The sequence below is a fragment of the Rhodamnia argentea genome, chromosome 5 (genome assembly GCF_020921035.1).
Source record: "Rhodamnia argentea isolate NSW1041297 chromosome 5, ASM2092103v1, whole genome shotgun sequence".
In the NCBI taxonomy this organism is placed as follows: domain Eukaryota; kingdom Viridiplantae; phylum Streptophyta; class Magnoliopsida; order Myrtales; family Myrtaceae; genus Rhodamnia; species Rhodamnia argentea.
In genome coordinates this window covers 20,385,186-20,457,274 of record NC_063154.1, presented here as the reverse complement: position 1 = coordinate 20,457,274, position 72,089 = coordinate 20,385,186, and the positions used below count along the sequence as shown (strand labels likewise).

General features: G+C 39.1%; 3 protein-coding genes, 1 long non-coding RNA gene and 1 other non-coding gene across 5 annotated transcripts; 1 reads left to right on the top strand and 4 right to left on the bottom strand.

Annotated features, from left to right (window-relative positions):
* Window positions 1-1,974: 1,974 nt before the first annotated feature.
* Window positions 1,975-2,442, bottom strand: LOC115737184. The gene has a single exon (XM_030669187.1). It carries the CDS (start codon window positions 2,440-2,442, stop codon window positions 1,975-1,977), a length of 468 nt encoding a protein of 155 aa, XP_030525047.1.
* Window positions 2,443-29,441: 26,999 nt separating this feature from the next.
* On the top strand, window positions 29,442-35,706 carry LOC115737211 (probable CoA ligase CCL6). Its single transcript, XM_030669235.2, has 19 exons — window positions 29,442-29,825; window positions 31,044-31,107; window positions 31,405-31,494; window positions 31,606-31,662; window positions 31,924-31,972; window positions 32,120-32,196; window positions 32,282-32,318; window positions 32,399-32,493; window positions 32,616-32,780; window positions 33,006-33,116; window positions 33,202-33,289; window positions 33,421-33,487; window positions 33,573-33,648; window positions 33,729-33,846; window positions 33,991-34,236; window positions 34,379-34,518; window positions 34,620-34,802; window positions 34,887-35,006; window positions 35,355-35,706. The coding sequence occupies exons 1-19, from the start codon at window positions 29,671-29,673 to the stop codon at window positions 35,400-35,402; spliced, it is 1,986 nt and encodes a 661-aa protein (XP_030525095.1). The 5' UTR covers window positions 29,442-29,670; the 3' UTR covers window positions 35,403-35,706.
* Window positions 30,915-30,988, bottom strand: TRNAI-AAU. Its single transcript has one exon. It is a non-coding gene; the product is annotated as a tRNA-Ile (tRNA).
* A 670-nt stretch (window positions 35,707-36,376) lies between the features above and the next one.
* LOC115737212 (cold-regulated 413 plasma membrane protein 2-like) lies at window positions 36,377-38,683 on the bottom strand. The gene is made up of 4 exons (XM_030669236.2): window positions 38,273-38,683; window positions 37,451-37,558; window positions 37,294-37,364; window positions 36,377-36,800 (listed from the first exon to the last, which is right to left on the bottom strand). Exons 1-4 carry the CDS (start codon window positions 38,638-38,640, stop codon window positions 36,547-36,549), a joined length of 801 nt encoding a protein of 266 aa, XP_030525096.2. The 5' UTR covers window positions 38,641-38,683; the 3' UTR covers window positions 36,377-36,546.
* A 15,808-nt stretch (window positions 38,684-54,491) lies between these two features.
* Window positions 54,492-69,559, bottom strand: LOC125315096. Its single transcript, XR_007198458.1, has 3 exons — window positions 69,439-69,559; window positions 61,322-61,324; window positions 54,492-54,504 (listed from the first exon to the last, which is right to left on the bottom strand). It is a non-coding gene; the product is annotated as an uncharacterized LOC125315096 (long non-coding RNA).
* Between the last annotated feature and the right edge of the window lie 2,530 nt (window positions 69,560-72,089).

The window sequence follows — 72,089 nt, the reverse complement described above, 5'->3', positions numbered from 1 at the left end:
TCTACACCCGGTCTTCTACCATGTCGCCGATTCCGATTCACATCAACGCCGAGACCCTCGAATCGATTTGCTATCTCGTCAAATCGTTCTTCGAAACGACGAAGGCCTTGATCAAATCGTTGATCTATGCGTTCCATTAAACGCTGCTCCAAACGTTGCAGCGCGTCGTCCCCAAGGATTGGGGCTCCGGTCTCCCGAGCATCGTCACGAAGACCACCGCCCGTCGCCATAGGCTCTGATACCACCCGACGCAGCGTTCAACGAATAACGCAAGAAAACCCTTGCTAAAGGAGAGAAATCTTGAAAATTATGTGAATATTATTGAAGATGCTAAAAAAAAAACGTGATATACACCTTTTATAGGGTGTTATCCTAACCCTAGTCCAATTAGGAATCAAAATATCAACAAAGGGAAAATTATAAAAGTGCCACTGAAATAAAATTAAGCCCGAAAAATACTAAAAAAATAGAAAAACCCATCTAGACATTCTCGAACCGCCAAAATTCATCGTTAGTCACGGCCAAAGGCCGTGAGTATTGATCAGGACGCCGTTTCGCTTCAGCCTACCGAATTTGAGCTCAATCCGACGTCGTTGACCTGATCCGCTGGTTCTAGCTGCAGTACCGTTTCGCCTTCCGATTAGATTTGTGTTGATCCAATCGATCCAGGAACGCACTACTAATGACATCCGCATCACGTATTATGATGCATATGCATATTGAAACAATATTTGACGGAAACAAATGGTAGATTGGGTCAAGGGTATAAGATAGCTCAATCAAAGTCAAGAGAACAACATAGCTCTCTGTTTCATGTCATCCACAAGTAGGCTAGTGAAATAACTCTCCTGGAACGTCTACAGTTTTTACTGTACAGAAATACAGTTAAATAGCTAATATTATGATTGTCAAATCATATCGTCGCACTTTAAACTTGATTAAAAAGGAGTTTAATGGTCAATTGTCATGGCACAATTAGTGTCCTAGATTATAGTTAGCTACAGAAAAAAATAGTTCTCCACGATTCGGGCTGAGCATCAGTTTTTTTTTCTTTTTTTTTTATACGCTCTTTTATGGGTCAGATCATTTGTCTTTAGTACTTTTTTGTGCTCCCCATTCCTTATCATGGGATATATTGCAGAGGACATTTAGTATCTTTTTTTCCCCGGCCCTTGATCATGGTCGCCCTCACTCTTATGGGGCCAGGCGAGGACGGCTCTCGCCCGATTTTTCGAGGGGACCCTTGTCTAGTGAAGGCATCGAGGCCCTAGCCGATGGTCGATGGAGGAGAAAAGGTAGAAAAACCAAGTACGAAAAGAAAAGACAACGAAGAAAAAATTTCAAAAAAATATAAGAATTGTAAAAATTATTCACGTCAAAAAAAAAATGCTGGTCACATCACAAGGGACAATCAGCGCCGGCTAGGCTCTACAGCAAAAAATGGTCAAAATGACTAATTTACAATTCATCAAAATATTGAGGACTAAACTGGCACAATTTAAAGGTTTATGACTACATTGATGACAGTACAATAGATTTAGGATTACATTGGTACAATTGAAAAGTTTATAATTGAATTGACCATCATGCAATAAGTTTAGAATTTTTGAGATAGACTTCCCTAATAAAGTTACTTCCAAGTAAAATAATGATAGTTTTGGTTGTTGTGACATGATAATAACGTCGAAGATGATGACCACGACTATCATGCTGACGATGATGGAAGCAATTATAGTTGTGCTGACATCAGATGGATTGCAAATCTAAAATCAAGGAGACATAATCATAGTCGCACTAAAAAGAGTCGTCAATTTTTGGACAACCGAAAAAGGTTGCTCAGAAAAGGAAATAAATAAAAAAAAACAACAAAAGAGTTTCTGGCAGATTCTCAAAGTTCTTCCTTCCGTCTTCTATTCGGTTCCCGCTTCATCTCATACGCATATGCACTTTCACAGCTCAATCCTTCGGCTGCTCTCACACAACTCCAATCTCATGGCGCCCGAACCCGGTTGGAGCTCGACACCTTCTCCGGTGAGCCACCCTAGATGGAACTCCGTCCTTCCTCCTCCTCAGACTCGAGCCACTCTCGAGCGCCGCGCTGGCCTTGGTGGCGAGCATGCAGAGCTCCCGGAAAGAGAGCGGGACTCGGGACATGGAGAGAGGCAAGAGGAAATAGAGCTGGCCCAAGCAGAGGTCTTCCTCTTCGTGGATCCAAGGGACGATGGCGTCGATGAACATGGACTCTGAGTTGCAGAGGAAGCAGTTAGGGTTTTGGGATAGGAGGTACGAGGCCTTGATGGTTTGAGTGAACTCTTGCAGTCTTCCGTCCATGTGAATGAGCTTGAGCGTGGATGGAGGAGATGAGGATGGCCAGTTATGGTGGTGGGTGGTCTTGGCGAGGCCGCCATTTCTAGTGATCTGAGGAGCTGCACAGTTGCCCATTCTATGAGAGAGAGAGAGAGAGAGAGAGAGAGAGAGACAGAGAGAGAGATTGGTGTATGTTTGGCGAATATGTTTTGCTTGGGGTTTGTATTTAAAGGGGGAATAGAGGCGCGTTTGAGAGTTTTGGATGGACGTGTGAGCAACTTTTGACCCTCAACAGCGGAAATATATTAATTACACATGTGCCACAAATGGGAATTTATATGATGTCTATGATAATCCATTATTATGTAAGTGGTTGGTCGGATATTGCTTCAATTCCCACGTTGGCCCCACTAATCTAGGAAATTGTCCTTTAAAAATTGCCAAGCACTTTCACGGAAAGGCACTTATTAGATTACTTTTTGGGAGGAAAAGTTGTTCAAAAAAGTCATAAACTTATTGTTCAACGACTAATTCAAAATTTAACTTTTTTATTTTTCATATTAGTTCGGCAAATTTTAGGCAAAAATTACTGACATGATTAATTTTAATAATTTTCTAAAAAATTTCTAAATTTTTGTTCTTTTCCTTTCCTTTTTTGCTTAATTAGATTTATGGCTAGAGAGGGTGTCGTGGCCCTTGATGCCTGGTCTAGGTAAGGGTGTTGTGGGCCTCGTAACCCTTGCTAGCCAGTCGATGAAGGGAAAAAACAAGTAAAAGAACACAAAACAAAAAGGAAAAAAAAGGAAATTTCAAAAAATTGCAAAAAATGTCTTGAGTTGACTATATTAAAAAATCATCAAAAATTTTAGTACTAAATTGGCAAATCATTAAAAATTTTAAAATTAAATTGACCGGATAAGTGTCAAAAAAGTTATAAATCTATTGTATTTGTGTCAATTTAGTCCTAAACCTTTTGTATTTGTGCTAATCATCTTACATGACATAGACGATGTTGATATAGACATTTTTCTAATTTTTTATGCACGTTTCATTTTCCAATTTTTTTGGTTTTTTGTTCCTTTTTTTATTTTATATTTCTCATTGAGGGCCGGCAACCCTCGCCAACCACTAGGTTAGGGCTCGTGGGCCCTCGTGGGCCCTCAATCAGAAAGAAATTAAAGAAAATAATAAATAAATAAATGAATAGAAAAAATATTAATTTATAATAAAAAAATTAAATAAATGCTCATGTCGGCGCCGTTAGTGCCACATAGGATGACCGGCGTTCATGTCACCAATTAGGATCAAAATTGACAGGACGGAATCAATTGGAGTAAATGCAAAAGGTTTATGACTAAAATTGCACAATTAAAAAGTTTATTACTGAATTGGTACCAATACAAAATGTTTGGTTAGGAATTTTCTAACACTTTTTTTCCCAAATTGACAAAATTGAAAATTTTAAGACCAAATTTATCGTCGTAAAATAGGTTTAGGATTTTTTGGATATTATTCTATTTTTGAAATAATTTTTCAAAATTCCGCTAAACTTTGCGATTGTTGCATAATGACTCTTGAATTTCAAAATTTTACAGATGATCTCCTTCAACATTGACATTGTTGCCCATTAGCCCCCGACATTTAGAATTATAGATTACCTTCTTGAACTTGGTTTACGATCATTGCGTCGTAAAATAGGTTTAGAATTTACTGGTTGTCACTAGTTTTTCATCTATTTAGTCGTTGGATGTTACCCGAAAATGGTTTCACTCATTTTCTTCTGTCCATGTAACCTCTATTACATGGTTAATGAAGTTGAAAGATATGGGAAGAACGCATAATTGATGATGGTAAAAACAATCATCAGAGATCATTTTGGTTAACAAATGATTTACTCCACTTTGAAGTAATACCTAATGTCTATTCAAAAGGAAAGCGAAAAAAAGAAAACAATGTTCAAGGAATAACATGTAACTACCATATTTCTTACAAGAGTTTCCTTTGATGATGTCCTCGTCGGTGTCAACTCTTTAGCTCATGACAGTTCTAAGCATATATGATTGTAGCACACTCCCCTTTCGAGATGCGGTATGGAATTGCAATTACAACGGAAAGGGATTTTCAAAATCGTTGTTTTGAAAAGTTGGGAGAAATTAGGGTTTGGAAATAAAAATAATTTCAATGGAGTCACCTCCAATCAATTTTTAAAAAAAAATTAGACTAATTGGAGAGCATGTTTACGTGTGAAGGTACTGATCATTTGTGAAGACCAAATAAACCATGGTGCGGGAGTTTCATTGTATGGGGAAAGGTTAGGATGCACATGGTAACATTGCTGGAAGTGGATTTTTACTTTAGAAGTACTTCTAGAGCAGAAATCCGTTTGATAATGTAATTTCTGAAGCAGAAATCTGTTTGGTAAAAATTTTTACTTCTGAAGTTATTTTTTCCTCAATTTGAGAAGTTAAAAAATATAGCCTCTCAACTTAAGAAGTACTTCTTGGATTAAAAAAAAACTCACAAAGTACTTCTCGCCTCGGTTTTTTTTTTTTTTTCATTACGGCCTCACCCTTTTTTTATCAGGCCCACCTCTGCCGTCTTTCGCCGCTGCCCACCGTTGACTACCGATCGCCGATCACCGACGCCCACCGCCACCACCGACAACCGCTAACCACCATCATCTCCAATCATCGCTGGCTACCGCCCATTGCAACCCGCGACCACCGCTAATCGCCGACTATCACTACAGCTAGTCATGACCGCCGACCACCGCCCTCCGCCAACCGCTACCGCCGTTAAGTCACCATCTCATCGATCAGAAGTAAAAAGTAAATAATAATTTTTTATTTTTAAAATGTAAATAATATTTTTAATAATAAAAATTATTTTTTAAAGAAATTTAAAAAGTTTAAAAATGAAATAGAAATTTTTCGGCGACCAACAATAATTCTTCATAGAAGATTTTCCGTTAATAATATTTTAGAACTTGAAATTTTCAACGCTTGTCAAACGAATTTTTATAATTAGAAATCAACTTTTGGAGTAGAAGTAGAAAAATCAACTTTTGATCAAAAGTTGATTTTTGGAAGCGTAGTGTTATCATGGCTAGAAGTTGATTTCCGAAGTAGAAGTGTTATCATTCATGGCATTAGCGTCCCCATAGCACCGTTTTGGTACTCCATTTTTCCGACGAAAGTTGGCCAAAAAGTTTAATGGGAATTTATATTTAATGGGCTAAATCACCAAAAGTGGAAAGTTTAGGACTGTGGTGTAGGAGATTCGTTATGTATAGTGTGCTATATATGATGGCCGACGATAATTGGATCGTTATGTCAACATTTTTGGGTGAAAATTGAGCGGAATTACTACATTAGAATTTCTCACAAAAGTTTAAGATCAATTGACGAAATTGAAGAACTTAAGATTGAATTGATATCTGTACAATAAATTTAAGACTATATGGACAATTTTCTCCTCAACGAAGGCACTCGCCGGTGTCGCGTGAACGTGAAAGGAGAGAACACGGAGGCAGCTCAAAAAGGAATTTGTCGCCACTTGGCTCATGTTATTCACGACATGTCACTGAGTCTCGGACTCGTTTACGGTTTCGTTCCAGGAAGCCACTGAGTTCCCACGGTCACTCGGAGACTGATTGGAGAAACCGAAAGGGCGCGGAAAAGTCAGAGACAAAAAAAGGAAGCACTACGTTTGTCGCTTTACTAGTGGTGAGCTTTTACTTTCTCCTCTGGCGGTCCCTTTGGATCCAAATCGTGAAGGTTCGTTTTGCTTTTTTGAACGATTGGCTTTTGTGCCCTAAAATTCGGTCTAAACATCAATTGAACTCTGGAATATTTTTTTTTTCCCTCAAAAGCAAAAAACAAATTAAATGGAGTCGGCGGCAGCCACCGCGTATACCATTCAACGCCGGACCGCATTGACCTATGGCCAGCCCATAAGAGCGTGATCGGCCTAGGGCGTGATAGGCCCTTATGAGCCTATGGCCACGCAGGCCCATACACGACCTTTGCACATGGTGATGCGGATCTAGGCCGTCCCCAGCCTCGTCCCACGTGTGAAAGCCTGATTACGACACAGCATCAAGCCTTGTCTAGTATTTCTGAGCCCTTTGCAATGTTTTCTTACGACTTTGTTAACATAACAATCTTTTAAATGACCGTGAGAGTAACAATATGTTGTGGGATATAAATTTTTTAAAGAATTGATCCCATACTAATTTTTAATTATTTTTTTTTTGTAGCCCGGAGCAGTCTGTTGATCTCACAGTAGGTTATAGACAGCCATACGATGGTTTCTCGTTCCATTTTCCGCTTTCGTTAGCGGGGCTCAAAGCCAGAGCATGGCATGACTATCAATTTGCAGCAAGCAATAGACGGAGAAACGAATATGAACATTCAGGTTATGTCGCCTGGCCAATCACGCATCGCGTATGTTCACCGGAGTTATGTATGAGATGTTTATTTTGAGACACTTAGTTGGAAGTTATGTGGGGTTTGTACTCACTTCTTCCATCGTCCCATCTCATAAATCTGTGGATCAAGTCCATCCGAACCATATTTTTCTCGTTTCTTTCTGAATTTCTCATAATTTAATAAAGAGATGTGAGAAGCTAACATTGTAAATGTATAACGGTGCAATATTAACCGTAAGTATTATGAATGATAAAAAAAATATATAGCAATCATGGCAAGACCTATATCTGATATTATGCCTAGCATTTCACCGTTATAGTGTCACACTATCATGCTACCGGGATGATTTAATAAAACTAGTCTCTTGACACTCACTGGTATTAAAGAAACTTTGAATGCTAATATGACTATAATATGGGCAGTGGACTAGATGAGACCGCGAACAGGTAGTGGAGAAGAAAGAGCAAGAAGCTCAAGATATCAAGGGGCTCTGACTAATGGGCCGGTCTAGCCCAAAATATTTCGATCACCACTTTTTTTGCCAAAAGAAAATTAACCACTTACTCAACTAGGAGGGTGCACGAGAATTGATCCGTTTTCCGGTTCCATATTTTTGAAACTAGAAATAGTCGGTATGATTCCTAGTTCCAGACTGAACCGAATCGATGTGTCTTATTTGTTTCCTTTTCTTTTGAAGATTTCAAAAGAAAAGGAATCGTCAAAATCCTAAATTAGACCAGTCCAAATCGAGAACTGGATTGGATCTTGGCCGGTCCGGTTTAGGGTGGAACTGGCTCAAATCGAGAACCGATCTCCCTATACTCAATACTTCAATGGCAAAGAAGTGCCCACGCAATTGTTAGGTATGTAAGAATAGATGGCCCGAGGACAAAATGGTCATTTTCTCCTAGTCGCATGTTCATTTGGCATCAACAAACGAATCAATGAAGGCGGAGATATGGATTGCTCTGCAAGTAGGAAAAGCAAGCAGAATTCGCCCAATCTTTCTGGTCATGAGTTTGCAAGCAGAATCCGCCCAAACTGAAAAATGACAAAAAAAAAAATGTTATCATGAATTTCGAATTTTTTTTTTATCAGAGTCGTATATTGTTTACATGTCCATGTTAATTATTGTGATTGTAAGTGTTTTTGCGCTAAGACCAAGTCATGATATGCGAGCGGCAAAACTTACAAAAAGTAATTAAGCCGGAAAATATTACTCACGCGCTGCCCCGAAGAGACTGGGAATAGAAAATATCAAAAGGTAAAGCTAATAAACACGGTCTTTTGGCAGAAAGATAGATTCATATCGCTTGGGTGTACACAAGTGATAGCGCATGTACGCCTAGATCCACGGAAGAGAGATAATTTGGGGAAATTGTCCAATCAGTCTTAAACCTACTGCATGGATGTCAATTTAATTTTGAACATTTTAACTTTATCAATTAAGTCATAAACCCTTGCACAAAATTCAAATATAATCCTCCCGACCAATTTTCCCGAAAATATATTACGCGGCGGTGTGCTATGTAGCACGGCCGGCGATGACTAGATCACTTGCATTAGAAATATATTTAAAAAAAATTGATTGAAAGGATTATATTAAAATTTGGTGCATATATTGGCAGAATTGGAGAATTTATGATTGAATTAGTATCTGCACAAAAAGTTTATGACTGATTGAGTAATTTTCCCGAGATAATGTAAACCTCCCCTTTCAACACTAGATTACCAAACACTTGATAAAAAGACACTTTAACTAGATGATTTTGTTAAAACCGAAAGAGGAACATTATGCATTCAGTTATAGTAAGGGAAAACTAAAAAAAAAGGCTTAAAATGTCCTTGTTTTCTCAAATAAGAGCATGAAGATGACGTTATTTCAAATAAAGGCCTAAAGTGCTTAAATCATTTCAAAGAAGGGCCTAGCCGAAGGGCATTTTTGCCCTTTAATTTTTTTTATTTTTTTTGTACTATTTTTCTTTTTTTCCTTTTGTCTTTTCTTTTCTTTTTTCCTTTTTTATTTTTCTCCCCTCCCTTCCCCCTCACCTCCTCTCCCTAGGCCATCGTCGGCCTCGGGCAAGGGGGAGAGCAGCCCTCGTCTAGGCTTGCAAGGATGACCCTCACTAGATTTGGCAAGAGTAGCCCTCGCGTCGCTTGGGCGAGTGAGGGCAGCCTAAGGTAGGCGATGGCCAAGCGAGGAGAGATAAAAGAAAGGATAGAAAAGACAAAACGAAAAAAGAAAAAAAATAGAAATGATAAAAAAAAAGAAAAAAAAAAAAAAAACTCAAAACAAGTAAATGCTGAAAATGCCATTCAACCAGGCCTTTCTTTGAAACAATTTGAGCACTTCAAGCCTTTATTTGAAATAATGTCTAATTAGAGCCCTTATTTAAGAAAACAATGGCACTTCATGCCATTATTTGGAATTTTCCCTTGTAGTAATTTAATTTTAGTTGCCAGGCAATATGTGAATGTGTACAATGAAGTTTGGAACATTTTCCTGAATGTGATAGTAAATAATTAGGGGGGAAAAAGGGAGAGAGCCTAAGGCTCCGTTTGTTTCACGAAAAAAATGATTAATTTGAAAAATATTTTGCTAAAATTGATTGCTTGCATCACTCAAAAAACAGAATGAGTGGAAAATATATTCATGGTGTATGGAAATATTTAAACATCGCTTGTTGTCATAACTGATTATTTCAAGTGATACAAGTAATTATTTTTAAGAAAATATTTTTTAAATTATTTATTTTCTGCTAAACAAACAAAGCCTAATATCATACCTATGTTTGTCAGCCTTAATATAACATGACTGGCATAATTAAGCATATGTTATGAGTAAATGGATAATTGGATTCGCAATCCTAAGACAAGATCTACCTCGTGTGGCCAATCCCATAGGATAAAAGATATGTATCGCACTTTTTTTTTTTTTTTGGGTCAAAAGTAGTATCCAATATTAAAGAGTTGAAATCTTAAGTATCTAAAACAAAATAAGAAGTATTTACATTAGATGCAAATTAAACAATGAATTTTAATAGGGAAAAGAATATCAGAAGTGCCAAAATTTATGTATGGCGCTTATATTAGTATCGAAGTTTTTTTTTTTCGGCTCACTTAAATGCCATTTAAAAAAAAAAGATATCGGTTAAGTGCCAACTCTGATATGCTTAGTCAAAAATTCTACATGGCACTTTTAATTACTAAGTTGAGTCTATGTGGCTCGTTAGATGATCTAGTTAGCAATAAAAGAAAAAGATAAAAGTTAAAAAATATTAAAAAATAAAAAAATAAGCTAAAAAAGTAAGAAAAAATAAAATGAAACGGCTTGCATAGCCCTAGTCACTGCATGCCCTAAATTTCTTAAACTCATTTTTAAATTTAATTTTAAAAAAAAATTTATTTTAGGATTAGAAATCCACATGAACTGAATTTTTAAAAACAATTGCCACGTGGACTATTTTTTAAATTTTAAAAATTGCCATGTAATCAATTTGGTCAAATTTTTTCAGATTTGACACTTAAGTGATCGTTTTTTCCCGATTTGGATTTAAGTGAGCTCTCAAAAAGTTTTAGCTCTAAAATGAGCAATGTACAAAATTTTTGGCATTGCTCGTGTTTTTTTGCTAATTTTAATAGGTTCTTACTAGAGATGGAAAGTGAGCATTATTAGCAGCTGGACGATACTTTTGGTAAGATTTTAAATTCCCATAGAATATTTTATCACTTTAGGAAATTAAATATCCCATTCATAATATATCCCTTTAAGTGGTTCTTGATTTATACCAATCAATTAAGTTGTGTGTTGTTAGAAGTTATCGAGAACACTTTATACCAATCAATTACGCCTCCAGTTTGTTTCAAAGAAAACAATTTCAAGGAAAAAAATTCATATTTTTTGGCGTTTTCTTCAAATAAAATAAAATAGTCAAGGAAAATATTTTCCATCAATAAAAAATATACATTCAATAGTAAAAATAACAATTTACTTCTTTTGAAAAGAGGAAATACTGTTCCCTCATCTTTCCTCCCCGCTTTCCTTCACATTTTATTTCTTGTTAATTATAATTTTTCTTTGTCTTTTTTTCCTTCTTCCTCGGCTGGTCACTACCCATGGCGAGTCACGACGGCCATTGATTAGCCACAGACGTGGGCTGGCAAGCTTGAGGCTCGTTAGATCCTAGTGAGCCACAAATAGATGGACAATTTGAGCGAGTTATAGAAACATTAGAGGATATGCTAATAGCTTGTTTAATGAGCTCGAGCTCACCTGCGGAAGAAGAAAAAAGAAAAAAAAAGAAATAAATAAAATAAAAACATTTATGAAAAAAAACTTATAAAAATTGTTTATGTTAGCACCGATTATACCACATAGGATAATCATAATCCACATCAGTAATTTCCGGCCAAACAACAATGCAAAAAATCAAATTAGATTTTCCTTACTAATAGAAAGCATTTTTCAGTTCATTTTTAGCTCTCAACCAAGCAATGGAAAATATTGTCATTTAGGAAAATGCTGTCTCGGAAAGTGCTTTGCAAAAATGTCACAGCGTAGCCTAATGATCGATTATATCATTTAAAATAATTAATCACTAATAAATTATGTTTATTTCATTCATTTTTGTAACTAATACAATCAATCATTTTTTTGAAAGGAAAAAAGTCACCAAAAATCATAAACTATATCCATTGTGACACCTTTACTCCAAAATTTTTTGGTGACACCAAAAACCTATGCTTTACTAGTGTGACACATTACCTCCAATTATTTTTGTATGACACCAACAATTGCAAACTCGCAGACATGTTACACATTTACCCCAAATTTTATGGTAAATGTGTCACATGGTTATAAGTTTGAATTTTTTGCTATCACAAGAAAAATTTTAGGGAAATGTATCACACTGGTACAAGTTTGGGATAAATGTGTCACATGGGTAAAGTTTATGATTTTTGGTGTCACCAAAAAAAGATAGGGGTAAATGCATTACATGGACATGGTTTAGGGATTTATATGGCTTTTACGCTTTTGGAAAATATTTTTCAAGTCATTCATTTTTTGAGAAACAAACGGAACCGAAGTGCGGAAAAGTTCAGTATTCAATATTAGGCTAAGTTTGTTTTGCGGAAAATAAATAATTTAAAAAATATTTTCCTAAAAGCTATCGCTTATGTCGCTTACAAAAATGAGTGAATGAAAAATATTTTCACTGCCCGTTAAAATATTTACACACAAATTTTTGTTAATAATGGAAGTTTTTCCATTAAATAATTAATTCAAGTGATACAAGTAAATATTTTTAGGAAAATATTTTTCAAATCATTCAATTTTCACCAAACAAATGGATACTTAATGTACTTTTCAAATACACCCTGAATAAGCACATATCTCGACTTAATATGGCAACAAGTAGTGACGGAGGAGAGATGGGGTTTGTTTTTTGTTTTTTTTTTCACTTATGGTTAATTGTTAAATTAATGTTGGACTTTGTGGATTTTTTTTCTTCCCAAGTTTTATGGCGTATTTGAATGAAATGTAGTTCTTCAACTTGTGACATTTGAGGAAATTTGAGAATGACCCAATTCAATCAAGTTCAGTATGAATAGTTGCTTTTTCTTTGTTTTATGGGCTAAGCTATAGCAAGAATCCCTACTAAGAGGCAGCGATGTTAATATCTACAACTATAATCTCAGAATAGCTTGTCTATTATCTTACCATATGATGTGGACATCGAGCCTTATCGAGGAGGAGGTGCTAGGGACCCATTATCCTATCCACTAGGCCCCATCACTCGAGTAAGAGCAAAGGAATTCAAGCAAGCTGTCGGCGTCATGGTTCAAGATCTTTAGAATAGAGACAATATGGATTCAAGACTTGAAGATTCCGAAGCTCCTTGGGGTAACAACATCACTTTTGGTTCCAACGACTTCGGGACGCTTGGAAACGGGCCACTGATTAATACACACTACTTTAGTAGTGATTGACGACGTTTTTTAGCGATTCAGAGTCATTTAGATGGACTTTTAGGCCTTTTTTCTATTTTTAGTCGAATTTTCATTAATTAAGGATATTTTTATAATTTTGCCTTATTAGGGCTAACACCCTATATAAAGGAGCTTATAGGTTTTTGATAACTTTAACTTTGATTCAGAATATTATACAAAGAGATTTTCTTCTTTGAGTTCTCTTGAGGACTAGATCTTATCAAGGCTCCCTTGTGGCCATCCAATTCAACTTATTGAGCAAGATTGCGAATTCTCTTGTTCGTGGCGTTATAGCGTTGATTGGTTGACACGGGTTCGTCAACAGGTCGCGTTCATACTAAGATTACCAGTCACGGGTTCGATTGGGGGTTGAGGTTAGCAAATTCGCATCTCCTAGATCTTCGTAGAACGATCACCTTCCGCAACGATTCACATCATTTGGTATCAGAGCTAGTTCTACAAGGTCAAGTTGTCTTACTTTTACTGCTTTTCGTTCAGCAATCTAGGGTTTATAGAATTAGGGATTCGTTGTTAATCGAATTAGAGTTTTGAATCTGTTCTTCCTACATTTTCAATTTTGAATTAGAGTTTTTGGTCCTAAGGTTTCGTATTGTATTTGAATTCGCAAAAAAAAAATATCGGCAAAAAAAAAAAAAACAAGAAAGTCGAACAAAAAAAAAGTTTCAGTAAAAAAAAAAGAGGCCGAACAAAAAAAAATCAAGAAGGCGACTCATTTGTTAGTTAGACCGAATTGAAGTTTCAAAGAGAGAAATTGAGTTTGAAATTTGAAAAAATTAGCGAAAGTTGTTGGATTGCTGATTGAGCGGTATATTGCCGGATTGATTTCTGATTTTGCTTGGTGGTTTAGTCGACTATTGTGAGGAGCTTGAGAAACTGGATCTAGTCCGATAAAGAGCTTGTGAGAAAGAAACGAGAGGTAAAAGGCAAGAGTGTGTGAGCTTAATTGAGGGAAGAAAAAGCCAAAATTGAGTTAAACACGAGGGGAGTGACAAACACATTCAGCGAAAACACGTGAGGGAGTGTTTGGTGAGGTTTCTTTATCTCTAACGTTTTTCTTGCGGGTTTAAGTTATGGCGGGTGATTAAGAAAGCATGAATCAGAATGAGGATGGTTTTAAACAAATGGATGAAGCGATTTTAGCGGGCATCCAACAGTTGAGCTTACAACTTGAAGCACTTAACAATCAAGTTGTGAGGTGTGAGACGAGGCTCGATGGTGATCGAGAGCCACCACGAGGGAGGCCACAAAATCAGCGAGATGAGCCTAGGGAGCAACCTAGATGGTAGCGGTAATTTGAAGATGAATATGTGTCCGATACGTAAGATGATCGAGATGGCGGGTTTGGGAGGAGGAACAAACGCCGAGGGTTTATAAATCGAGAAGATGATGAACTTGGTAACATCAAGATGAAGATTCCATCTTTCCAAGGAAAGAATGATCTTGATGCATATCTAGATTGGGTAAAACGAATGGAGATGGTATTTGACTGCCAACAATATTCGGAGCTCAAGAAGGTAAAAATTACAGCTGTTGAATTCACCGATTATGCTATAATATAGTGGGATCAACTTGTGACTAGCAGGAGACGTAATGGTGAGGCGCCGATAGAACGTGGGATGAGATGAAAGCGGTGATGAGGAGGCGCTTTATACCAAGTCATTACCACCGAGACTTGTTCCACAAGCTGCAGAATCTCACACAAGGCAATAGGAGCGTGGAAGAGTATCATAAAGACATGGAGATTGCTATGATCCATGCTAATGTGGTAGAAGATCTTGAGGCTACAATATCACGATTCTTGAGTGGTTTGAGCCGAGATATAGCAAGGGCGGTAGAGCTACAACATTATGTTAGTTGGAAGAATTGGTGGATAAAGCTATCAAAGTTGAGAGGCAATTGAAGATGAACCGAAATTACAAGAGCGGTGGAGGTTCAAGTTCAAATTGGAAGCCCAATTGGAAGAGAGATGAGAAGTCGAATTGGAAGGGAAACAATTCTAAGGCTGAAACTTCAAAGGAGAAGGAGAAGGACGGCAGAGTTGGTTTGAATCCGACTTCGAGTAAAACTGAAAATCCTAATACTAGAACTCGTGAAATTAAATGTTTCAAGTGTTTAGGCATGGGTCATATCGCAAATCGGTGTTATAATAGGAGGGTGATGATAATGACCGAACCCGGAGATGTTCAATCCGAAAGTGACAAGGAGGAAGAGGATGTTAAGATGCCACTGTTAGAGGATCGTAGCGATGTTGAGATGCCGGTCAAAGGTGAATTGATGGTGGTTAGGCGTTCTCTGAGTGTTCAAGTTAAGGAGGAGGAGCATCACCAACAACGAGAAAATCTGTTCCATACAAGATGCTTGGTGAATTGTAAGATTTGTAGTTTGATTGTTGATGTGGGTAGTTGCACGAACGTAGCAAGTTGTACCATGGTAGAGAAGCTTGGATTAAGGACTGAAAAACACCCTAGACCATAGAGATTGTAGTGGTTGAATGATAGTGGAGAAGTGAAGGTGTCAAAGCAAGTCCGAGTCCCATTTGAGATAGGGAGATATAAAGACGATGTGATGTGTAATGTTGTACCTATGCAAGCAGGCCATCTTTTACTTGGTAGGCCATGGCGGTATGATCGGAAAGTACATCATGACGGGCACACCAATCGATATTCGTTGGTAATGAATCATAAGACTTACACTTTGGTACCGATGACACCTACTGAGGTGTATGAAGATCAACTGAAACTACAACGTGAAGTCGAGAGGGAGAGAAAAGAAGATTCTGAGAAACAAGGAAAAACAGGGGCTGAGAAGAGTGGAGTGGTAAAAGCCGAGGGAAAAGGAGAAAGGAAAGAAAAGAGAGAAAAGAATTTCTTTGCAAAATTAAGTGAAGTGAGGAGAGCTTTACTTTTGGATAAACCGATGCTTGTACTTTTGTACAAGGAGGCACTGTTTACTACTAACGAACTTGACCCAAGTTTGCCTAGTTCGATCGTGTCTTTATTGTAGGAATTTGAAGATGTCTTTCCAAATGAGATTCCTAGAGGTCTACCACCGATTGGAGGCTTAAAGCATCAAATTGATTTGATTCCTGGTACGCCATTACCTAACCGACCCGCATATAGAAGTAATCCCGAGGAGATAAAGGAACTTTAGCTGCAAGTTAGCGAATTACTGGAGCGAGGATATGTGTGAGAGAGTCTTAGCCCATGTGTTGTTCCTGTTTTGTTAGTGCCGAAGAAGGATGGGTCTTGGCGCATGTGTATTGATTGCCGATCAATCAATAACATTACGGTAAAGTATTGACATCCTATTCTTAGGCTAGATGACATGTTGGATGAATTGCATTGAGCTTGCATTTTTACTAAAATTGATCTAAAAAGTGGTTATCATCAGATTAGAATGAAATAAGGGGATGAATGAAAAACTGCATTTAAGACCAAATATGGGTTGTATGAGTGGTTAGTCATGCCATTTGGTTTAACGAATGCACCTAATACTTTCATGCGACTTATGAATTATGTTCAGCGTGCTTTTATTGGTCGATTTGTGGTTGTCTATGTTGATGATATCTTGATATATAGTCGAAGCCTTGATGACCATTTGAGCATGTGCGAGCTATTTTGCAGGTTTTAAGGGACGAACAATTATATGTTAACCTAAAAAAGTGCTCTTTTGTGACTAACAAATTAGTATTTCTAGGATTTGTTGTTGGTGCTGATGGAATACAAGTTGATGAAGAAAAGGTGAAAGCAATTCATGAATGCCCAACACCTAAGACAAGAGGAGAGGTGCGCAGCTTTCATGGCTTAGCTAGTTTGTATCGTAGATTTGTGAAGGATTTCAGCACCATCGCCGCACCCTTAACCGAGGTTATCAAGAAGAACGTGGGTTTCATGTGGGGAGAAGAGCAAGAGAGAGCATTCAATTTGTTAAAGGATAAGCTAACTAATGCTCCTTTGTTATTTGGGTTATTACCACGGAAAACCCCAAACCGGTACACTTGTGATAAATTTACCCCAAACTATTTTTTTTATCACAAACAATCCTAAACTGGTACATCTGTGACAAATTTACCCTAAACTTGTACACATGTGACAAATTTACCCTCCATTAATTTTTTTAAAATTTAACCGTCAAATTGCTAATTTGGTGACACATGACAGTTGACGGGTATACTAGTATGGGGTTTTGACCCTCTGTTTGTCACAGGTTTAACAATTTGGGATTTTTCATGATATTAAATCAATTTAATGGGGGGGTAAATTTGTCACAGGTATACCAGTTTTGGGTATTTCGTGGTCAAAAGAATTAGTTTAGGATAAATTTGTCACATATATACCGGTTTAGGATTTTTGGTGATCAAAAAAATAGTTTGGGGTAAATTTGTCATAGGTGTACCGGTTTGGGATTTTTCGTGGTCAAAAAAATAGTTTAGGGTAAATTTGTCACATGTGTACCAGTTTAGGGTTTTTCATGGTATTAACCCTTGTTATTTTTACCAAATTTCAGTGCTACTTTTGAAATAGAATGTGATGCTTCCGGTATAGGAATTGGAGCCGTGTTGATGCAAGGAGGACGTCCCATAGCTTATTTCAGCGAGAAACTAAGCGGAGCAACATTGAATTATCCAACTTACGATAAAGAGATGTATGCTTTGGTACGAGCTTTAGAGACTTGGCAACATTATCGATGGCCAAAAGAGTTCGTGATCTACACCGACCACGAGACTTTGAAGTACTTGAGGGGGCAACAAAAGTTGAACAAAAGACATGCCAAATGGATGGAGTTCATCGAGACTTTTCCATATGTAATCAAGTACAAGAAAGGTAAGGAAAATGTGGTAGCTGATGCACTTTTTCGAAGGTTCGCAATTCTAACTACTTTAGGAGCAAAGTGTCTAGGATTTGAGCATATCAAAGAATTATATACTGATGATAATGACTTTGGAAGAGTGTTTGAAGCTTGTGAGCATGCCGCGTTTGAAAAATTCTATAAGCATGATGGATATCTCTTTCATGAAAACAAGTTGTGTTTACCTAGATGCTCTTTGCGAGAATTGTTAGTGCGAGAGGCACATAGTGGCGCCTTAATGGGACATTTTGGCATAAATAAAACTTATGAAGTACTGCATGAACATTTTTATTGGCTACACATGAAATGAGATGTCACACGTGTTTGTGAGAGATGCATTGCTTGTAAGCGAGCTAAGTCTACAACTAAACCACATGGCTTGTATACTCCTTTGTCTATCCCGACGCATCCTTGGGTTGATATTTCTATGGATTTTGTGTTAGGATTGCCTAGGTCTAAGCATGGTAGGGATTCTATTTATGTGATTGTAGATCAATTTTCGAAAATGGCTCATTTTATACCTTGTCATAAATCTGATGATGCATCGCATATTGCTAATTTGTTCTTTCGTGAGGTTGTGCGTTTGTATGGCATGCATAGGTCCATTGTTCCTGATCGAGATACTAAATTTCTTAGCTACTCTTAGAAGACATTGTGGAAGAAGTTAGGTACACGGCTTTTATTGTCTACTACTTGTCATCCATAAACCGATGGTCAAACTGAAGTAATTAATAGGACTTTAGAGACTTTATTGCGTGCTATCATTAAAAAGAATATTAAGTCTTGGGAAGACTGTTTACCTCATGTTGAGTTTGCTTATAACAGGAGTGTGCATTCTGCTACTAAATTCACACCGTTTGAGGTTGTCTATGGTTTAATCTATTAACTCCGTTAGATTTAACCCCTTTGCCTGTTGATAAGCGTGTGGATTTAGATGGTGCTAAGAAAGCTGAATTTGTGAAGACTTTGCATGAGAAGACGCGGCTGGATATTGAGCACAAGACATAGCAATATGCAAAGCAAGCCAATAAAGGGCGCAAGAACGTCTTGTTTGAGCCTGGTGATTGGGTTTGGGTTCATATACGCACAGAACGTTTTCCCGAACAACGACGTTCTAAGTTGTTACCGCGAGGGGATGGACCATTCATGGTGTTAGAGAGAGTCAACGATAATGCCTACAAGCTTGATCTTCTAGGTGAGTATGGTATTAGTGCTACTTTCAATGTTTCTGACTTGACTCTTTTTGATGCAAGCGATGATTTGAGGGCAAATCTTTTGCACGGGGAGGGAATGATGTGGATATCGAGTCTTATCGAGGAGAAGGTGCTAGGGACTCATTATCCTATCCGCTAGGCCCCATCACTCGAGCGAGAGTAAAGGAATTCAAGCAAGCCGTTGACGTCATGGTTCAAGATCTTTGGAATAGAGACAATATGGATTCGAGACTTGAAGATTCCGAAGCTCCTTGGCACAATAACATCACTTTTGGTTCCAACGACTTCGGGACGCTTGGAAACGGGCCACCGATCAATACTCAATACTTTAGTAGTGATTCGGAGTCATTTAAATGGACTTTTAGGCATTTTTCTATTTTTAGGCGAATTTTCATTAATTAAGGATATTTTTGTAATTTTGCCTTATTAGGGCTAACACCCTATATAAGGGAGCTTATAGGTTTCTGATAACTTTAACTTTAATTCAGAATATTAAACAGAGAGGTTTTCTTCTTTGAGTTCTCTTGAGGACTATATCTTATCAAGGCTCCCTTGTGGCGATCGAATTCAACTTATCGAGCAAGATCGCAAATTCTCTTGTTCGTGGCGTTATAGTGTTGATTGATTGACACAGGTTCGTCAACAGATCGCATTCATACCAAGATTACCAATCACAGGTTCGATTAGGGGTTGAGGTTAGCAAATTCGCATCTCCTAGATCTTCGTAGAACGATCACCTTCCACAACGATTCACATCACCATAGGTATTTTTTAAGCCTCCCAAAGTAGTGAGGGGAGGAATTCCGATATGTTTCCCTCGTGTGCTCTGCATTCTATGATCCAACATATATTAAGAACTCAATGTTGAACATATCTTACTCAAGTTCTTCTTGAACTTTTGAAGTTTAGCAATTGTGGATTGCTGGAGCAGCATGGTTTTACTGGGAACAAAATTTGGACAGTAGATGACAATCCTCCACCCCCGCCCTCGACTGATTCTCAACGTATATCCTTCATTGACTTATTGCTTAAGCATTCCGAAGAAGACATAAAGGGTTGGCCTCATAGGTATTAGCTCAATCGTAATTATTTCTACACTCCACACCAAATACCAATGCCTTGCGATGCTTTCTTCTTCTTCTTTTCTAGTTTTTGACTAACATTTTTCATCAACATTTTTCTGGCATATGCTATGATCTTATGAGTTTGAAGCTACTATCTAGGGTCATCGAGCAATTTCACCGCAAAGCAATCATATCTGAATGTCAAATATGAAATAGCTATGACATTTAGACATATAGTATGTTTGGAGTTCATAAAATGCTAATTTTTCATGTATATATAAAAATATGCATTTAATATATAACGTGTCCCGGAGTGTCAAAATTCTCTATTTTTTGAGAAATCACTTGTTAGAGTGTCATGTCGTGTCGTGTCCCATGTCGTGTCGGTGCCACATAGATCTCTGCTATATCGCAAGTAATCTTATCTATAATTTCAAGCTCGAACATTTGTTTTCAAAAAATTCTATTAAATTTATCCTCATAGTTAGCATTATATTATATAGATGGCGTTATAAATGTAGAAATAAGTCTATTTTTTTTTTCTCATTATTGTTTTTCTTGTAAGAAGTTGGGAGTTTTTATTGACTCCTTGCTTCCCCAGGTATGTCAACCTATTGTTTAGGTAAATTTTCTATTTTTTAGAAAAAAAAATGAAAATGTGAATGAAGCCGTTGTTAATTGAATATTTTAGAAAAAAATATTTGTAAGATTATTCAATATTTCTCATGTGAAAACCTTTGGCTTTATGGATGTACTTGTTTTGCAAAAAATGAATGATTTGGAAGACATATTCCTAAAAATGATTGTTTGTATCTTTAGGAAAATAAATAAATTAAAAATATTCTCATCGTCCCCGAAATTATCTAAACATAAATTTTGTAGACAATGAAAATATTTTAAACTAACTAATTATGTCAAGCGACACGGGAGATCATTTCTTAAGAAAATATCTTTCGAATCGGGCATTTTCCAGAGGTGCCTATAAATTGGGGAGAAGTGTCAAAAAAGTCATAAACCTATTGCATTAGTGTCAATTCAGTCTTAAACCTTTTTTTGGTATTAATTTAATCCTAAACCTTTTGCATTTATATCAATTCAGTCTTAAACTTTTTACATATGTGCTAATCCAATTAGCAGGTTTAGAACTAAATTGGCACCAATGCAAAAATTTTATGACCAAATTGGCACTAACAAAAGGTTTATGACTGAATTTGCACTAATGTAAAAGGTTTTGGACTGAATTGGCCAAAAATAAAGTTTAAAACTGAATTGGCACCAACGCTATAGATTTAGCACTTTTTTGACACTTTTTCCCTATAAATTGTCAATGCCTTTCATCCTCCTCTTTTCCCCTCAACCTAAATCTTGACTCCGTCACTGATAATAAGTTCTTAATTATCATGGCCAAAGCATTTGACAGTGTTGTAAATCCAAGTCAATATTCAGGAAAAGATCTTATGAGATAGTTTTAAATTGTTGATTCCAATTCTTCATTTTGTCTTGTCATCTTGAGATCAGATTACATAGTACAAAAATTGCAGACGTGTTTTGGGTGACTCCCAACTATATGTTTGCTAATGCTGGGGAATAGAAGTAGCCCTAAACTCCAAAAAGAGAGAAGACAAAAGTGAAGAATTGAAAAAGGTTTAGTCCTAAACCTTTTGCATTTGTGCCAATTCAGTCATAAATCTTTTATTAGTGCCAATTCGGTCTTAAACCTTTTGCATTTGTGCTAACTCAATCCTAAACCTTTTGCATTTGTACTAATTCAATTGGCCAGTTTAGAGCTAAATTGACACAAATGCAAAAATTTTATAACCAAATTGGCACCAACAAAAGGTTTAGAACTGAATTGCCACTAATGTAAAAGGTTTAGGACTGAATTGACAAAAAAAAAAAAAGGTTTAAGATTGAATTGGTAATAGTGCAATAGGTTTAGCACTTTTTTGACATTTTTTCACTATAAATTGTTAGTGCCTTTCGTCCTCCTCTTTTCCCCTCAACCTAAATCCAGACTCCGTCACTGATAATAAGTTCTTAATTATCATGGCCAAAGCATTTGAGAGTGTCGTATAAATCCAAGTCAATATTCAGGAAAAGATCTTATGAGATAGTTTTATATTGTTGATTCCAATTCTTCGTTTTGTCTTGTCATCTTGAGATCAGATTACATAGTACAAAAATTGCAAACGTGTTTTGGCTGACTCCAACTATATGTTTGCTCATGCTGATGAATAGAAGTAGCCTAAACTCCAAAAAGAGAGAAGACAAAAGTGAAGAATTGAAAATATTTGGAAGGCAAACTTTGATCAAAACCAAAATAGGATTGTCTTCTTGTATACTCAGATGTATGCCATCAAACCAATATATGGAAGCAATTGTCCTGTCCCCGTTCTCAAATTCTATTTGTCTTAAGAGGAAGATGACATAAGCAACATTGGGTTGTTATTTCTCATTCCATGGGATTAAGACAAAGCTTTTTAGAAAGCTTCACGTCACAATATCATTGAATTTTCCACGTTGACTAGTTCAAGCAAGTAGTTTTGTATTCGGATCTCCTTAAAAATTGGTCTCAAAACAACTTGTTAAGCATACTTAAAGGGTGTATTTCGATTTTGAAGCCGTTGTTTAAAGATAACACAAGGGAAATAATGCACTGAAAAGGTGCAAACTTTCTTCCAATGTCATATAAAAAAGTACCCCCGAGACACTTTTTAATAGATCCCTTAATTTGTCCCAATAAATTATGTCTAAGTACCACTAGGTATGTTCATGGATACAAAACCCTAAACTACTCCCTGGAGCATACCTCATTAGGTTTGTTCTTCTTGTTTGTCATCTTCGTTAACGCCACTCAATCATACTGTCTAGAAAAGGCCGGTTAGGTGCATATACTGTCTAGAAAAGAGCGGTTAGGTATGCTTTACTTGTTTAGAAACAAGGGAAAGAGGACGAGTTTACATAAGCAAATGACATGAATATTTGAAGTGGAGTTCCTATTGGTTTTCAATTTCCCAGATATGTTGCAGCGAGTTCACGGCGATACATAAGTAAAACTCTATCTTATTAGTAATTCATCAGTACTTTATCTAAGCGTTTGAATGGCGTACATTTGTGACCGGATTGGATTGTGAAGTCAACTTATAACCGGTGCGGAAGCATTACGAAATCAGGAACCATTGAGGCGATAGAAAAATTAAAATGGTATTTGTGTTTATACCAATCTTTTAGCTGTGTGTGTCACCTGAAATTGCTTCTAGGACAGGCACACTTTATCCTATTAATTTGATGTGATATTTACCTTTTGATGGCCATTACGATAAGTTTATGAGTTTGTGAGCCTTTACTCCAAATTAATAAGAAAAACGACATAAAATCTCAGCTAGTCCAAACCGAATCTAAGTGGAGCCTCGGTGTCAAATTTTGTTTGGCCCGGCAAAGATGATCCTTAAACCATAGATGCGAGCAAACTCAGTCAAACAGCCGTGCATTTCTAGGAAAAGAAAAAAATGCAGGGAAATTACATAAAACGATCCCTTATTATTGCCCATATTCAAATTTTTTTTATTTTATCAATCTTACTTATCTCGTTACTGATTTGATCTCTAAATTGACCTCCGAACATCATTGCAAGACGAACTTTGTATTTTCATCCAGATTTCGACAGAAAATGCTGATTGATTATTGGAGCTGGACCCGTAGCATTGACGAAGGATAAAATATAAGGATGGTTTAGGTACAATTGTCCAGGTTCAAATTTTGGCCCTCGTACTTTATTTACTCCCTAAACTAATTTCTTACTCCAATTTCAAGGTAACTTTAGTCTTTTCAAAAATGGAATTATTGAGATATACATATGAATTGTATTAGAAAATATCTCATATGGAAGAAATAATGTGGTGTAGACATATAATATAACCTAACTGGTTCATAACTCATTGACTTAAGTTTTTTAGTGATTATAGCTCCAACTGAATACGTGGACATGCTTGGACTTAGGCTCCCTCTTGAAATATGTATCATACTTCATCTTAGCCCACTCCCAATATGTTTTGATGTTTGATGAACATCTCAAAGAAAGAATCAAGCAGCCTTCATGGTTCGGTTTGACAAAATGAGACATGAGATAAAGGTGGTGTTATAGTGTATAAACGTGGTCTCTTTTGTAGCCTTTATGGTACGGTTTGGAGAAATAGACCAAATATTGGAGTGGACGTTGTTCTTGTTGTTGTTGCGGTCCTCGCACGCAATATAGTGAAGATACATATTGATACCTAAATTAAGGAAAAAATTAACTCACATATGAGAGAAAGATTATTAAGATATATGTATGAGTTATGTTTATGCCACATTGGAGATTTAGTATAAGTGAAATAATTAGTATATCACAGTTGGCCCATAACTCATTGGTTTAAAATTTTTGAGCGAAAATAGGTCCAACTGGATATATTGACTAGCTCGAATTTAGACTCCCTCTTGGCGAAGTGATCAGACTTCTACTAAGCTCCCACAAAGGGTCTCAAAGTACTAAATGACGAGAAAAGAGGACATCGAATTCAATGCAATATGATGATCAAATCTTTTTTCTGCAATTGCATTTATTTCAATCCTAAATTTTCATATATTTTCTATCCTAGACAAACCTACCTTAAAAAAGTTTAAATCTCGAAATACTTTTCTCTTATCACATATTTATGCAAATTTCTCAAGATTATCCAATTTTACCAGTCGATATGTTTATTATATAATGATTCAACTACTTCATGACAAAATAACTTTTGCTTAATTTATTCAAATGTCTAATTTCTTGCGCGCACGCAATGCGTGTACACGTCTGCTAGCTCTTCTATTAGAAAAACAGCTAGATCCAACAAGTTTAGATTTTCTCCTTCGTAAGCGTGGGGATTAGGCTCGATTCTGGTTCGATCGGGCGGCCATTTGTCTGAATTTTTCGTAGGTTCATGACAAGGGCCTGCACAAAGAAATGGAACTGGACAGACCGGTTCGTCTCTTTTTGTCGGTCAAATTTATTTTCAGGGTTATAAATTAGATCGTTTGAAATATGAAATTGCTGACGGATCATTCAGTCAATCCTTGGTAGAATTGACTAATGGGATGTGATTTAGATGATTCATGTGTTCATAATGCTTTGGTACCATTTTCTGGAAAAATTGCATCGGAAGTCCCAATCCTTATGGATGGAATGCAATAGAGTCCAAAATCTTTATGTTGATTCCATTGGGGGTCCTAAATCTTTCCTGAAAATGCAGTTAAGTGCTATACTTTTGGCTAAATTGCACAAATTTAAGGACGGCATGAAGGCAATTCTTAAGTGGCACGTAAGCAATTTTAAAAATTGTCCGTTGAAAGGACTTGATTACGCGTTTTAGCAAAGGCTTATGACTCAATTTAACCACTTGAAAGAACTTGATTGCATTCTGATGGAAAAAAATGGACAAATTGGATAAAGAACAAAATCAAACTTTGAAGCATAATAACATCCTCTTTAAGGATTTATTTATCCCACGACATTGCTAATACTTTCTAACAAATATCCTCCATAATACAACAAAGTATCGGTGATAATAGCAAATAGTAATTCGGATAATTCTCCAGGATCTCTCTAGTGAAAGAATTTGAAAAAAAAAAAGTAGATAAAAATTCAGATAATTTTCCAGGATCTCTCTAGGGAAACAATTTGAAGACAAAGGCTGTGCTTCTCTTATTTTGAAACAATGAAAATGTGAAGCTGAACAGAATTGCTCAATATATAATAGTCAAAGGAATACAACTTTTTATGTCTCAAAAACTGTAATTTGGATACAACTTTTCGTGTCCGAAGAATAGTTAATCCGTACAAACCTCTTGATTGTCCAAAAGAACTGTTAAGTTTGAAAAGTTGTAACCATCGGACATAATTAACTAATTAAAATTTAATAAAATAAATTTAATAAAATAATTGCAACTCCTATGTGAACAGTCGCACTATTTCATTATGAATCAAAAGTTCATTTTTATTTGCACACCCTAACACAGGTATAGTGGGGTGTATTTCACTTGACCATTTTTTTATTTGAAAAATTATAGCAGCCTTCTAACTAATAAAGTGACTTGCACTCTTCCTTCCATCCTAAGTGAAATTAGAAAAAAAGGGCACTTTTGTTTGTTTTACAAACAAACTTCAACACATTCTGTACACAATGTTTATAACTTTTGGTACTCTTTTCCCCTCCTTCCACCCTCCACCTCGGTAAAAGAATCAGCTTCATGCTCTGCCTAAAATTGAGTTTGGGTCTCTAAAACATTAAGTCGGATATAATAAGGTAAGATTGGGTAAAAATTTCCATGGATTGTTATCAAGCAATTTTTTTTTTTTTTTGGGGGGGAAAATACTACTAGACGTTACTTGGTGGACCTAAAATAGAACTGGAAGAAAATAATTAAGTAAGAGTTTTCATATTTGGCTGACAATCTTACAAGAAAGTGGAAGCATTAAATTTTATTCGATGGCTATGAGATGAAACTGAGTCAATTTATTTACGAGTAGTTCAGGCTAGGCTCGATGATTACCCAAGATCGACTGACTTACGTTTCACATATAGGTCGAGCTCAAGCTACTTGATTATCATGTCGAGTCAAGTTTAAGCTGGTAACATTTAGCTTGACAGGACTGCAAGAGTGTAATTGAACGGTTATTATTTCCAAAAAAAGCTTATAGTAGTTATGAAAAAGCAAATTTAAAATTCTTGAAATTAACACAGCCCACATACACACGTATATATATATACGAAAGAAAATATATTAGAGAGTACACTACCATTATTCCAAATCTCTTTAAATAAACTTACACATGAATAGGTTTATAAGATATGCTTACACTAATTGCGATGAAATTCTTGCAAGCGCAGTTCTTTCAAACCCTTGAGAAGATAAAAGGTTTTTATGGACAAGCCCTCACTACCGTGATAATGACTCATGGGACAAATACGTATGTTCTATAACTAAAATGGTCGAGATGAACTATCGGTGCAGTTACTGCGTTAGTGTGTTGTCTATAAAGGTGGAACAGCTACTGCGGAGTGTTTGGTTTGAGTCATAACTACTCTACCCATAAGTGTATGAGTCTGTCACCAAACTCTATCGGCAAGCCAGAAACCAAAAAGCCTATCTTTACGTGAGGTAGCAAACACCAAAGGCACAATTTGTCTAGAAATGCTGCTCAAACTCGTGCTATTATGAAAGATGGTATAATCTCTTTATCATTATACTATCATGTTACGAAATGTTTGATTTGAGTCATAACTACTTGATCCACCCACGAGTGTTTGAATCCATCGCCTCAACTCTATCGGCATGCTAGAAACCGGGAAATCTCTCTTCACATGAGTTGGCAAACGCCGAAGGCATAATCCGTCCATAAATTCACTCACAATGCTGCTTAAACTTGGGCTCTTATGAAAGACGGTGTAAGTTCTTTATTGCTAGACTATGGGGGGATGGGTATTCAGCTAAACCAACCCCTATCCTTCTTGACACAGCTACAGCTTTAAGATCTTTGGTGGTTGATCCATCACTTGGGAAGGAGGAGGTGTAAAGAGAGCTAAAGGTCTAAGAGTTGAGTGCGCTAGTTGTGCCAACCAATGGACCGCATCGTTGGGCACAGACAACTGTTTGCAAATTATGTCTTCCTCGGGAAGGTCAAAGGTCATTAAATTCCCAATGCCATCCCTAAATGGCTTATATATCCACCTCCAGTTTCCAGCAATGATTCTTCTTCTTTGTAAAATTATCTCGATTGATCATGTTTAATTTCCTACTTTTTAATATAGTAGTCCCAACTATATTGGTACAAAAGAACCCAAAGTGAAACGTGTAAGGATCGATTCCTTATGAACATAGCTAGCGTGTTAGAAAGGGGGTGATCACGTTGCAAGAATCTGAACCGTTTTGCAATCGAGTATCTAAACAATCTTTTTGCTCAACCAAGTACCTCAACCTTTAGAAATTGGCTCAATATGAGGCCTCTGCTAATTTAAATTACCATGTGATGCGTTTTTATTGACACAACTCTCTTACTCAACAAACGTTAAGCACAAGTGCCCGTGCGACACACTTATTTGACAATTGTATCTCTATTTAGGTGTTGGGTGATGAGGAGGGAGAGACATTGTTGGCATGGACAATCTTAACTATTCGATAAATCTTTGGGATATTCTTTCATCACAGAAGGTCATATCGAATTCCTATAGGGGCAGTTAAAGCTATTTAATGGCAGTCTCACGTTGAGACAAGTTTGAAAAGTTAAGGTACTTGATTGAGCAAAAAAATAATAATTTAAACATGTGATTATAAACGATGTAATGATTCATATACTTACCCTGTTATGGTTCTTATTAGAAGCCATCGACTACAAATCACACAAAATGGACGCACGCCTTTGTCATGTTGTCTCATCATCCAATAACTTGTGGGAATGAGTCATTTTCAACCACTAAAATCTTCCTATGTTGCATGATGATCGGGAAAAATTACCATAAAAGTTATAAACTTATTGCAATTATGTCAATTCAATCATAAATTATTTTTTTCCACTTCAGTCCTTCCAACTAATTTGGGTTGAAAATCTCTGACGTGGCATGATCAGCGTTGATATGGACAATTTAATAGTATTTTAATATTTTTTAGATTTGTTATTTTTCTTATTTTATTTTTCCTTTTATTCTTTTCTTTCCCTTTCCTTTTTTTCCCCTTCCTTCTTCCTCCAGCTAGTCGCAGGACCTCGAGGTCAACCTCATCAGCTAGGTACTGGCAAGGGCGAGGCCGCCCTTAGCAAGGCCCACCCGCGCTAATGGCCGGAGGGGGCAAGCTTCGCAGATGTCGAGCCTCCGGCTAAGCTACGTCGGTGATTTTTGGCCAAAATAAATCGAAAGAACTGAATTGGTACACATACAATATGTTTATGATTGAATTGACACAATTGCAATAAATTTAGGACTTTTTTGGTAAGTTTCCCATCATGATTGCTTTTTTCTTCCTAGTCTCTCTCATAGCAACTAACATTAGACCAATATTTTCATCTGCGAGGCAAGTTGAGAGAGAATATATAGGGCATAAAAAAAAGGTCCGTATATGTATTTAATGTGTGTACATTTTAGGTACGCGCCTCTTCATTTAATGCCAATCCACTTGTAAATGACAGCCAGCCACACACCATATAATATTGCATGCACACTACACGCTTTGACCTGCAGATGGTTACCAAGTCCCTTCAAATTTCAACAGATGAAGAAATTGTCAAAAGGGCCTTACTGGCTAATATAGCAAACCTCGGGGGGGCATGTATGCAAATGAAAACTTGAAGAGGTCATCAACGCAATAAATTGGCAGTTGCTCTCTCTCTCCCTCTCTCTCTCTTTCTAGAACTCGTACAAACGTGGACATGAAGAAGCAGGGTCGGCCAATGCTATTGACTCCTGCTGTAAAAGTAGCTGGGAATTTATAGTTTTTGCCCTCCTTTCTTCTCTCAGTCTCTCTCTCCCTCTTCGTTCTTTCATTTCTTGAGAATTAATTGGTTCAGCTCAACCAACCCATCTATCTCCCTCCCTCCCTCTCTCTCCCTCTCTCTAAGTCAAGAAAGAAAGCTCTCCATCACAAGCAAGATTGACCCATTTCATATAAAGAGGCGCCAGTATTAATTCCTTTAAGCCTCGTCGGTTCAGAGAGAGACTTGAGAGATTGAAAAGAGAGCGAGAGAGTCGTCTGTTGGCGAGTGAAGCAGATCAAGAAGCTGAGAGAATGCCGGAGGTGGCTGTGTACACAGTGAAGGTGGAAGAAGGGCAGGAAGGCGCCGACGGACGACCGTCGGTGGGGCCTGTTTACCGAGGCATTTACTCCCAAGATGGCCTCGTCGAGTTGGAGCCTGGCATGGAGTCTCCATGGCAGTTCTTCAGGTCTCCCTCTCCCTCGCCCTCTCTCTCTCTCTCTCTCTCTAGCCGGCGGGAGACGTAGAAATGTAGTTCAAAAGGAATTACGTGCGTTTCTTGGCATTTCTTTCTTGGGAAATTTCACAGATCAGATCATGTATTTGACCAAAAAGGAAACTAAACCGAGGTGTTAGGCGGTCACGAAGTGTCATGGCCAGTGAGCTCGGTATGACCAGTCGCATCGGCCCGAGTCGATTCGACTTAACATGTTGGTTCTTCCGAGCTAGTTCGCCCGCCATGGCGGAGGGCGGGTCGAGACCTGCGCATCTTGTCGCCCGCCGTGTAATTTGTCTTTGGATTTGAGACCCAACGGCATAAATCACATAAGTATCTTTGAGAAATGAAATGATACTTTTGATTTATGAAATTTATCGATCAATTGACCAGAAAAAAAATCCAACTTTATACTCTCTATTTTACATAATCTTTTAATTTATTTAGAGTTATCTCCATTTGCCAAATTTTATCTGGATGTTCTTGATTTAGCCCCCACATATACGTACCAAACTATATCCATATTGATACTTTTTTTTTTTGGCCAATGATCTCCTATATAGTAAATTCTTTTTATACGATCGAGTCACAACAAGAGAATGTGGACCCCACATTTGATGACAAATTTGATTGAATAGGACGAAAAAAAATGACAAGAATATGACAAATTAATGGTGAGCACAATTTATCGATCAATTGACCAGAAAAAAAATCCAACTTTATACTCTCTATTTTACATAATCTTTTAATTTATTTAGAGTTATCTCCATTTGCCAAATTTTATCTGGATGTTCTTGATTTAGCCCCCACATATACGTACCAAACTATATCCATATTGATACTTTTTTTTTTTTGGCCAATGATCTCCTATATAGTAAATTCTTTTTATACGATCGAGTCACAACAAGAGAATGTGGACCCCACATTTGATGACAAATTTGATTGAATAGGACGAAAAAAAATGACAAGAATATGACAAATTAATGGTGAGCACATGGTGGGGGCAAATTCAGCCATGAGAGAAAACTATACAATTAGGAAAAGGAAAAAATAAAATCGAATTGGCCCATGCAGGTCTCGAACCTGCGACCTTCGCGTTATTAGCACGACGCTCTAACCAACTGAGCTAATAGGCCTATTTCGTGAACAATTTGATTTTAATTTTAACTTATTTCTTTTTGGCGATGGCAGTGATACTGCTAAGAGAAACCCCGATTGCAGAATGCTGGGTCGTCGTCAAGTGGTAGATTCGAAGGTACATATCTCTCTCTCTCTCTCTCTCTCTAGTGTTTAGGGGCGATCCGTTTTCGGTCCCACCCAACTGGTCCGGTTCCTGAGCGGTCCAATAGAACTGGTGGTCTAGTATTGTTTATTGTCATTAAATGTTGTTGAGGCACTTTGAATTTCTTGTCACGCCATGCTTAATAATGTTTGATGTAAGAATGGAAGATTTCGTCACCAATCGAAAGAGACTAAGAAATGGGGCAATGGTGACATGTTCATGTGGTAGCCACGGCCCGAGATGGTACGAGGTCTGATCGAATGTGCGCAGGTTGGTCCTTATGCATGGCTTACGTACCGAGAGGTCTACGATTCGGTGGTCCGCGTCGGTTCGGCGATCAGGAGTTGCGGCATCAATCCTGTAAGTATATACATAAATATCCACAAACTAACCGGTGCAGATAAGACCGAGGGACTCTCTTGATCAGTTTTCTCCTGGATGGAGGAGATGTGATGAGTTTTACTGATGCAGGGTGACCGTTGCGGCATATACGGATCGAATTGCCCAGAATGGATCATCGCCATGGAGGTATGATTCCACTCTTCGCTTAATTATTTCAAATTCAACTTTTTGATGCTGCAATGCAGCAGACTGTCCTTCTACATTTTAGAACTTTCACGTTTTTAAGACAGAATGGCGATTCCTATATTGTTTTGGCTTGTTTCTTGGTTTATTTATCATGTTTATGGAGCAAATTCGATGCAGAAGCCAAAAGTTGTTACCTGCTTGAGCAAGTATTTTCAAGCTTTAGGGCTGCGCTAATCGGTTTTGTTCGGTTCGGTTTGGCAGGCCTGTAGTGCCCACGCAGTGACGTACGTTCCGCTTTACGACACTCTTGGTATGATATGGCTCCCTTACTCCTAGGACGGATTTCGTTTAAGGCCAAGATGTCCGATTTCACTGATGGTTCATTGTGCTACCATTTTAGCTCTGTTCATGAATCAATCAAAGATAAGCTTTATCAGCTGAGCCTTGCACATAACAGGTCCCAACGCGGTCGAATTCATCATAAACCACGCGGAAGTCTCGATTTCTTTCATCCAGGAAAACAAGATATCGTCTGTGAGTTTCTTTTTTAGTGCCAATTCATCGGTGAGTTCTGTTTCTCGGTTAGCTTGATTTACCCGGTTGATCGCTATCTATGCAGATTCTCTCGTGCCTTCCCAAATGCCCGTGTTTAAAGAGTACGTATTGCACTCTAAGCGTGTAATGGAAGATTTTAGGGGTTTAGAAACTAAGTCCGAATCATTTTTTTTTTTTTCAGCTATTGTCAGCTTCGGAGATGTTGCGAGTGCACAGAAGGCACAAGCCGAAGAACTAGGAGTCTCTTGCTTTTCCTGGAAGGAGTTCTTGCAGCTGGTAAGAGGGCGATGCGTTTCTCCGATGGATATGTGCCTTACTTCCGACTGTGTGCAAGGCCAAATTTATCGTTTGTCAATTAACATGCTCCGATGGACCATCGTGCTTGATCCCGACCCCAGGAACATGCACACAGTGAATTGCCTCCGAAGAAGAGGACTGATGTCTGCACGATAATGTACACGAGCGGAACAACTGGAGAACCAAAAGGGGTCATCATCACCAATGAAGCTCTGATGGCAGAAGTACTGTCGATTGACAAGCTACTTCTCCTCACAGACAGAGTGGTAAATGTCTAAATGTCCAAACGCCTTCTCTTTCGGATTAAATAATGGCGTTCCGTTGTTCAGGGGCTTGCCTTTGATGATCATTTGAGTGCAAATATAAGCAACGCTTGCAATGCAACTAGTTCCTACTTTGTATTTGCTTGTGTTCATATGTTTTTGCAAGAGCCAGAGAAGTTTCTTGCCCTGGAAGTAAGACTAATGTGACCTGAAGTGCCTGTATTACAGTTCTCGGAAGAGGATACATACTTCTCGTTCCTCCCTCTGGCTCACATTTACGATCTGACGATGGAAACATACTGCATCTACAGAGCTTCTTGTATAGGATTTTGGCGTGGCGTAAGATCACTCAGCCATCGCTTATTGATAAATCATTCTGTTATCATGAGCTATTTACTCACTCTCTCCCGATTTCGTTTCTTAGGATGTCAGATTTTTAGTAGAGGACATACAAGAGCTTAAGCCAACCATCTTTTGTGGGGTTCCTAGAGTCTATGACCGAATTCATACCGGTAATATTGCTTACTCCGAGTCGCTAATTTTATAAAACTGAGATTTCCGTCATTGGCAGAAGGATAGTGATTACGATTAGTCAAAGGTTACTGTCGAGGCTAGTTCAATCCTTGTTTGTTCTTTTTTGAAGGCGTCCTTGCTAAAGTCTCATCGACTGGGGTGATACGGAAGACATTGTTCGACATCGCATACAACTAGTACGCCTTCTGACTCCGTATCATCCTTCTCAGTTCTTCCCTTTTGTCACATGTATCAGTATCTCTAACGATTGCTTACCGACAGCAAGTTAGCGAATCTAGAGAAGGGATTCCCGCAGGACAAAGCTGCGCCTCTCATGGACCGACTGGTCTTTGACAAGGTTAGATTATTGATCCCGCCTTAATCTCTTCTTCAGTGAAAATAGATTGTTTACTCTTTATCGGTTTCCAATTGTCACAGACAAAACTAGCATTGGGAGGGAAAGTTCGCGTCCTTACGTCTGGCGCTGCACCATTGTCGAAGCATGTCGAAGAATTTTTCCGGGTCACCAGCTGCTCCACATTGTCGCAAGGTTACGGTACGTTCTGAAAAGGAGTTGCTCTGTGGAAAATGGTCATAATTCATTTCATCCCAACTTATTTTGAGATTTAAATTACCCTTTAGTTGAAACTTCGGTAATTTGGTTCTATTTCATCCTTTCACTGGCCTTTTTCTCTCTCAGGTCTTACGGAAAGTTGTGGCGGGTGCTTCACAGCCATAGGCAATGTGTTCTCGATGATGGGGACAGTCGGCGTCCCCATGCCGTCGATCGAAGCCAGGCTGGAGTCCGTGCCTGATATGGGGTATGATGCGCTTTCGAGCACACCTCGTGGAGAGATCTGTCTGAGAGGAACGACATTATTCTCTGGTTACCACAAGCGCCAAGACCTCACCAACGACGTCATTGTTGATGGCTGGTTTCACACAGGTAAACGAATCGAACATTTATGAATGGCAGCCATAGTTTGGAGTAGACATATCCCAGATCTGTTCTTACCATACCGATTGCAACCGGCACTTAGTATTAAAGAAAGCAGTTGTCTGTTTCTTACAAACCACAAATTTTGCAGGCGACATCGGTGAGTGGCAGCCAAATGGGACAATGAAGATCATCGATCGGAAAAAGAACATATTTAAGCTTTCTCAAGGTGAATATGTTGCCGTAGAGAATGTCGAGAGCGTGTATCAGCGTTGCCCTCTTGCAACTTCGGTATGCCTCTTGCAAGTTCTTATGAATTAGAGCAGACATAGGCCAAACATTTTCTTCTGATTTTACAAAGGTCATGTTTCTTCCCACGTTTTCTGCAACAGATTTGGGTATATGGGAGCAGCTTCGAGTCCTTCCTTGTGGCCGTAGTGGTCCCCGATCGGAAGGCCCTTGAGGACTGGGCGGCAAACCATGGTGTTGCGAGGGATTTCCAATCGCTGTGCCAAAATCTCAAGGCGAAGAAGTACGTGTTGGACGAGCTAAACAGCACCGGCCATAAGCACCAAGTAATGCAGATAAATTCCTATCTCTAGCAAAATGCGAAAGCACGGCATTCCATTTCGCCGTCTGACATGAAATTCTCTGCGCAGCTTCGAGGTTTCGAGAAGTTGAAAGCGGTCCATTTGGAGCCTAATCTCTTTGACATGGAGAGAGATCTGATCACTCCGACCTTCAAACTGAAGCGCCCGCAGTTGCTCAAATACTACAAGGTACTCACTCTAGCCTCTTAGCTTCGTTTCCTAAGATAGCTGAGCCGATGCGACAAATGAACAAATTCGTGCACTTCTGTTAGACTCGACCTTATCACATCTGCATCTTATAGTCTGCACGATCGCAAGCACGCAGGCTGCATCGAGTGACTTATATAACGACATTAAGCAGTACCAATTTTTCAAAAATCTTTCTTCATACCAAGTGCCAGGTGAAACTAATACTCTTGGGTGGTACTAATTTTTTCCTGCATTTTGTTAAGTTCTTGCACAATACACTTATTATCTGTCAAAACTGCAAATGACTGCACTAAACCTGAGTGTCCTTCTGCCAATTGTTTCCTGTAGGACTGTATTGACCAGCTCTACTCTGAAGCAAAAGCAAATAAAGTGTAAGGATCGTCATTGGAGGGCATGGCTCCATAAGTCCACATCCACAGCATTGGCCAGCTGCTTAGAACTACATTTAGATCGTTTCTTTCCTGAAGAATCGATCGAGGTCGGGAACGAATTATCGCATAGGCCTGTTCATTGATCCCTCTTCTTCACAACTTCGTCATACTCGACAGATGCTTTCGAATAATTTGGTACTAGGAAGGAGCAAACAGGATCTATATTTCATTTGTCAATATCGTAAAACATTACGTCCTCCTAGTTTTACATACAATTCTTGCTATGAGTATAGTTCAATTCGGCTGCATCAGAGATTCGTGAATTTTGTTTTCCCTTCAAGTCGGATAATTGCCATGAAATCCTGAGATCGCCGGATATGTAGAAAAGGTAAGATACAAATGAAAACGATCACATATTGAACAATTCGATTATCCAGACCAACAAATAAGAGTGATCAAGCATTGAATGTTTCTGCGGTTTTACCTCAAAAAACCAAAATCGAAACAACTAGAAAACCGAGCTGACTCATAGCTCTTTGACCCGTTGGTCTGTGAGGTGAATTTGAAGGTTGAAGAGAAAGGGAGGAGGAAATTAGAAAAGCAGAGAGTGAAGCACCTATCTTTGACTCATAGAAACTGAATTGTCTCTGGTAACTCAGTTCCCTATCTACTCAGTTCGACTGCCCTAAAATCAGTGATCTCAAATTTTTGCCTGAACACAAAAGCTAAAAATCGACTTCACAAACCGGCACATGAACTCCAAACTACTAAAATCATCTATACAGGGTATCATATCGAAGCGCCAGTTACCAATGAAGATGCCAAATGATCTCAGAATCGACCCTCCAGTGCGCGGGTATCGTATGTCTACAATACCTACAAGATCAGGAACTTCTAAGGAGAAAAAGGACTCCCATTAGTGAGCAAGTATCATTGTTTGCGTACCAAGTTCTCACAGCAAAAGCAAGACCAAGATCCGAAAAGTAATCCGCATCTACGTGATTGATTTGAGTCTTAAAACAAGGATATTCGCACTATTGCATTAATAAGCAACAATAACAAGTCTGCATGAATCAATATCTTCACAAACAAAGAAAGAAGCAACATGGATTCACACTGCCAAAACAATGCCGATCGGCTGAAACTGGCTATAGAAAATAGACCACCAATGCCCACACAGGGTAAACCAGCAAGATAAGTATTCCTATGGTGTTTGAAATGCCGTGCGGCTGTGTAAACGAGTTTCTAAAGCCACCAGATGCTCGGATGTGCTCTTGTAGAAGATAACATGCGATAACAAGACATATCACCACTCCGATCCAGCTGCCTCTGAGGGTGCTTGCGAATAAGCTCGGAGCCACCACTATCAATAGAATCAGAGCAGCTGGCATTTCCAGCCAATCTGTACCCAAAAAATATGACAGTGAACAGGGATTATGAAAGTGAATAGCATATGAATTGGAAACTCAAAGATAATGATGTAACAGCAAGACAATAAAGATGAGCACTGTAATGAAGCATGCCAGTCACTGTATCTTCCACAGATTACTCTCTCATCAAGCTGAGCACTGTATGAAGTATGCCAGGCACTGTAACTTCCACAAATTACTCTCTCATCAAGCTAAAAGTTAATTCTTACAAGACAGACTACTTTTCGCTAGTCAGAGTACATGGTTTTAGTATTTCCATAGGTGATACATTACAAAAAATTGTTAACAATCTTTTCACTGAATTAAAGCGTAGAAGAAAATACACATTGCCTTGTCTCATCTGACATTGGATGCAGAGCGTATTTAAAAGTTTAGATAAGCAAATTGCTGGCAGAATTAGCAAAAGCACACTTCAACAAATATGCCACGATGAAAGTGTAAATTACGTGCAAAAGAAAACAATACCTGGGAAATGCCGAGGGAAAAACAGTCGCAGTATAACAGCAATGAAGGCAATCCACTTTCCTACCTCTCCCCTGCACGAGACAGAAGATGCAAAGTTACTTCGAGAGAAAAAAACATTCAGACAAATGACAATGGTTTTATAAAGTTTCATAGTCACCTGAATACGTCGAACAATAGTGAAGGAAGACTAAAGAATATATATGGGATCAACAATCCTGTGAGAATGTTCGTTCTCCAATTGGTCCGATCCAGGACCAACAAATAACTACACGAACAAAAACCAAAAGACCACTTCCATCAGCATCCGAAATTGTCATATCAGTTTCAAGTACAAAACTCGTGCTCTCTGTATCTACTCTCATTTTCTACTTCAATCATAAAATGAAAAACTGGACCCGCCGCTTCTGCCATAAAATTCTATCCCATTAAATTTCACAAGGAAGTTTTATTAAATCCATATACACAAAAGTTCATCTGGGGTTTTTAGATTCTATCAAATCCACACAGATCTGGCAAAGGTCATGCAAAATCCGCAGCAAGCTCAGTGTTGAGGTCAGCTGCAACAATTCACAGATAAAAAAAAAAGAACCAATGTCCAAGCTCCATTTGTGCAAAGCAGCTCAAAAAGTTCAGAGGATGATCCAATCCTTCAGATAACATCTGATACACACTTTCTTCATCGCTTCAGGCATCAGACTGGCGAATTTCACACTGAAAGACTAAACTTAGTGGCAACCAATTGAAGGAGTACAGAAACAAGCGCAATTCAGTAGCCGAAGACCTGGATACTGAGCTCAATGCAAAAAAAAAACAACTGAAAAAAGGTCATCATCTACGACATGCAACGAGAACAAATCACGCGGATTGAGCAAGAACATGCCAAATTAACGTATAACTTCACAGCATCGTGACCATTTTCGATGACCGAGGAGAAACAGAGAGCACAACGACAGAGGCTGAGTCGAATTCGAGCTCTCACATTGCAGCAAACGAAGCCACCCATTCCAGAAACGTAGTCCCGAACCCCAGGCTCCCCAACTTGATGGCGTGGCTCACGAGCTTCTTCGCGGCGGCGCCGAGCTCATCCAGATCGGAGCCGATCTGGTCGCTCGCTTCTCGATCCGTCCTCATTTTCAAGTGCCCGTACCTGCCCATGTCCTCCAAAGTTCGCACCTTTCTCCGCGATCGTCGAAACCTCGCAGCGACCCACGATTCCGAGATCGAAGAACAGTTCGGAGAAGCGAAAGGAGAGGATTTTTTTTCGGGGTGTGTCGGTATCAATCTCCAATTTCTTGATTTGCGGAGCGGGGTCAGGGGCAAGAGACAGCGAAGCGGTAGGACCATCATGTATTGGGGAAGATGGTGGAATGGGGGTGCCACGTGGACCCATTGAGTTTGATTTAAAGGCGATATTTTTTTTTGGATCTTTGTCCTTTACTCGATTGATTCTGTGGATAACCTCTTCTATATAAAGAGGGAGGCCGTGCTTTTTTACTCCTTTTTTTTAGCTTGGACATTCCCCTTTCTCGTGATTTGATCGTGCTATCTCTTGCATGATCCATCACTTTTGTGGAAAAATTTCAATTAAGGAATTGATGGGTGCGTTTGGGAACAGCTTTCCCAAAGTACTTTAGACTTCTAAAGTCACTTGAAATTTTTTTTTGATGTTTGACAATTCACTTTAAGAAAATACAAATATGGGCCAAAGTTGAAAGCCTAAGGCAGCTGGGGACATGCTTTGGGCATCGAGCATTTTCATAAGGCTAGGCATACAGCAAAATGAATTTTTTTTCCTTCCCAAATTGCCCCTGCTTTTTATTTTATTTTTCAAGCTAGCCCATGCACTATTCATCTTCTCCTTGCAGCAGATTAGGGAAGTGTTGGAGGAGAGGGCGTGACTTCACGGATGCCGACGAGGGATCCGCAACACCGACGTTGATCGCCCGTGGTCGTGCGGCCGGGGTTGCCTTCCGCCCGACCGTGTGACGTCGAGAGGCACGATGGGTTTTCAGACGTCTCGCCCCCCTCCGTGGAAGGCAACCCTAATCGCACCGTAGTCTAGAGAGGCACAACCCGAGGTTGGGGACCTCGGTTTCGGCTTGCCTAAGGTTGCGCGACATCGGCATAGCCTCGACCGAGGTTGCACCGACGCTTGAGGACCGGATCTAGGAGAGGTCATGGCGGGTCTCGAGGCACAAGATTTGATGGCGACGAGCTTGAACGACCGGATTTGCTCATAGAAGGTCGAAGGTCGTTTGGCCGTCGCCGAGGCCGAGGTTGGGGCGACGCTTGAAGGACGTAACGAGGAGAGGTCGTGGGTGGTTGCGAATAACCGCATTTGAGGGCGACGAGCTTCAAACGACCATAGAGTGGGGCGAGACGACCGAGGGGAGGACGGGACGAGACGGGAAGGGAAGCTCCGGCGACGCCCGCTCCGACAAGGATAGTCGATGAGTCGGCGACACCCGCTTCGACAAGGGCTAGACGCCCGCTCCGACAATGGCTCCTCCATGTCTTCTCTGTCTCGGCCATGGCTGCCTCTGTTTTTCATTTCCTTTCTTTATTTTTTTTTTCAATTTCAAAGTTGCTTTGCAAAATGAGTTATCCAAACACTACATAGCTTTCACCAGATACACCTTCACTCAAAGGTCCTTGAGAAAATGGCTTTGCATTCCCCAAAAAAGTTCCCAAACGCAAACGATATATCTTCATTTTCTCAAATAAGAATTTGAAGTGACTTTTATTTCCAATAAGGATCTGAATTGCTCTCCTTGTTTCAAACAAAGCCTGAAGTGATTATGCATGTTTCAAATAAGAAGCTCTCCTCATCGGCAGACCACCCGACTAAATATTTAGGCCAATCAAAGATATTTTTGTCAAAATACGGTTTTAATTAAATTAAATTAAAAAAAATTAAAACTAAAAATTAAAATACAAAAAAAAAAAAAACACAAGCGGGAGGGCTGCCCTCCCGTCCGTAGTTGCCGCCCCACTTGCGATAGGATGGCGGCGGTTGTAGTCGGGGTCGTCGGCACTTTAGCGAGGGATGGCAACCCTCTCCCGGTAGCGACCCTCTCGCAGTCGTTGTGAGGGCTTGCTGGCCCTTGCCACTTGTCGATGAGGTCACCAGCCCTCACCAAGGCACCGGTGACCCCGACGACAACCTTCGCACCCCCACCAGAAATGGGGCGATGTCCACAGTGGGAGGCGGCCCCTCCCACCCATGTGTTTTTCTAATTATTTTAATTTTTAGAAAACTAAAAGATGAATAAACTAAGAAAGAAATTCAAAAATTCAAAAAAAAAAAAATAACAAAAATGCCCCTAATTAATTGGTGAGATGCCTTTTTTTGACACCGATATTGCTACTTTGCACCCTTATTTAAAACAATATCCACTTTAGGCTTTCATTTGAAACAATGATATCACTTTAGGCCTTGATTTGAGAAAATGATAGCACTTCGGACCTTTAATTGAAAATTTCCCTCACTTTTGTTACAATTTCACAAAAATGATCTTATTTTTGTTTGCCCCACTCTTTCTATTTTGTTTCTTCTATTTTTGTTTTTTGCTTGCAAATCCCATTTCCTTCTTCTTCTTCCTTTTCACGCCTTTGACATCTCAATTTTTGGCTCTCTTCCATTCTTTTCTTTCCACGCCTCTCTATTCCTCAAGTTGTAGTGTACTGAGAAGTTAAATATATATGATGCCGACCCATCATCCTTTATACTTTCACCGGCACCAACATTTAAGCTCACCAAATCTCCCCAAAGAGTGCCTTTTCTTCGCCGCGCTCAGCATCTTCTTGCATTATGAAAGGTAATATTGAGAAGCACTACTTCTCTCTTTTTTAGTTGTTAGATTGTTCTCACCTCTTCTTGCACATGTGAGAGAAAGAAAAGGTGTCTTCACATGTGTAGGCATAAAATTCGAACCGCCACGAGGTGGGTTGGAGGTCCCTAGTTCGGCTCCTCAAGAGCATCGACTTGTTGTTCAACTTCTTTAGAGACAAGACGCGGTCCAATTTTGTCCCATCATTCCCACAGCCACCAGGCCACTGCGTTTGGGAGCTGAACCGGGTTGATTTCTACCCCCTTGAAGTGTCCCTTTGGAGTCGAGGATGTCCAATTTCCACACCCTTGTGGTGGGGCATGAGGAACATGTAGTTGATGTGATCATTTTGGCCCGAAAACTTACAAGACAAGCCTAGCTCGTCGTCTCGGGACAAGCTTGTGACACCCTAGATTTTAGGGCCAATTCAAGCATAAGTAATGGGTGAGATGCGGCTTGAAACTGCGGACGATCGGGGAAGGACAGAATCCGCTAACTATGGAAAACCGGCCTAAGAGCAAATCATGGTTGAGTTCGGTGTTCGGACATGCATGGTCTACAAGCGACCGTGCCACGGTGTCAACCAACTATGCATTCGATTAGGGCACCGATTGAACCGCAACCCTAAATCGAGCATGGTTCGACCGTGAACCTAACACGCATCAATCTTGTTTAGCCATGCATCGACAATGAATCAATCCCTCGGCCAAGGATTGATTTCGAATTGATTGCGAACTAGCAAAGTGCAGACAAACGAGCTAATCATGGATTTGTCATAGGATTGAGTTTCACTAGAACCCCATACCAAACACGTGCCGGCCATGGACTGATCACCCTTGGCTGTACATTATGTTATGGAAGGATTATGGACCGAGACAAGCCAATCCCGCATCAATAGCAAATTGGTCATGAAAGGATAATCCGGTTGTGTTTGATTGTACGCTCGGTTTAGGTTGGGTGATTTTTGACCTCAAATTGAACAAGATGTGGAAATACTCAACCCCGATGGTCACAAGACACATCCTAGATATGCCGGACTACGTGCCCGGCCACGCCATTTAGCGCACCCGTCCGTGTCGGATGGCGAGCTAACCGCACATCCGTTATGGATCGATTATATGCCGGCCATGATGGCCGGTCAAGGACTCTGACCAATCCGGATCAAAATGGTACCTATGATTATGGCAAGACTATACTAGCTCTCTCTACGACGACAAGTAGCTCCTATGTGTCCCTATCACCTTATTAGCATGGGTTTCTAGAAATATTGCAACCAATGATTAGAGAGCCAATGATTACCAAATATTTTGCCATCATTACCAAATCTTTGATTGAGGCAAAGAGAATCTTCTCTTATCAGTAGCAAATCTTTGACTAGGTCAAACGTAATCTTCTACAATCATTACGTAATCTTTGACTAGTTAAACAAGATCGTCTATAATGATTAGTAAATCTTTGACTACATCAAACACAATTTTCTAATAAAATTATAGGATCTTTGACTAATTATAACTCATGTCATTAGAATGGCCAAATTGCCATTAGCAGTGATCTTAAATTGACCAATATCATTAGAGGACCTTAATTATCATTGGAGAATAATCTTGGAATAATTAGATGTCATTAAAAAGTGTCAACAAGAGGATGACACCTCGTTAGGGGTGTGTGGCATAAGACGAAGGTACCATATTGTGTAATAGACAAATGTCCAACCTAAGATCCTAGGCCTATTAGATTAGCTAGATGGTTGAATTACTAACACGCCACATAGACCAACGATCATTTGCCTCATCAACCATAGGGATTATGTGGCAAATGGCTAAGAATAAGATAGTGCCAAATGGACATATAATTATTACCTCTTCAATTATTAGAGATTATGTGGCAAATTACAAGAATCGAATAATGCCACAAGGAAAGTGGAAAAGACAAAACCGACTTGGGGAGCAAGTCAAGAAGGCTATAAATTAGCCAAGGACCCTATCACTTTCACCCTCTCATATGCCACACTCTCTCTCTCTCTCTCTCTCTCTCTCTCATCACCACAACCAGCCGCTGCCCTTACATGCTGAACCACCACCATGCAAACGCTAACCATCACCACTATCTCCGACCTTGTTTCGTTTTAATAGTTCTTACCAACAAGATATGTAAGTGAATTTCTAAACCTTTGTTAATGGGTGTGGCTAGTGTCGAGCTTGTGTGCTTGCATGAGGAAATGATGATCTTGCATGCTCTTCTTCATGTCTTGCCGCCCATGGCGATGAGTTTATAGTACATGATATGATATGCCTCATTTATGGGTGAGCGGGCATATCCCGACCGTGAGGTTTGGTATGGGGCGAATCGAACGGAATGACGGAAGCGTTCCCTCGAGCCACGGATGGGTTGCCCTACTAGATGCCTCGGAATATGGAAAGGTGCACCCCGAGATGCCTTGTTAAGAGTAGACAAGTGGGCCCGTAAAAAGCATGGGACGAACATGCAACGATGAGGATTGCATGATGATCTACGGTTGTTTGATAATATGGCTTGTTGATTTTTATGTGGTTGCATGTTACATAAGCTTTGTATTAGCCAACTTCTTAGCTTAAGCTTGGAAATTTGCTTACTAAGAAGTTGTATCTCATTCTTTAACTTTTCAGATTTGTAGGTATGGCAACTATTCTACCTCCATGTTTTGGTCTCGTGATGTCAATTGAGGTTACTCATGTTGATGTTGTAGATTTAGAAAGTGACACCTCCTTCCGACGCTACCTCACTACCATATAAGTGGAGAAGGGACTGGATCATTGGGTCCCACATCATTTTGTGGTGTGGTACGTCATGCTCAACGGGGAGTTGGTTGGCCCTATTCATGACTTTGATGGGCCGCCGGGCTTCAATAGTGGTGGGTGGCCGCACGATATGTGAAGTGGCAAAAGAAAACTAGTTTCTGACAAGGAAGGAAGAGAAACTTTTTGGATGATGACTTTTTGGACTACCATTGCCACTAGAGGAGCTAGGAGTAACCATGCCTAACCAATGTGATGTATGAGTAATCTTGCACTAGTTGTACTAAATTATGTGTGTAAACTAGTGATATAAAGGAGATGCATAATCCGCTAATGGAGTGGTGTGTTTCACTATGTATGTCCTTTCTCATGCTATGATCACTTAATAGTTAATGACTAAAAGCTACGTTTCCGCATGTAGTAAAATTATTATACAAAAATTAAAGGGGAGGAATCGAGGTTGACGTGTCTAGAACGTCATTAGACCTCCCTTGTGACACCAAGGCCCCACGGCCTCAACCGATTCTGGCTCTAATCGATATCAGGTTGAGAGAGCACAACCGAGAGCTTCACGGCTCTCGCATGGTGCTGGGTCGGCTCGGGGTGGCACATCCTTATTTGATATCAGAGTGGGGTTTATACCTGAAGTGATAAAGTGCGCTGGAGTCATGGGTTAGATGGTCGGGAAACACCAAGTACATGTGGTTGTTGAGTAAATGACATTATTATCTGTTTTGTGTTGCTACTAATTTTGGCAATGGTTGTGTAGAAACTTTACCCTCTTAGTTAGCTATTTGGTCGTAGAACATCATGAGCTATCGAGGTAGATCCAATCGAGGTAGGGCCACCCGTAACCCTTGACTAGATGGAATTCCGCAAGCCTTGGCTCGGATTGGTAACTTATGGAGCAGCAAGCACAACAACAAGCAACCAATACTTCTGGTAATGCTTCGACATCCATAAATGGGACCGGACACCGCGAACGTCATATGCAAGGTTTAATTGGGCAATTTTTAAAGTTAAGACCTTCTAAATTTATTAGTACTGGGAACCCCGATGAGGTGGAATTGAGGATCGATGAACTCGAAAAGATATTCTTATTTTTGGAGTGTTTGAAAGTTGACCATGTAGCCTTGGCAGAGTACTAGTTACAAAGTAATACAAACTATTGGTGGAAGGCTACCAAGGGAGTAGTTTTCTCTGCAAGTATCGAAGTAACGTAGAGTGCCTTTGTTAAAGCTTTTTATGAAAAATATTTTTCAGAGAGCGTCGGTGACAAAAAGATGATGGAGTTCATGCAGCTACATCATAATAACATGATAGTAGATTAGTACGAGACTAAATTTGTTGAACTTCAAGGTACGCACCTAAGTTGGTGGAAAAACCGATAGCCATAACCAAACGGTTTCAAGAGGGGTTGCGCCCTAGCATTAGGGACCAGGTGGTACAATTGAATCTTCAAGATTATAATGAGTTATATGCTCAAGCTCAAATGATAGAGAGGTACATGGTGGAGCACGTAGCCTTTACATTAAACCAAGATCGAACTCCCCCTTGAACCGTGAATCACGACAAGAGGTTTAAGGGAAAGCAACCCTTTACGTCAAACAAGAGGAGGAGGGGACCGAATGGTGCTCAAAGTGAAACTTGCCATTACCGTCGAAGGCAACATGGTAATGCTCCTTCTAGGGTGTGAAAGACTCGAACCGATCTCGATCAAAACGATACCTATAATTATAGCAAGATTATACTAGCTCCCCCGTACGATGACAAGTAGCGCCAATGTGTCCTTATCACCTTATTAGCACGAGTTTCTAGAAAGATTGCAACCAATGATTACTAAATCTTTTGTCATCATTACCAAATCTTTGACCGAGTCAAAGAGAATCTTCTGTTATCGGTAGCAAATATTTAATTGGGTCAAACATAATCTTCTACAATCATTATAGAATCTTTGACTAGTCAAACAAGATCTTCTGTAATGATTAGTAAATCTTTGACTACATCAAACACAGTTTCTCTAAGAAGATTACAGGATCTTTGACTAATCATAATTCATGTCATTAGAATGTCCAAATTACCATTAGTAGTGATCTTAAGTTGACCAATGTCATTAGAGGACTTTAATTGTTATTAGGGAATAATCTTGAAATAATTGGATGTCATTAAAAAGTGTCAACAAGAGGATGACACCTCATTGGGGGTGTGTGGCATAAGAAGAAGGTACCATATTGTGTATTAGACAAATGTCCAACCTAAGATCCTAGGCCCATTAGATTAACTAGGTAGCTGAATTACTAACACACCACATGGACCAATGATCATTTGCCTCATCAACCATTGGAACTATGTGGTAAATGGCTAAGAATAAGACGGTGCCAAATGGACATATAATCATTACCTCTTCAATTATTAGAGATTATGTAGCAAATGACTAGAATCAGATAATGCCACATGGAAAGTGAAAAAGACAAAACCGACTTGGGGAGCAAAGTCAAGAAGGCTATAAATTAGCCAAGGAGCCTCTCACTTTCACCCCCTCACGCACTACTCTCTCTCTCTCTCTCTCTCTCTCACAACCAGCCGCGACCCTTACATGTCGGATCACCGCTGTGACATCTTGTAATCCGACTCGTTTTGAAGCTTTGAATAAATGAAAAGTCTCATTGATGTATTTCAGTTTAATTTCACTCAAAAATGGTCCATTCCGAGTATACTAATCAAATGAGAATGGCTAGCTAGGAAAATTAAGTACGTTGACCTAAGAACTTGATTCCGGATTGACTTTTTGGCCATGAAAATTGTCGAGGGGATATTTTGGACCGATATAGGCCGATCCTAGAATGATTAAGGAACGATTTGGATAATATCCTACGTTTGGATCACGGGTGATTCTGTTTGACCTCGTATGGGTTCCAAACATCCCTAAATTATTTTCTAACGATCGCGACCATCGGGACTAGTGATTAACCCTCACAATTGAATGACAACCAAGGTCGCCATGGCTCGAGTAATTCTTAAACGTGATTTTAATCACGGGTTGATACGCGTAACTCCTAAAAGCCGCCCGTTAGTTTGAGATACGCTGAAAATTCTATTGATCGAGATTGATCGCGAATCGAGCTTCAGAATTTAACGTTGGACCTTCGGGAGTTTCAATAAATAAATTTTGGACATTTCCTCATCCAGTGTAAAATTCTTCGCGGTTTGCCCAAGAGATTCAGGAAAAATAAAATTTGGACCGGAAATGAAAATTACCAATTTTCCCTTCTTGCATTCAAGACACCAAAAATATCCACCCTTGAATTATCCCACATTTTATTAATTAATGTTTTTGGCCCTCTTCTTCTTCATTTTTTCAAAGACACTCTCTCTCTCCACCTCACTTTCTCTATCTACCTCACCCCTTGGCCGAATTCACTCTCTCTCTCACCTCCATTGCTGAAAAATTTCCTAAGCCTCGCTGGATTCGTCTTAGATTGCTGGAGCTCGACTACCACCCAAACCACCTTGAACCGCCGAAGTTTTGTGGATTTTTAGCCAAGCAAGGGAGTCGCCGGAGCCGCCGGTTGGAACCAAGATTTCTTCGCCCGTTTCTCACCGGAAAACTTGCAAAAATTGTTGTAAGTTGGTCTCTAACCTTATATTAGGTACCTAGGGTGCTAATGGACTTGAGATTTGGTAGATTTAGGTGAAAAATTGGTTGTTTTTGGCCATTTTTATGCCTTGGCTGAGAATGAAGTTGTGAGGAGAGAGAAATCATGTTTTTGAAGTGAATAGTGAATTCAAGAGGATATTTGCATGGTCAAAGTTGGACAATGGTTACTTTTGCTAACTCTAGTTACTTTATGCTATTATTTAACCATGGTTAGGTTAGTTATAAACTATAGTTAATTTTTGAACCATGGTTAGGTTATATTTTAACTATAGTTACTTTTATGCGACAATATGTTGTTATGCCATGGAATTAATTGAATGTGGTATTATTATAGTTTAGTGCTATACTAGTGAATTAATTGCAAGTTAGAATATTTAAATTGTTCGGCCCCGATAAATTCCCACGTTGGTATAATTAAATTGTATGGTGCGTATTAATTGCACGTTAGTATAATTTTAATCGTACGTTATTTATTTATTGCTACGTTAGCATAAATATGATCGTATGGCGTAGATTGAATTCCGTGGTAGCATAGATTGATCGTGTGGTCTGGATTAATCTATGGATTAGCGTGAATTAATCGGGTAGTCTCGATTTATTAATTCTCTAACGTGAGCAAATCACATGGTCCCGATCTATTCTCAGAAAATATGAAGGTCGTATTCAATCAAGTCGTGCGAGGCCAAAGTGAGCCGTATTCGTCCGATTGTCCGAGACCGAGAAAATATGAGGGTCGTATTTAATCAAGTCGTCCGAGGCCAAAGTAAGCCGTATTCGTCTGATTGTCCGAGACCGAGAAGGTATGAAAGTCGTGTTCAATTAAGTCGTCCGAGACCAAAGTGAGTCGTGTTCGACTAATTATCCGAGACTTAATCCGGTCGTGTTCCTATGTGTCCGAGACCGAGATTTATGGGTTGTATTCCTTTGTGTCCGAGACCCTGGTATATATATAGAACCGTGTTCTATAAAGGTCTGAGGCTCAATGTTGTGAACTTGTATGAAGTCGGTGGAGTAATGTGGATAATTATATTATGGCCCGATGCGTTAATCGCGGGCCCCGGAGCACGTGGAATATTTTATTGTCGGTCTAAGGCGTGGAACGCCGAAATGGGAGTAACATAGAATATTTGAGAATGTGTGGGAATTTTCGGAGAAAGAATGGAATTTTTTCTGGATTTTAATTGTGGAATTTTTGGGTAAGAAAGAAGAATTGTTGGAAATTGTTCATTGAAAATATGTCTGGAGGCACTAGAGCCTTAATCTAGGATTAGGGGCTAGCTTACTGAGATTTTATCTCACCCCGTCGTGGGCTCGTTGTTTATTTCGGACCCTCCACCGCAAGCATGAATGATCCGCTCCAGAGTTGGATGAAGACGAGCTGGTAGCCTTAGACGAGATTGTGCCGGATAGGGAGGACGAGGCCTAGGATAGTTGGCCTCCCGACTTTTGTAGAGTGTTGTATTTTGGTTGTGTAGCGGGCTTCGACCACGTATCTTTTTGTTATAGGTGGTCACAGGCTTGTACAGTAGCCTCCGAAGCCCTAGGTTTGTGAGCTTGTAACAACTATATATATATGTACATAAGTTTATTTTTACCATCCCAAGTTATCATAGTTTTGTTGGTTTCTGTACGGGGATTATTGTTGCTTCCGCATGTGTTGTTTTAATTTTGTTGGCCTTTGGATCCTGGAGAACCGTACGCAATCGAGGCCGGGTGGGATGTCGATGGCTCGTAGGGTTCGGGTCGTGACAACCGCAATGCGAACATCGACCATCACCGCTGATTTCTGACCTTGTTTCTTTTTAATAGTTCTTGCCAACATGATATGTAAGTGAATTTCTAAACCTTTGTTAATGGGTGTAGTTAGTGACGAACTTATGTGCTTGCATGAGGAAATGGTGATCTTGCATGCTCTCCTTCATGTCGTGCCGCCCATGGTAGTGAGTTTATAGTACATAATATGATATGTCTCATTCGTGGGTGAGTAGGCGTATCACGACCGTAAGGTTTGGTATGGGACGAATCGAACGGAATAACGAAAGCGTTTTCTCGAACCACGGATGGGTTGTTCTATGGGATGCCTAGGAATATGGAACGTGCACCCCGAGATACCTCGTCAAGAGTAGATGAGTGGGCCCGTGAAAAGCATAGGACGAACATGCAATGATGAGGATTGCATGCTGATCCGTGGTTGTTCGATAATATGGCTTGTTGATTTTTATGTGGCTGCATGTTACAAAAGCTTTGTATTAGTCAACTTCTTAGCTTAAGTTTAGAAATTTGCTTACTGCGAAGTTGCATCTCATTCCTTAACTTTTCAGATTTGTAGGTATGGCAACTATTCCACCTCCATGTTTCAGTCTCATGATGTCAATTGAGGTTACTCATGTTGATGTCATCGATTTAGAAAGTGACACCTTCTTTTGACGCTACCTCGCTACCATATACGTGGAAGAGGGACTGGACCATTAGGTCTCATATCGTTATGTAGCATGGTACGTCATGCTCAATGGGGACTTGTTTGGCCCTATTCGTGACTTTGATGGGCGCCGGGATTCAATAGTGGTGGGTGGCCGCACGATATGTGAAGCGGTAGAAGAAACTAGTTTCTAACAAGGAAGGAAGGAAAACTTTTTGGATGATGACTTTTTGGACTAACATCGTCACTAGAGGGACTAGGAGTAACCATGCCTAACCGATGTGATGTATGAGTAATCTTACACTAGTTATACTAAATTATGTGTGTAAACTAGTGATGTAAATGAGATGTATAATCTACTAATGAAGTGGCGAGTTTCACTATGTATGTCCTTTCTCATGCCATGATCACTTAATAATTAATAACTAAAATCTACGTTTCCGCATGTAGTAAAATTGTTCTAGAAAAATTAAGGGGGACGAATCGAGGTTGACATGCTTAGGACGTCATTAGACCTCCCCTGCGACACCAGGACCCCACGGCCTCAACCGATTCCAGCTCTAATCGATATCAGGTCGAGAGAGCACCACCAAGAGCTTCACACCTCTCACGTGGTGCTGGAGTCCAGTCGGGGTGTCACAAAGGTAACAATGTGGCAGTTGGAAATCTGTCTCAAGGACTTGACAACACGAGGCTGTCGATTCGTGGTCAACGACAATATGGAGGATGATCTTTTTGTGGGACTTGTTGGGGCTGTCAATGGATATTTGCCTTGTCTTTGTGAATACGATTTTTATTAGTGTATGCAAGCTAACTTTGTCTCAATGCTTAGTGATTTGAGGAGTAGGGATGCGATGAAAGAAGAGAATGGCCTGCAAGAGAGAAAACAAAGAAACCAGTTTGCAAGAGCCCAGAACTTAGACGGTAATACAAAAGGTGATGTGGCTAAAAGACAAGAAAAAAGAGCGTTCAAGTCAAAGGAGTGAAAAAATGTGACCCTCTATAAATCTAATGATGCCCTATTTAACTTTTTAAATTATACTTGTGAAGGAGATTATCTTCTTTCTCTCTTCGCTTTTTATGCTTTTGACTGAATATGGTAGGGAGGAAGAGAGTAGGATGAACAACAAAAGCAAACAGACCATACTTGGAGGAAGGAGCGCTCACATGCGACGGTCGCATAGTAAGCAAATTAAAAAGACGGGCTTCCAATATTTAGATGATGATTCATTTTCCGAAAGAGTAATATATTTCCCAGAACTCGAGAGTTGTTGTCATCGGATTTGAGAAATAGATGTTAATACAACCTGGAAAAGAAGAAGCATTTAGCGACATCCCTACATTTGTTTTTTAAGAAAATATAAGAACAAGATCTAAAATTGAAGTTATAACAGAAAACAATATTTGCTTTTGTTTTTCCTTCTGCAGATTGGAACGGCAATAAAGAGGTCCGAATGAGAAAAGCAAAGTCAGTTCGAGAACAGTGACGGAGTGACGTACCCAAATAAATCTGCAATAACTGCTTTAAACAATATGACAGTTTGTTGAATTTGTATTAATATAGAAATGGAGGCAATCTCCAGTTTCAATATGAAATAAATGATTTCTATGACTTTCAATATTCTTAAGGAAAATTTCGATAAAGGCCTGAAGTGGCCAAGGTTGTGTTGAACAAGGGTCTGAACTCGCTGGCTGGCTAAATCTTCACAGGAGGATTTTTCCGGCTTTGCAGTGAGTAACAAAGAAGAAATAAAATTGCCAAATCGAATAGGGATTAGAGTACGAGACCAAAAAATAAAAAAATAAGAAAAGAAATTGAGACTACGATTCATCCTTCTTTTCTTCTTCCTCTCCACTGCTCAAGTAAACTCGCTTGCGCTCACTCCGCACCCGGTCCTCACCTCATCGCTCCTTACCAAAGAGAATGCTCCCTGCATTGCTTTTGTTGAGGGCACTGATGTTGTGCGGCCGCAAAGAGGAACTAGAATTGGAGGAAGTAATGATGAAAAATGAACGGGAAAAGTACATCACAAGTGCTATAACTTTCGTATGATATTTACTTAAGTGCCCTAACTTTTTTTTTCCCATCATTTGAGTGTTTTACCCCATATACAACTTTCATTTGAGTATCATTTTTTTTTTTCCGATCACTTGAGTATCACAACTTTTCAAAAATGTTTATCACAAGAGTTATGCCACATTAGATTTTTGGTATTTTGATGAACATTTAAAAAAAAAAATCGACACTTAAAAGATCGATTAGAAGTTATGTCTTTCAAGTTAACGTTTTTCACTTAAGTGGTCGGAAAAAAAGTTGTGACATTCAAATGAGCGCCGTACGAAAATAATAACACTTGTCGAGTCCTTATCCTAAAGGGAGCAGCTCCTTCATCAGCTGTTGACAAAGATGGATGGTGTTGACATGTATCATTGTTATTGCAACGACTAGTCGTGTGGACATTTTGGACTCTGTCTATGATTCTTGAAATCATCTTGAGCTTTTAGGGCAGCTTAACTTCGTACCAAGGAAATTTACGATGTAGACAGATTTAAACTTGTAATCGAAGAGTCTTCAAGTTTGCCTTGAATCTTAGGCATTTTAACTTCATACCCAAGGAATTTCGTGCGATGGACAGTTTACAGGGAGACTTCCTATTTGACTTTGAATTTAAGAAAGCTTCATTTCGGACCAAGATATTATACGATGAGGACAGCTTAAGCTAAGTGTCAGTGAGATTTCAATTTGACTTTGACTTTTAGGCGGATTAATTTGGTGCCAAGGAGTTTTGTGGCGTGCACAGTTCAGACTCGTACCAAAGACTATCAATTTTTAAGGACACCTTCTCTTTTTCATGAATTAGTTAGTTTAGGCTCTCCTCTAGGAGGGCTTTATATTTTAATGAAGTGGGTAGTTTAGCGTCATCACATCTGAGAGCATTTCAACTTCCAAGGGACATCGATAGTTTCAGTCATACGAAGGACTACGGATTTTGACTCTCAGTAATAATCATTACCCACGTCGCCTCTCATTTTATAGTCGCCCATAATTTAAAAACAAGTTCCTTTCTGGAGAAGTTCGCTCCGCACTTCAGAATACTCTTTACTTGATAGGTCGCACTTATGATCAATCACTAGGTCCGTCGATCTATTCTTCCATATGATATATAGCCATCTCATAGCACCATCGCGGCAGCGCCAACTATTGGATAGCTGAGAGTAGGAGAAGATTTGATGGCGCCATTCCCGACCTTAGGAAAGAATAGAGTGAGGCCTTTAGTGATCTGTTAGAGCCATCCGTTCTTCGGACGTTGTCCATATAAGAACAATTTAATGAACATTAATACCTAATTCATTATTTTGGTTTTGTATGGTTTATTCAAGTTGGGAATTCTCTTGTCCTCTTCTATCATCTCCTATTCTGCGTCTAAAGGCCTGTTTGGTTCATCATTTGGCCTGGAGACTTTGGAAAAATGCAAATACCTTTGGGCAAAATGCCTTTTCCAAAATGCAAGTAGTGTTTGGTAAATTGTATTTTAAAAATACATTGAAAAATAACTTTGACGTAAATGCTGTTTGGTGAAAAATGAATTTTGTAAAGTATTTTTACTTTTTGAGAAAAAAACGGCGATAGGCGGTAGTGGTAGGCGGCGGTCGGCGGTGGTGGGAGGTAGCGATCGGCGGCGGCGGCAATCGGTGGTGGCTGCTCCAATGGCAGCGGGCGACTGTCGGTGGCAACCGGTGGCAAGCGGTGGCGACAAGCGACGATCGGCGAGTGGCAGCGATCGGTGGTAGCGAAGGCGACAGCTTGGCGGCGTTGGTGGGCTGCGGTAGCGAGTGGCGGTCGGCGGGAAGCGGTGGTCATCGGGGCGGGGGGGCGGTTGTCGACGAAGGGCGGCGATCGGCAATCGGCGGCGATGGATGGAAGTCTGTAGCTGTTGGCAGCGGTGGACGACGGGAGGCGATGGATGGAAGTCTACGGCCGTTGGAGGTGGCGGCGGCGGCACGACGACGACGGCGAACGACGACTGGTGGGCGGTGGCGGCAAGCTAAGGTGGCAAATTTAAAAGAAAAAAATTTAGTTGCATTTCGCAAAAGTCCTTTAACTCAAAGTACCTCTAGAGGTATCTTGGGTTAAAGGACTTTGGAGAGCATTTGAGATGCAATTGTATCACCCCAAAGTGAGCCAAAAAATGAACCAAACGCCGTTTACATTTGGTCAAGGGACTTTAGAGCCCTAATACTCATCCCCAATGTTGAACCAAACAAGGCCTAAATAGTTGAAGTAGCCAAGTTGCATAATTTATTTATTTATTTATTTGTTGTTCAGTAAGAGTCAACCTTCTGGTAATGAGGAAGGAGCCTTTGCATGGTCGTGAGAGTAGTTCTCCTTCCTGATCTTGCTCTCGGTCTTCAGCTTCCCATGGGTGACTTTTTTGGTCTATTGACGGCTCAATTACTCCAAATTTTAGGTTCAGTTTAAAATTTACTCTGAACTTTTTTTTTTCTCATAAAAAAACAAAATAATGTTGACTTTATATCCAAATCTGACTCCATTAACTTTCCATCTAACATTATCGTTAAAATATGACGTGGCAATTCTCTGTGTATAGGGAGGGCATAGTAAAAGCATGATACTTTCACTCAATGAGATGATCAAGATAAAGGCAAAATCAGAGTCTATTAATATATTCAGTTATATCGATCTTTACTTAAAAGCTTAGACAAATGAGTTATGAATCAAGATGTACAATCCATCTAACTCTTCTTTCGATTTTTTTTTTTTTTCCGTTGTTCAAAATGGAAGGGAAACCTCCTTACCGCTAGACTTCGTGCGAAAGCTCGGCATGCAATCGAGAACGTCCCCAAGCTTGGCCCGGTGATCTCGTAAGTGAAGTGATTCACCGGCTTCCATGAGTTAGCCGAGGTCACCAAGGATGAGAGCGGGCTCAACTCGGTCTGTGTTGTCGAACAACGACGAGACGGTCCTCCTGCAATGAAAGGGCTGGGATTGTGGACGGAGGGGAAAAGCCAAATCCTAGTCCCATGCCCGACCTGTCACCTCTCTCTACTTAAAGCCGCATTGCTCATGACCTATTGCGTCACTGGCCTTTGGCGACACAAGGATGCCGATGCCAGATCTGGGCTCGACCTTGTCAGATCTGACGTCCCGAGCTTGGATCTGACTCGTGACCCACAAACAGAGAGGATAAGGTACGCGCATGTGGATTGACTTGATTCCTGGGCCAAAAATTCAAGGATTCTTAGATCTATAACTTTCATGCTTTGAATTTTTTTAGATAAACATTGTAAGCTTGTCGATGATGCGGAGAAGTTGTCGATCAGGAATGGACACAATGGGAAAAAGAAAGAACTTTCAATGGGTGCTCTTCTGAGCTTCCAAGGATAACAAACGAATTTAGAGTCAAAATTCAAGTCTCAAGGTGTTTAATGTATTTCTTAATTCCTAGATATTTATTGTGTTTTCTAGTTCCTATGTCTTATTAGTTGGGTAGTTCTGGTATCTTTAATGCTTAGTCCATTTCCTGTATGCTAGTCCTTCTACAAAAAGAGGCGAAATCTCAATTGCAAGGATTTTGATGAATGAAAATAAATGAGATTTGTCTCTGTGAGCAAATATCTATCTCCGGCATATGTATCCTTAGAAGTTAGATTCCTTCCTCAGTGTTGAGCCAAGACGCATCTATATTCTCAGTTGGTGATATTCTGTGGGCCTGGTGGTGAGCTTTGTCTCCTCAACTAGTGATATTCTATAGGCCTTGGTTGCGAACTTCTCAATCCCAACCATGATCCTTGGCTGGTGATATTTTGTATTCCTTGGGTCTGATTGTTATCTATGTTGTATTTCTCATTTACCTATTGACATCACTCAAAACATATCTCGCCTATGCCCCCACACACATCAAGCGTCATTGGATCTAACGTCCCTAGATTAGATATGACTGGCAACCCACGGACAGAGAGGATAAGGTACGCGCATATGGAGGATGAGTGATCCTCGTCGAGGGCGGTCTTGCCGCTCTTAATGGATGGGCGGAGATATTTCATCCGGCGGAGGTGACAGCTCTTGCCGCAGCAGAGGAGGCCAGTCCTTTTGGGGAGAAGCTCGAAGTTGATGTAGTGGGTGAGAAGCTCATCCTCATCCATCATCTGCGGCCCCCCTTGTTGACACCTAAATTTTAATTTTTCTTTATTTTGCATAAAAATTAGGGACTACCTTTAGTCCCTAAAAAAAAATATTAATAATATTTAAGTCATTTTTAGCTTCTTATGAGATATTCACATTGCACTTGCATTTAAATTGGACCGATGGTAGACGAACTTAGGCAACGTGGTTTCTCAGACTCACAAATTGAAAATACAGCAAGGTTCTTTAATCATTCAACATGGTCAAAACTTTTCCACGTGAGGTGCCGAACTTGGACGAATTATGAGAAGGAATTTGGTATAATCATGAGGAATGTGGAGGGGCAGTTTTCACACGTTCAAAATCCCAAACAGAAAGAATAACAAGTTGGCTAAATCATGGGGGTGGAGGATTATTAGGCGTGATATTCTGCAGGGATTCTTAGGCTAAAACAACTCAGCTCAAGCCTATAAGAAGATCCTTCAAGGGTCTGACACAAGGGGGGGCTTCCTCTAGTGTGAAGAGAAAAAAAGGGGAGGATGGGGCAGAAAAGTCAGAGGAGAGTTAGAGCTTCGTCCAGTGGGGGGTTGATTCAAAAAGAGGGCTTCGTCCACTGAAGTTCAGCAGGGGAGAGCTTCGTTGAAAAAAAAAAGAGGAGAGTCATCCAGTGAGGTCCATAAAGAAAAGTGAGAGCTTGATGAAAAAAAAAGAGAGCTTGACAATCGCACACCACACAGAGAGAAAGAGATCGAGGGAGTTGTTTCATATAAAAAAAGAGAGAGAAGAAAAGTCAACGAGAGTTCATGAAATGGTGGTCTTCGTTCATGCTCTTGAAGGAATATCACGAAAGAGAACCTACGAGAAGACCACTGTTTGCTAGCGAGAATGAAATCCACGATCTCGTTCCTTGACGAACCACTATTGTGATGGCTCGTTGAACCACCGTCCAGCATCACGAGCCACGCCATTCGCTGTCTTGAGTCGCTCTAATCCGAAACCCGACGGTCCCAGGTACCACTAGACATAGCCAAAATGAACCGTGGGTCCGGAACCGCTGGTTCCGGGCCGGTTTTAAAAAAAAAAAAAAAAGAGAGGAGGTCCGGGGAAAAATAACCATTGGGCCTAAGAATCGGCGGTTCCAAACCGGAACCGGCCCGGAACCGACGGTTCCATCTTTTTTAGGAACCGGAACCGGCCACGTCTAGCTACCACCATTTCGGACCTCGCAACGCTGATTTTCTTGAACGTCCTCGTGAAGCCATCAATCCGTCGGCGTTCATTTTCCTCATGGTCCTCAGTCAACCATGGGCTAACCTTTAGTCAAGCTGGCTTTCCCCCTCAGTGCAGCTTTTTCTTAAAAGCTCTTGCCATGAAAGTCTCTCAGTGCATTCACAGGAGAGGGAAAAATTTTGTTGCCATCATTTTTTGGCACAACTGGATGTGGTAAACCACTCAAGAAGTTGAGGTCCCAGAAGGCCAGTGACGACCGTGAGAAGTCCCGAGGAATCTTGAGTCGAACGTACCTTTAGCTGCCGACTCAAAGTTAAAATTCGGTCGTCCAGCTCTGTCTCCAAATTTGGCGCGAATTCGATTTCTTGGAAAAGCAATTTGTTTCAAGTAAATTTCCTACCTTGGACTTTTGAATATTTTATTGCTTATCGTGGAATATATTTGCATATTTTAAACATATCTTGCATATCTTACCCATATTGCATAAAAGTGGATTTCTTTTAAAAAATACAGGTTGATTAGGAAAATTTTATTTTCCTAATCCGCAACTTGCCACATGAGCAAGGATTTGAGTTTAATCGTTAATCGTAGGATTTCGAATTTAAGATTGACCCAAATATTCACGAAATATTTTCAAAAATCGGTTGAAATATCCACTTGATTGATTTGATTGGCATAATATCTTTAGAATAAATATTCTCTTGCATGATATTTAAAATTCTAAAAGATATTGCATTGCATTTTAGACAAAGTTGCATCCTTAAATCATCTAGATATTCGCACGTTTTATTAATTTTAGAATGAGTTAATTTAGATTTGCATTCCAGGATAGAATCAACATATTTGAGTAGATTTTCATGTCTAAAATAATTTATCTTTAATATGTTGGGGATTAGGCAAACTTAAACCCTAAAATATGTAAGATAATTATCCTTAGACATAGTTTTATATAGGGTCCCTCATTAATCCGAAAATACAAAAAATAAAATAATCTTTATATGTCATGTGCATGCTAGGTCTAGATCATGTATAATTTGCATGTTTAGGTCTTCAATTAATTCGTAAGTCATGTAGTCAATTTAATTAGACCGTAACATCATTTGTACATTAGTTTCATTTAATTGCATGTCATCTAGGTTAGTCATATAGTTAATTAAATTAATTTCATATGCATGCTTAGGATTTCCTTGCATTTAATTTAATTCATTTGCATCTTAGATTAAATTCATGCATTGCATATAGGTTAGTCTTTATCCCATTAAAAAGAGAAAATTCAAAAGTGAGAACAATTTGTCTTGGCGTATGCTTCCTGCAATTACCTTGACTTCTGGATATTCAATTAATTGATTGTTGCCTAACAAAAATTTTTCATGAAATAAAATGGTACCGAAAGGGTGTTAGAGTAATCTAGCGTAATCAAGTCCTCGGACTTAGAATCTCCGGTCCATAGAAGTAATTTAGTTCTCCCGCTAATTTACTTAGGTTTCTAATCGACCTACCAAAAACGATTAGTGGCGACTCCAATTCAAATATCTTTGCATGTTAAGTTGCGATTTGGTATGGACTTGGAAGAGTCCGAGTTAGGTTAGTTAAATAATTAACCTAATAATCCATTAACCTAAAAACCTGATTTTTAGGTCACGACAACTTGACGACTCAGCTGGGGACTTGTTTCTTGATTCATTTGAAATAAAATTGATTAATTAATCACTTTAATTTTCAGAAGAATTAAAAGAAACCTTAGTTGACCTAGGCCGTTAATTTCATGAGAGAAATTATGTTTTTGTTTGGCAATTGGACTCCATGTAAGTTCTAACTCAAGTGTTAAATGGTTTTGCGGATGGGAGATATAAAGGGTGGAGTGTGTGGTTAACCCATTTGTTTTGTAGGATGGGAGTTTGGAATTTCTATGATTTACTTCCTGCAATTTCTTTTGAAGTGGTGTTTACATATTATTTGTTGTGCACGATTTATCGCTTTAGCACTACACCACACAATAAGCCGTGGCGGGACCCGGGCCACTAGTTTTAGGATGGTATTGAGATTGGTTCTAGCGTTCACCATGGGATCATGGTTAAAAGTTAGTCCAAATGCAATCTCGAATCTTTTTCCAAAAATGAGTTTCAAAAATTAGAACTCATGCTCGGTAGGATTACCGAAGTAAGAGTTCTAATTTTTAACTCGAGAAGCCGAAGTGAAATGACCCGGCTAATCCTGGTTACATCGTAGGATTACGATTAATCTTGATTATGTGTGCATGTCCATGTGATTGTTTATCTTCCTATCCTTTGGTAAAGTATGCTCCTGAACTTTATCTTGTCTTATATTATTTTAGGTCGGTCCATGATGTTTAGGTTTGTAGCACATGATCTATAGACAATGGGGCATTCAGATCTCCGTTTTGTGTATGTTCCGAAAGCCGAGTTGAAGCAGATGTGGGATCATTTGAATGCCGATCCACGGAATTATGTCCTTAGCCATATGGGTAATATGTTGCCACTTTTGGATATCGGGTTATAGACTCAGGTTACGCAAGCACTTGCATATTTTTGGTGCCCGGATACCACTACCTTTATTCTAGGTGAGCACGAGCTCACTCCGACTTTGGAAGAATATAGCATTGCTATTGGAAAACCTTTAGACAATGATTTAATTCGTCCTTGTGTGGGAATTGATCCGGTTCTCTTTTTTGCTAAATTTTTGAAAGTTAGCGAGAATAAAATGAGGAAAATTTTGAAAGAAAAATGTCAAATATGTCCTTTCTCATTTCTCATTGAGTGTTTTTATGAAAGCCATTCATACTAGCGAGGCAGGATTTTCATTCTAGCTTTCTTTGGGCTTGTGATTTTTCCACTCCAAAAGAATTTCATCAGTCCATCCATGACTTGGATAGTTAGGCAAATTTGTAGTAGAATGAATTTCATTAATGCTATCCTAGCTGAAACTTTCATATCCCTAACTTGATTCATAAAAAAGAAAGATAAGACATTCCATGCTTCACCTGAACTTTTGCAAATGTGGCTTTTCTCTCATTATGCTGAGTTTGGTTCTAAGATGATTATACCTCGAATAAGTGAAGATGAAAATCCAATTGCAAAATTTCAAGAACTACAAAGATCCAAGTCCTAAGTTTTTTTTATGGCAAGCTATATGGTTCGGAGTCTCTGAGGCCTGTTTGTATCATGGTGAGCGGAAGCCCATACCCTTGTTGTGTTTTACAGGTGTGACGAGATATCATCCTCTTCGTGTGGTACGGCAATATGGGGTTTTGTAGGACATTCCACCACCATTGGCGCCTGATGCTTTTCAAGTCCAATTCGTTGCAGCTGAAAAATATGCAACCAAGCTCAGACATATCGATCAAGTTTGGCTCGAGTCCGAAACTTGCCAACTATTACTACCCGAAGCGAAGCCCGAGGGAAAGGAAAGGCTTTATCATGCTAAAGCCCGGTATATCCAGCGTCATTTCATACCAGCTCATATGCTCCCGAAGTTCCAATTGATGCCCATGAAGCTCACTCGTGAAGCCGAGATCGAGGCCTATGAGAAGAATGCGCAAAAGGCTAAGAAGCAAATGGAGACCTTGGCTAAGGAAAATGCACGACTTCGAAAAGAACTGGAGGCCCATTCATCTATAGATCGTGTCCTCACAAAGAAGAGAAAAACAACTTGACTGCCTTGTTTAGGAGTAATTTTGTCATTCTTAGTTAGTTTCATCTTAGTTGTAATTAGGTTTCATGATTTTATGGGCTTTTCTTATAATAAAGGTTGCTGTTCAAACCGACCTTTTGGTCGTCCGTAAATGTTATTGATTTATTTCATCATCAATTTGACTTTAAGTTCGTAAACGTGACCTTTTTTCAATCACTTTTTGAATTGATATGAATTTTCTCGTAAGGATCGAGGAAATTGGAAATTTCCTGATTTAGTCCTTTCTTTCGTTTTGGGGTCTAGAGGATGTCATGGACCGACTCACTATTTTTACTTGTTATATTCATTTCAATCAATTTTTTTTCAGTTAGTTTACTACGGATCCTCCACATTCTTATAACACTCGGTCAATGATAAAGAGAAGGATGGCCAATCAAACCGAGATTACGGCCATGATCGATGAAAGCTAAAAGAACACATGGATGCAATGAATGAACATGTTGTGGCTACCATGTCCAAGATGATGAATGATTTCATGGCCAAGCAGCAGCAAATCAATGTTGGCTCTCGGTCCGAGATTCCACCTCCAACTCGTTAAGGCCTTCGCCTTGACAAGGCTCATGTAGTGGATACTGACCCAACTTTTCACTTGGAAGATGTCATTTTGACCGACACTAATATATTTCTGGCAGCCCATGTTCATCATCCACCTTAAATGATGGGAATGCCAAGTTGTTGGCAAAGCTCGACCGGAGGTTGCGAGAAGTGGAAGGAACTCAAAGTGTTCCGCTTGTTGATCTATCTATCTTTTCCCGGGTCCAAGTGCTAGAAAAATTCAAGATGCCAACTTTTGAGAAATATGATGGCACCTCGAACCCAATTCAGCACATCGAGATGTACCAGGGGCACATGAACAGATATGTATCTAATAGACCTTTAATGATCCAAACCTTCCGGGCAAGCTTGAAGGATGCTGCTATGAGGTGGTACACTAACCATTGGATCAATCGAAAGAATTCATGGGAAGAAGTTGCGAACCTTTTCATCAAGCATTTTAAGTTTAATCTTGATGTGACTATCACTCGAGAGGATCTAGAGAGGGTTGAGCAGAAAAAAAAGGCGAGACTTTAAAGGAGTATGCCACTCGTTGGAAGAATATGGCGGGACGGATCATGCCCGAACCCTCATAGCGAGACCCGATGAAGTTGTTTGTGTGCACTCTACCCCAACCTATTCGTTCTCGAATGTTGGTAATGGTTGTTCAGTCTTTGAGCCAACCGATAGCCATGGGTGAAGAGATTGAAACTGAACTCAAGAAGGGATGGTACGGTGAATCAAGTTCATTTTACAAGATATTTTATGGAAAGAAAGAAAAAGAGCCTATCCCAGAGGTTAACATGACTTATATGTAGAAGACACAGCCTGAAGTCCCGAACATGCAGTTTGCTCCTCAACGGACATCCGGCTATGGTCAGCAGAATCGAAGGACTAATCAACGTAAGAATCGAACGTTTACTCCACTCCCTAAGTCACTTCCCTAAGTCCTGGCTATCTTACGAAAGAAGGGTCTGTTGTCCTTCGAGCCACAACGTCCCAATCCCCCGAAGTGTCCTAGGTACGATCCCACGAAAAAGTGTGACTATCATTCCTGCGAAATGGGTCATACGGTTGATGATTGTCATGTACTCAAGCATCGCATGCAGGATCTATTTCAAATTGGGGCATTTGCATTTCAATTGGCTAGTAAACACAATGTGCAGAGCAACCCACTACCGCATCATTCGGGCAATATTTGAAGAGTCATCGATGGAGATGGCACTAGCCCTCATCAGCAATCATTTTTTAGTTTTTTCATTTCCCCTACGTGGAAACTTTTACTGCTTTCTAGGATTTCTTTTTTTATTTCATGTTGCACTTTAATATTTCCATTTCAATAAGATGTAATTCATTGATTTGATATCAATAAAATTACAGTAGTTTTGCATTAAATTTTGGATTCTTGACGAAGTATTCCAAACCAACTCGATGACGGCAACCAACGATTGAAAGATTTTTCATCTATGGTAAGCACTAAGGGTTGGTTTTCTCAAGAATTTTTGTCCCAAGGTGCAAAAAAAGAGCGTTTTTCGAGAGAAAAATGGTTGGTATATGGTTTAACCCTATTTGTTTTGTTGATCCATCTACTCTATGTTTAGGGGCAAAAGGGAATATTTTAACTCTAACTATACACCAGCTTGATCATCTCAAGACAATCCTACACGTGAATGTCGAGTATTAAAGCAAGCTAGAAATCTCGGGCTAGTCCCAGTCCATTGGCTAGTTGTGGCAATCCATGCTTTATCCTCAACCGATCTTTCGATGATGTTGTATTAGCCGATGGAAGGCGGGGCAAAACCAAGGCCACCCGACTTGAAAGGGTGTATCTCTACGTAGTTCGACAAATTCTAAAGATGACATTTTGTTTTCTTCTCACACAATCAGGAATAGAAGTGAAGCCTCCGCTAAAGACCGGAAGTCAAACTTTCAATGTGGGGCATAACTAGGGGGCAATTCCAGATTATGGGTACCTAACAAAGCCTGTCCCAACAGAAAATGGGGCAAATCGACAGTGAAGCCCAGCCTTAAAAAGGGAGTATATTTCTCTTCAACCTACTTTGCTCTGAAGGTGACACTTTACTTTTTTCTTACAGTGGCATATGACTGACCATGATGGTTGTTGATGTTAAACAAGCCAGGACATCTCAAAGTCTTCACTTGACTTGTTTCGTGCATGTTTCTCTTTATACTGGGGTAGATTCAAGAACAAGCCACTTCTCGACTCAAGGAACAGACTCATTGACTTATTTGATTTGTTTAGAAGTTCAGGAGCAATCCATGACCTCCCAATCCAAGAGGGTTTTCTTACAAATTTGAATATGCTTGGATAATTTGTTCAAATTAAGAAAATGCACAAGTTTTTCATGAAACATGACAAGCTGATTCAAATTGCTACATTTTGCATACTTAAAAGATGCTCATATATTGCAAAATTCCATGCATGGTTTATTGAGAGGAAAGGTTTGATTATGTAGTCTATTTCGTTCTTGTAAAATGATCATATTAAATGAGAGATGTCGGGATGATGAAAGGCAAGTTATTTCCATACACGTCCGGAATATTAATCCCAATGCGAGTTGAGTGAAAATTTTCGTACCAACAAGGTAAAGGGTTATCTCGAGAAAAGTATGACGACCGAAATGATGAGAGACATTCACTTCCTCTATCTAAACACTATAGGTTGTCCTTTGCTTAACCCTTTTGAGCCGAGATTCATTTATTATGCCTGTTAGGAACAACCCTACATTGGGGCAATATCTTAGAAATTCAGAAATGGTTAGAATTTTTCTTGCTTTCACTTGCATCAATCTTCAAGTGTATTTACTGCATGCAAATTCTGTGTTAACTTGAGTGTCTTAGATATGACGAAGAGCATCTCTTTCTATCTCCCTACACATTATACTCTTTGCATACCCAATTTGAGCGGTATATTCATTTCAACCGAATTGGTGATCATTCCCATGGTGAACAAATGAAATTAGCTCAAAGCAAGTTCAAAATGATTTGGGCAAGTGGAAGAAGCTCAGAAGAAGTAAAAAAAAAAGGGTGCAAAAGGACTCCATCAAGTAAAGTTCTCTCTCAAAAAAGATCTCGTTCTAAAAAAAATGAATGAGAAAAGAGAAACCAAATTCTCTTGAGGAAAAAAAAAAGAAAAGAAAGTGAGAAAGAACTCCCCAAAGATAAAATTCTCTCTAAAAAAAGAGAAAAAAGAAAAAGAGATCTCTCTATCAAAAAAATAAAAAATAAAAAAAGGAAGAGAGATAAAATCTCTCTCCGAAAAAAATCAAGGAGAGAGACCTCGAAAAATTTTGATGTGTAAAATTGCTTCTCGAAAGGAAGTCATTTGAAAGGATCCCAAAAGGAGTTCGCAAATTGCCAGAGCAAAGTCCGTGATGGAAGCCTGATAAATGATCACCAATCTCCAGTTTCTTCCAAGAATACCCTCTTGATAAAAATAGGCCATCCATTTCTAACATACCCTAACCTACGTTACAACCCTTATCGAAGTCTCTTCAGATTAGGGCACTTATGTTAATATAAAGTTTTAAATGCTCATAAATGTTGCTTGAAGAAATGAGAGCAAGATTTTTCTATCTCATTTTGCGGGGCTTTTGACTTGTAATCCCGGAGCAATGTATGATATCAATTCTTTCAAAACCATGACTCTCATGTGTCCACATTGTTAAACCTTTAAAATTGCATTTCAGTCCTTCAAAAGACCTCTCAGAGTGGTCGGGTCATACCGATTTCGAGAATATCCAGACCTTTGTTAAGCACGATGAAGAGAGTCTAAGTGATTTTTATACCCGCATCAAGGGTCAAGTCAAAAGCCTTTCATTGAGAGCAAGTGGAAAGTCCTTTCTGATTGAAGGTCCCTCATTTAATGTGATCAAATTATCAAAAGGATGAAACTGTTTTGCTCATTGATAAATTCCCAGGTGAAGCTTGGTAATGCAGACAAATTCATGAATTCTGTTTTCTTTGCCCATGCGCATGTGTTGTTTTAACCCCGTCTCGGGTAAAAACGAGTGCAAGGCAATTGGCTATGTCATTTTTGATAGCAGAAGAAGAATTCAGGTATGTCTCCTAAATTATTCTTCATTATTTCTCTTTTTGTGTCTACCCAATGGAACAGGTAGCACAATTCTTTTCATGTTTGCCCAAGAGAATAAGCGACATGATCTCTCTCATATGTTCACCCAATGGAATAGGTCACGTATCTCTTGTGTCTACCCAGTGGAACAGGTAGCACAATCCATTTCGTGTTCGCCTAGTGGAATAGGTGACGCAATCCCTCTCATATGTTCACCCAATGGAATAGGTGATGTATCTCTTATGTCTACCCAGTGGAACAGGTAGCACAATCCATTTTGTGTTCGCCCGGTGGAATAGGCGACATGATCTCTCTCATATGTTCACCCAGTGGAATATGTGACATATCTCTTTGTGTCTGCCTAGTGGAATAGGCAACACAACCAACCTCGTGTTCACCCAGTGGAATAGGTGGCATGATCCTTTTCGTGATTGCCCAATGGTATAGGCAATACGTTTCTCATTTCTTCAAATGGTTTTTTAAATCATATCACGCGTTATTTCGCATCTGTCAGAAATTATAGGTAAAAGACAAGCAATCATGTACCTTGAGAACCTACTTCCAGTAGAATAGAAGTTCGAAGATCAAGGGAGCTCAAGCATTATAAAGTTTCCCCTCACTTGGGCGCTTTTTGCATGTGATCCGTATATAAGGCTCTTTTACCGCTCCGCATGAAGTAAGAAGCCTTAGCATACGTTCCTTATTGCTTGCATTTTGCATATCGTGCATCATTGCATTTAAAAATTGGGATTAAAACCCCATAAAAAAAAAAAACTTTCATTCATCATTCGCATTGTCAAAATCTAGGCTCAATTTTCTCTTTGAGCGAAACCTCTGCGAGCCTCCACTCAAAGAGAAGCAAATGTTGACACCTAAATTTTGATTTTTCTTTATTTTGCATAAAAATTAGGGACTACCTGTAGTCCCTATAAAAAAATAATAATAATTATAATATTTAAGTCATTTTTAGCTTTGTATGAAATATTTGCATTGCACTTGCATTTAAATTGGACCGATGGTAGACGGACTTAGGCAACGTGGTTTCTCAATCTCACAAATTGAAAATACTGAAAGGTTCTTTAATCATTCAACATGTTGAAAACTTTTCCATGTGGGGTGCCGAACTTGGACTAATTATGAGAAGCAATTTGGTATAATCACGAGAAATGTGGAGGGGCAGTTTTCAACCGTTCAAAATCCCAACAAAAAGAATAACAAGTTGGCTAAATCATGGGGGTTGAGGATTATTAGGCTGAAACAACTTAGCTCAAGCCTATAAGGAGACCCTTCAAGGGTCTGACCCAAGGGGGGGCTTCGTCCAGTGTGAAGAGAAAAAAAGGGGATCATAGTGCAGAAAAGTCAGAGGAGAGATAGAGGGGGAGCTTTGTTCAGTGAAGGTAGAAAAAAAAAGTTGAGGAGCTTTGTCTGGTGGGGGGTTGGTTCAAAAAGAGAGCTTCGTCCACTGAAGTTCAGCAGGGGAGAGCTTCGTTGAAAAAAAAAAGAGGAGAGTCGTCCAGTGAGGTCCATAAAGAAAAGTGAGAGCTTGATGGAAAAAAAATGAGAGCTTGACAATCGCACACCACACAGAGAGAAAGAGATCGAGGGAATTGTTTCATATAAAAAAAAAAGAGAGAGAAGAAAAGTCAACGAGAGTTCATGAAATGGTGGTCCTCGTTCATGCTCTTGAAGGAATATCACGAAAGAGAACCTACGAGAAGACCAATGTTTGCTACCGAGAATGAAATCCACGATTGTGATGGCTCGTTGAACCACCGTCCAGCATCCCGAGCCACGCCATTTGCTGTTTTGAGTCGCTCTAATCTGAAACCCGACGGTCCCAGCTACCACCTTTTCGGACCTTGCAACGCTGATTTTCTTGAACGTCCTCATGAAGCCATCAATCCATCGGCGTTCATTTTCCTCATGGTCCTTAATCAACGGTGGGCTAACCTTTAGTCAAGCTGGCTTTCCTCCTCATTGCACCTTTTTCTTAAAAGCTCTTGCCATAAAAGTCTCTTAGTGCATTCACAGGAGAGGAAAAATTTTGTTGCCATCAATTTTTGGCAAAACTCGACGTGGTCAACCACTCGAGAAGTTGAGGTCCGCGAAGGCCAGTGACGACCATGAGAAGTCCCGATGAATCTTGAGTCGAACATACCTTTAGCTGCCAACTCAAAGTTAAAATTCGGTCGTCCAGCTTTGTCTCCAAATTTGGCGCGAATTCGATTTCTTGGAAAAGCAATTTGTTTCAGGTAAATTTTCTACCCTCGACTTTTGAATATTTTATTGCTTATCTTGGAATATTCTTGCATATTTTAAACATATCTTGCATATCTTACCCATGTTGCATAAAAGTGGATTTCTTTTAAAAATACAAGTTGATTAGGAAAATTTTCTTTTCCTAATCCGCAATTTGCCACACGAGCAAAGATTTGAGTTCAATTGTTAATTGTAGGATTACGAATTAAAGATTGACCCAAATATTTGCGAAATATTTTTAAAAATCGGTTGAAATACCCACTTGATTGATTTCATTGGCATAATATCTTTAGAATGAATATTCTTTTACATGATATTTAAAATTCTAAAAGATATTGCATTGCATTTTAATCAAAGTTGAATTCTTAAATCATGTAGATGTTCGCACATTTTATTAATTTTAGAATGAGTTAATTTAGATTTGCATTCTAGGATAGAATCAACATATTTGAGTAGATTTTCATGTCTAAAATAATTTATCTTTAATATGTTGGGGATTAGGCAAACTTAAACCCTAAAATATGTAAGATAATTATCCTTAGACATAGTTTTATTTAGGGTCCTTCATTAATCCGAAAATACAAAAAATAAAATAATCTTTATATGTCATTTGCATGCTAGGTCTAGATCATGTAGAATTTGCATGTTTAGGTCTTCAATTAATTCGTAAGTCATGTAGTCAATTTAATTAGACCGTAACATCATTTGTACATTAGTTTCATTTAATTGCATGTCATCTAGGTTAGTCATATAGTTAATTAAATTAATTTCATACGCATGCTTAGGATTTCCTTGCATTTAATTTAATTCATTTGCATCTTAGATTAAATTCATGCATTGCATATAGGTTAGTCTTTATTCCATTAAAAAGCGAAAATTCAAAAGTGAGAACAATTTGTCTTGGCGTATCCTTCCCGCAATTACCTTGACTTCTGGATGTTTAATTAATTGATTGTGCAATCGCATGATAACCTTTGTTAGTGACTTAGGTTAAAATCAATTAATGTTGCCTAACAAAAAAATTTCATGAAATAAAATGGTACCGAAAGGGCGTTAGAGTAATTTAGCGTAATCAAATCCTCGGACTTAGAATCTCCGGTGCGTAGGAGGTAATTTAATTCTCCCGCTAATTTACTTAGGTTTCTAATCGACCTACCAGAAACGATTAGTGGTGACTTTAATTCAAATATCTTTACATGTTAAGTTGCGATTTGGTATGGACTTGGAAAAGTTCGAGTTAGGTTAGTTAAATAATTAACCCGATAATTCAATAGCCTAAAAACATGATTTATAGGTCGCGACACCCCTCTTCAGGCCCACCTTGCCACCGCACGACATGCTCATTGAGAGAGAGGGGAGAAGAAATGCCAAATAGAAAAGGAAATTTAAGACACATGGAATGACACATGGGCAGCTAAGCGGGTAACTAGACAGAAAGTTAAGAGGAGCGGGATCTTCTATTTTGTTGTGACCTAAAAATCGGGAAAACTTTTACGTTAATGGATTATCAAATTAATTAAATGACTAACATAATACGGACTCTCCTAAGCCCTACCAAATCTCAACTTTGGTTTATTCAAATGATTTAAGATTTGGAGTCACCACTAATCATTTTTGATAGGTTGATTAAGAACCTAAATAAAGCACTGGGAAAAGTACTTTATTTCTATGAACCAGAGATTTTAAGTTTGGAGACTTGGTTACATTAAGTAATTAAAATGAATGCCCTTTTGGTACCTTAAATTTCATGAAAAATACTAAGTTTGGTAACTCAACTTGAATTGTTTCCACTTCATGTTCAAAAGGAGTGATTTTAGGTTTTCGCTTGTTTAAATGCAATGCATAAATGATATGAATGCAATGACAATGAATTTCTACCTAAATGATGAGATGATATGCTCATGCGGAACATGTAAAATTATGTCATGTTACCCTACATGCAAAAGTCAACTAACTGATTAAAGCATGCGAGATGTAATGACATGAACATAAAACGTGATATAAAACGCGAGACAACTTACTCTAACTATATGCGAAAATCATGCAATTGACTATCCTAAAATGAAGCGATCTAACATGAATTCTACATGATGTAGCATAACAAGACATCACATAATAACAAATGGATATAACATGGCAAGTAATGATATGCATATATGAACATGCGACATAGCAAAACATGTGAAAAAAAGATGATGACGTGTAAACGTATGATTTTTGAAAAATATGATAAGTGAGATATGGTGATACTTGAAAATATGATATGCAAATATAATATGTAAATTAACACAATATAATGTAAGATAACATGAAACAATGCAAAATATGCAATGAGATGTGCAAAAATAACATGATGACGTACAAAACATGCAAGACGTGATATTCTAATCTACATGAGACGCGAGCATGAGATGATCATTTTTTTTTTTCAAGAATTTTCGGCAATTTAAAGTATACATGAGTGACTCGATTATCTTGATTTTATTCCAAATAATCCAATAAGATAAAGCTTCTAAGAAATCATATCTTCCTAAAATTTTAATTAGATAAGCCTTCTAAGAAACCATAACTTACTAAATTTTTAGGAGTCTTAACATATATGGAATTCGGTCAAGATAAAGATAGCAATGAAGAGTCCAAGTCCAAGTCTTCAAATGGAGCAAGAAAGCAATCAAGACCAAATCATGAATATCCACCTTCTTATTTTTTTTGAAAATTATGGTACTCCTAGTCCAAAATCGGTTTGTTGAAAATAGCGGACCGAATCTAAATGATCATAGATTAGATTGATTAATTTTTCATTTTTCACTGAATCGGAGGATCGTATCTGAACAATCTTTGATAGGACTTGTCCAATTTAAGAAACCCGTTGCCCTTTAGGAAAGAAACTTTCCTAGTTTGGATTAGAGTCTTCTATTCTGAAAAATATGCTATAGAACATGAATTACTTCAATTCAAGCAAAACTTTTCCCGAAATCAATGCTTGTTTATCGATAAAAAGTTCATGTCATCAATCTTTGATAGCAAAAACATGTATCGATTCAAGAAAGATTACAAATAGGTGCACACTTGAGCCAATCAACTACTTATTTGCAGATCAAAGTGAGGAAATTACCTTGTATTGAGCCAAAATTCTGCACACGCATAAACCGATACTAGTCGCCAAAACGAACGCCTCAGCGAGTTAGAGCTCCAAACAATAGCGAAAAGGACTCCTAAAATCTACAAAACAACAAACTTTAAGTGGACACGATATGGTTAGCGACACACAAGCTGCTGTGGGTAGGCTAGTCAGCGATTCAGGTGCACAGTGGATAGCGGCTTTGGCGGACAGCAGGCGGTGGTAGTAGCTGAGGTAGACGGCAAACACCGGGACCGAGCTGAGCCGCAAGATTGGACAACGGCCGAGCTAGACCGTGAAGCCTGGTGGAAGGCGGACAAGCTGGACCGTGGAGCTTGGTGGATGCATCAGGACCGGGGGGAGTGCTCGGTTGAGTAGTTCTTCGGCCGAGACCCCTCTCTCGCTTTCTCTATTCTTTTTTGCTCTGAAAATTCTCAATCTTTAAACCTAGGCTACAAGGTTCTATTTATAGAGATTATGTTTCCTAATCCTAGTAGGGATAGGGTTCATTATCGATCGTAGAATTAGAAATCCTAATTGGAGTATGATTGGTTATTGACCATAGGATTAAAAATTATAATCTTGAAGAGTTCTATTCCATTAAAATACCTTAATATTTTCGGCAGGGGTACAAATATGGGTTGGCCCAATTTTGTATGAGCTCGGGCTTAATTGTGCAATTTCGGGGTCAAATTAGGCTTATTCAAATAATACATCAATTAATTAAAGCCTTTTCGAATTTAAATGAGCAAAGTGGGCTGACTTAAATTGGAAAACAAGTCCAAGCCTTCTCATATTTTGGGCACAGATCCCCACATGCCTCAGTCGAATGTTTGAATAAAATATGGGCTCGCCGGACACTTTTTGGACTTAAATTAGGCTTTATTCAAATAATTGACATTTTAAATAAAGCCTTTCTCTAAATTATAAGTCTTAAATAGGCCCAAATTCTCTAATTTTTTTACGAAATTAGGCCGCCTATTGACCAACTCCCCCACATTGGTGTCGATGAGCTCTAT

Excerpts from the sequence above, each read along its gene's own strand:
- LOC115737212 (XM_030669236.2), bottom strand. The coding sequence starts at position 38,640 with ATGATGGTCCTACCGCTTCGCTGTCTCTTGCCCCTGACCCCGCTCCGC. Across the intron at positions 37,365-37,450 it reads CTATTGTTCGACGTATTCAG|GGGAGAGGTAGGAAAGTGGA; the intron begins GTGACTATGAAA and ends TGTCTCGTGCAG. Across the intron at positions 36,801-37,293 it reads TTTCCCTCGGCATTTCCCAG|ATTGGCTGGAAATGCCAGCT; the intron begins GTATTGTTTTCT and ends TTTTGGGTACAG.
- LOC115737184 (XM_030669187.1), bottom strand. The coding sequence starts at position 2,442 with ATGGGCAACTGTGCAGCTCCTCAGATCACTAGAAATGGCGGCCTCGCC.
- LOC115737211 (XM_030669235.2), top strand. The coding sequence starts at position 29,671 with ATGCCGGAGGTGGCTGTGTACACAGTGAAGGTGGAAGAAGGGCAGGAA. Across the intron at positions 32,781-33,005 it reads TTCTCCTCACAGACAGAGTG|TTCTCGGAAGAGGATACATA; the intron begins GTAAATGTCTAA and ends CCTGTATTACAG. Across the intron at positions 33,649-33,728 it reads ACCGACTGGTCTTTGACAAG|ACAAAACTAGCATTGGGAGG; the intron begins GTTAGATTATTG and ends CAATTGTCACAG.